A 71,133-nucleotide genomic window follows, 5' to 3' on the forward strand; every position below is an offset into this window, starting at 1 on the left:
TTGTGACATAATGTGTAATAACGGCCCATAATGTAATAAATATCGATATAAAAGCATGATGCAAAATGGATGTATCAAGGGGGCACCCCAAAGGCACACCAGGATTTGTCTTAGCCGTGTGCGGTGCCCCCCTCCACAGTTACACACCTCGGTCATATCGTCGTGGTGCTTAGGCGAAGCCCTGTGCCGGTAACTTCATCATCACCGTCGCCACGACATCGTGCTAATGGAACTCTCCCTCGGCCTCAACTGGATCAAGAGTACGAGGGACGTCATCGAGATGAGCGTGTGCTGAACACGGAGGTGCCGTACATTCGGTGCTAGGATCGGTGGGATCATGAAGACCTACGACTACATCGACCGCGTTGATATAACGCTTCCGCTTCGGTCTACTAGGGTACGTGGACACACTCTCCCGCCCGTTGCTATGCATCACCTAGATAGATCTTGCGTGATCATAGGTAAAAAATTTGAAATTACTTCGTTCCCCAACAATAAGTACCAGAGGGGGCCCACCAAGTGGGCGCAACCCACCTGGGCACGCCAGGGAGCCCAGGCGCGCCCTGGTGGGTTGTGCTCCCCTCGGCCCACCTCTGGTGCCCATCTTTTGGTATATAAGTCATTTTGACCTAGAAAAAATAAGGAGAGGACTTTCGGGATGAAGCACCACCGCCTCGAGGCGGAACTTGGGCAGGAGCACGTTTGCCCTCCGTCGGAGCGATTCCATAGGGGGAACTTCCCTCCCGGAGGGGGAAATCATCGTCGTCATCATCACCAACAACTCTCCCATCTTGGGGAGGAAAATCTCCATCAACATCTTCAACAACACCATCTCCTCTCAAACCCTAGTTCATCTCTTGTGTTCAATCTTGTTACCGGAACTATAGATTGGTGCTTGTGGGTGACTAGTAGTGTTGATTACATCTTGTAGTTGATTACTATATGGTTTATTTGGTGGAAGATTATATGTTCAGATCCAATATGCTATTTAATACCCCTCTAATCATGAGCATGTTTATCATTTGTGAGTAGTTACTTTTGTTCTTGAGGTCACAAGAGAAATCATGTTGCAAGTAATCATGTGAATTTGATATGTGTTCGATATTTTGATAGTATGTATGTTGTGATTCCCTTAGTGGTGTGAACATCGACTACATGACACTTCACCATATTTGGGTCTAAGGGAATGCATTGTGGAGTAGCAATTAGATGATGGGTTGTGAGAGTGACAGAAGCTTAAACCCCAGTTTATGTGTTATTCCGTAAGGGACCGATTGGATCCAAAAGTTTAATGCTATGGTTAGAATTTATTCTTAATATTTTTCTCGTAGTTGCGGATGCTTGCGGGAGGGTTAATCATAAGTAGGAGGTTTGTTCAAGTAAGAGCAGCACCTAAGCACCGGTCCACCCACATATCAAATTACCAAAGTACCGAACACGAATTAAACCAACATGATGAAAGTGACTAGATGAAATTCCCGTGTACCCTCAAGAACGATTTGCTCATCATAAGAGACCGTTTTGGCCGGTCCTTTGCCTCAAAAGGATTGGGCTACCTTGCTGCACTTTTGTTACTACTATCGTTACTTGATCGTTACAAATTATCTTGCTATCAAACTCTCAGCTACTTACAATTTCAGCACTTGCAGACATTACCTTACTAAAAACTACTTGTCATTCCTTCAGATCCTTGTTGGGTTCGACACTCTTACATATCGAAAAGAGCTACAGTTGATCCCCTATACTTGTGGGTCATCAGAGGCCGCGTCAAACTGGGTCCGGAAGTAGGACATCATCAATATAAAACCACTCCGAAGACCATTCTGGGGATACCTCTTTGGGAGTTCCAATAGGGTACCTGATCCGGCTATGTGCCATACTTCGGCGCCGCCCACTTCAAATATGGAGCCCCCTCGATGGCGAGGGACGAGGCAAAAGAACTTTCTCCATAATTTGAAATGGGCCTCGCAGCCCAGAAACAGTTCGCAGAGAGCGGCGAAGCCTGAGATGTGCAGAATTGAACCTGGGGTGAGGTTGTGCAGCTGGATGCCATAAAACTGTTGGGGAACGTAGTAATTTCAAAAAAATTCCTACGCACATGCAAGATCATGGTGATGCATAGCAACAAGAGGGGAGAGTGTTGTCTACGTAGCCTCGTAGACCGGAAGCGGAAGCGTTAGCACAACGCGGTTGATGTAGTCGTACGTCTTCACGGCCCGACCCATCAAGCACCGAAACTACGGCACCTCCGAGTTCTAGCACACGTTCAGCTCGATGACGATCCCCGGACTCCGATCCAGCAAAGTGTCGGGGATGAGTTCCGTCAGCACGACAGCATGGTGACGATCTTGATGTTTTACCGTCGCAGGGCTTCGCCTAAGCACCGCTACAATATTATCGAGGACTATGGTGGAGGGGCGCACCGCACACGGCTAAGAGATCAATGATCAATTGTTGTGTCTATGGGGTGCCCCCCTGCCCCCGTATATAAAGGAGTGGAGGAGGGGGCCGGCCAAGGACGGTGGCGCGCCCTAGGGGGAGTCCAACTCCCACTGGGAGTAGGACTCCCCTTTTTCCTATTAGGAGTAGGAGAGGGAAGGAAGAGGAAGGAGGGAGGAAGGAAAGGGGGGGCGGCCCCCTTCCAATTCGGATTGGGCTTGGGGGGGGCCTTCCCTTGCTCCTTTCCCCTCCTTTCCACTAAGGCCCAATAAGGCCCATATACCTCCCGGGGGGTTCCGATAACCTCTCGGTGATCCGGTATTGTCCCAATCTCACCCGGAACCTTTCCGGTGTCCAAATATAGTCGTCCAATATATCGATCTTTATGTCTCGACCATTTCGAGACTCCTCGTCAAGTCTGTGATCACATCCGGGACTCCGAACAACCTTCGGTACATCAAAATATATAAACTCATAATGAAACTGTCATCGTAACGTTAAGCGTGCGGACCCTACGGGTTCAAGAACAATGTAGACATGACCGAGACATGTCTCCGGTCAATAACCAATAGCGGAACCTGGATGCTCATATTGGCTCCTACATATTCTACGAAGATCTTTATCGGTCAGACCGCATAACAACATACGTTTGTTCCCTTTGTCATCGGTATGTTACTTGCCCGAGATTCGATCGTCGGTATCTCAATACCTAGTTCAATCTCGTTACCGGCAAGTCTCTTTACTCGTTCTGTAATACATCATCTTGAAACTAACTTATTAGTTGCATTGCTTGCAAGGCTTAAGTGATGTGCATTACCGAGAGGGCCCAGAGATACCTCTCCGATAATCGGAGTGACAAATCCTAATCTCGAAATACGCCAACACAACATGTACCTTTGGAGACACCTGTAGAGCACCTTTATAATCACCCAGTTACATTGTGACGTTTGGTAGCACACAAAGTGTTCCTCCCGTAAACGGGAGTTGCATAATCTCATAGTCATAGGAACATGTATAAGTCATGAAGAAAGCAATAGCAACATACTAAACGATCGGGTGCTAAGCTAATGGAATGGGTCATGTCAATCACATCATTCTCCTAATTATGTGATCCCGTTAATCAAATGACAACTCATGTCTATGGTTAGGAAACATAACCATTTTCGATTAACGAGCTAGTCAAGTAGAGGCATACTAGTGACACTTTGTTTGTCTATGTATTCACACAAGTATTATGTTTCCGGTTAATACAATTCTAGCATGAATAATAAACATTTATCATGATATAAGGAAATAAATAATAACTTTATTATTGCCTCTAGGGCATATTTTCTTCAGTCTCCCACTTGCACTAGAGTCAATAATCTAGATTACACAGTAATGATTCTAACACCCATGGAGCCTTGGTGCTGATCATGTTTTGCTCATGGAAGAGGCTTAGTCAATGGGTCTGCTACATTCAGATCCGTATGTATCTTGCAAATCTCTATGTCTCCCATCTGGACTAGATCCCGGATGGAATTGAAGCGTCTCTTGATGTGCTTGGTTCTCTTGTGAAATCTGGATTCCTTTGCCAAGGCAATTGCACCAGTATTGTCACAAAAGATTTTCATTGGACCCGATGCACTAGGTATGACACCTAGATCGGATATGAACTCCTTCATCCAGACTCCTTCGTTTGCTGCTTCCGAAGCAGCTATGTACTCCGCTTCACATGTAGATCCCGCCACGACGCTTTGTTTAGAACTGCACCAACTGACAGCTCCACCGTTTAATGTAAATACGTATCCGGTTTGCGATTTAGAATCGTCCGGATCGGTGTCAAACCTTGCATCCACGTAACCATTTACGATGAGCTCTTTGTCACCTCCATATACGAGAAACATATCCTTAGTCCTTTTCAGGTATTTCAGGATGTTCTTGACCGCTGTCCAGTGATCCACTCCTGGATTACTTTGGTACCTCCCTGCTAGACTTATAGCAAGGCTCACATCAGGTCTGGTACACAGCATTGCATACATGATAGAGCCTATGGCTAAAGCATAGGGAACATCTTTCATTTTCTCTCTATCTTCTGCAGTGGTCGGGCATTGAGTCTTACTCAACTTCACACCTTGTAACACAGGCAAGAACCCTTTCTTTGCTTGATCCATTTTAAACTTCTTCAAAACTTTGTCTAGGTATGTGCTTTGTGAAAGTCCAATTAAGCATCTTGATCTATCCCTATAGATCTTAATGCCCAATATGTAAGCAGCTTCACCGAGGTCTTTCATTGAAAAACTCTTATTCAAGTATCCCTTTATGCTATCCAGAAATTCTATATCATTTCCAATCAGTAATATGTCATCCACATATAATATCAGAAATGCTACAGAGCTCCCACTCACTTTCTTGTAAATACAGGCTTCTCCAAAAGTCTGTATAAAACCAAATGCTTTGATCACACTATCAAAGCGTTTATTCCAACTCCGAGAGGCTTGCACCAGTCCATAAATGGATCGCTGGAGCTTGCACACTTTGTTAGCTCCCTTTGGATCGAAAAAACCTTCCGTCTGCATCATATAGAACTCTTCTTCCAGAAATCCATTCAGGAATGCAGTTTTGACATCCATCTGCCAAATTTCATAATCATAAAATGCGGCAATTGCTAACATGATTCGGACAGACTTAAGCATCGCTACGGGTGAGAAGGTCTCATCGTAGTCAATCCCTTGAACTTGTCGAAAACCTTTTGCGACAAGTCGAGCTTTGTAGACAGTAACATTACCGTCAGCGTCAGTCTTCTTCTTGAAGATCCATTTATTCTCAATTGCTTGCCGATCATTGGGCAAGTCAACCAAAGTCCACACTTTGTTCTCATACATGGATCCCATCTCAGATTTCATGGCTTCAAGCCATTTTGCGGAATCTGGGCTCACCATCGCTTCTTCATAGTTCGTAGGTTCATTATGATCTAGTAGCATGACTTCCAGAACAGGATTACCGTACCACTCTGGTGCGGATCTTACTCTGGTTGATCTACGAGGTTCAGTAGTAACTTGTTCTGAAGTTTCATGATCATCATCATTAGTTTCCTCACTAATTGGTGTAGGTGTCACAGAAACCGGTTTCTGTGATGTACTACTTTCCAATAAGGGAGCAGGTATAGTTACCTCATCAAGTTATACTTTCCTCCCACTCACTTCTTTCGAGAGAAACTCCTTCTCTAGAAAGGATCCATTCTTAGCAACAAATGTCTTGCCTTCGGATCTGTGATAGAAGGTGTACCCAACAGTCTCCTTTGGGTATCCTATGAAGACACATTTCTCCGATTTGGGTTTGAGCTTATCAGGTTGAAGTTTTTTCACATAAGCATCGCAGCCCCAAACTTTCAGAAATGACAACTTTGGTTTCTTGCCAAACCATAGTTCATAAGGCGTCGTCTCAACGGATTTTGATGGTGCCCTATTTAACGTGAATGTGGTCCTCTCTAAAGCATAACCCCAAAATGATAGCGGTAAATCTGTAAGAGACATCATAGATCGCACCATATCAAGTAAAGTACGATTACGACGTTCGGACACACCATTACGCTATGGTGTTCCGGGTAGCGTGAGTTGCGAAACTATTCCGCATTGTTTCAAATGTAAACTAAAATCGTAACTCAAATATTCTCCTCCACGGTCAGATCGTAGAAACTTTATTTTCTTGTTACGATGATTTTCAACTTCACTCTGAAATTCTTTGAACTTTTCAGATGTTTCAGACTTATGTTTCATTAAGTAGATATACCCATATCTGCTTAAATCATCTGTGAAGGTGAGAAAATAATGATACCCGCCATGAGCTTCAACATTCATTGGACCACATACATCTGTATGTATGATTTCCAACAAATCTGTTGCTCTCTCCATAGTACCAGAGAACAGCGCTTTAGTCATCTTGCCCATGAGGCACGGTTCGCAAGTACCAAGTGATTCATAATCAAGTGGTTCCAGAAGTCCATCAGTATGGAGTTTCTTCATGCGCTTTACACCGATATGACCTAAATGGCAGTGCCACAAATAAGTTGCACTATCATTATCAACTCTGCATCTTTTGGCTTCAACATTATGAATATGTGTATCACTACTATCGAGATTCATCAAAAATAGACCACTCTTCAAGGGTGCATGACCATAAAAGATATTACTCATATAAATAGAACAACCATTATTATCTGATTCAAATGAATAACTGTCTCGCATCAAACAAGATCCAGATATAATGTTCATGCTCAACGCTGGCACCAAATAACAATTATTTAGGTCTAATACTAATCCCGGTGGTAGATGTAGAGGTAGCGTGCCGACCGCGATCACATCGACTTTGGAACCATTTCCCACGCGCATCGTCACCTCGTCCTTCGCCAGTGTTCGCTTAATCCGTAGTCCCTGTTTCGAGTTGCAAATATTAGCAACAGAACCAGTATCAAATACCCAGGTACTACTGCGAGCTCTAGTAAGGTACACATCAATAACATGTATATCACATATACCTTCATTCACCTTGCCATCCTTCTTATCCGCCAAATACTTGGGGCAGTTCCACTTCCAGTGACCAGTCTGCTTGCAGTAGAAGCACTCAGTTTCAGGCTTAGGTCCAGACTTGGGTTTCTTCTCCTAAGCAGCAACTTGCTTGATGTTCTTCTTGAAGTTCCTCTTCTTCTTCCCCTTGCCCTTTTTCTTGAAACTAGTGGTCTTGTTGACCATCAACACTTGATGCTCCTTCTTGATTTCTACCTCCGCAGCTTTTAGCATTGCGAAGAGCTCGGGAATTGTCTTATCCATCCCTTGCATATTATAGTTCATCATGAAGCTCTTGTAGCTAGGTGGAAGTGATTGGAGAATTCTGTCAATGACGCAATCATCTGGAAGATTAACTCCCAGTTGAATTAAGTGATTATTATACCCAGACATTTTGAGTATATGCTCACTGACAGAACTGTTCTCCTCCATCTTGCAGCTATAGAACTTATTGGAGACTTCATATCTCTCAATCCGGGCATTTGCTTGAAATATTAGCTTCAACTCCTGGAACATTTCATATGCTCCATGATGTTCAAAACGTCGTTGAAGTCCCGATTCTAAGCCGTAAAGCATGGCACACTGAACTATCGAGTAGTCATCAGCTTTGCTCTGCCAGACGTTCATAACATCTGGTGTTGCTCCAGCAGCAGGCCTGGCACCCAGCGGTGCTTCCAGGACGTAATTCTTCTGTGCAGCAATGAGGATAATCCTCAAGTTACGGACCCAGTCCGTATAATTGCTACCATCATCTTTCAACTTTGCTTTCTCAAGGAACGCATTAAAATTCAACGGAACAACAGCACGGGCCATCTATCTACAATCAAACATAAACAAGCAAGATACTATCAGGTACTAAGTTCATGATAAATTTAAGTTCAATTAATCATATTACTTAAGAACTCCCACTTGGAAAGACATCCCTCTAATCTTCTAAGTGATCACGCGATCCAAATCAACTAAACCATAACCGATCATCACGTGAAATGGAGTAGTTTTCAATGGTGAACATCACTATGTTGATCATATCTACTATATGATTCACGCTCGACCTTTTCGGTCTCAATGTTCCAAGGCCATATCTGCATATGCTAGGCTCGTCAAGTTTAACCTGAGTATTCTGCGTGTGCAAAACTGGCTTACACCCGTTGTAGATGGACGTAGAGCTTATCACACCCGATCATCACGTGGTGTCTGGGCACGACAAACTTTGGCAACGGTGCATACTCAGGGAGAACACTTTTATCTTGAAATTTAGTGAGAGATCATCTTATAATGCTACCGTCAATCAAAGCAAGATAAGATGCATAAAAGATAAACATCACATGCAATCAATATAAGTGATATGATATGGCCATCATCATCTTGTGCTTGTGATCTCCATCTCCGAAGCATCGTCATGATCACCATCGTCACCGGCGCGACACCTTGATCTCCATCTTAGCAACGTTGTCGTCTCGCCAATCTTATGCTTCCACGACTATCGCTACCGCTTAGTGATAAAGTAAAGCATTACAGCGCGATTGCATTGCATACAATAAAGCGACAACCATATGGCTCCTGCCAGTTGCCGATAACTCGGTTACAAAAACATGATCATCTCATACAATAAAATTTAGCATCATGTCTTGACCATATCACATCACAACATGCCCTGCAAAAACAAGTTAGACGTCCTCTACTTTGTTGTTGCAAGTTTTACGTGGCTGCTACGGGCTTAGCAAGAACCGTTCTTACCTACGCATTAAAACCACAACGATAGTTTGTCAAGTTGGTGTTGTTTTAACCTTCGCAAGGATCGGGCGTAGCCACACTCGGTTCAACTAAAGTTGGAGAAACTGACACCCGCCAGCCACCTGTGTGCAAAGCACGTCGATAGAACCAGTCTCGCGTAAGCGTACGCGTAATGTCGGTCCGGGCCGCTTCATCCAACAATACCGCCAAACCAAAGTATGACATGCTGGTAAGCAGTATGACTTATATCGCCCACAACTCACTTGTGTTCTACTCGTGCATATAACATCAACGCATAAAACCTAGGCTCGGATGCCACTGTTGGGGAACGTAGTAATTTCAAAAAAAATCCTACGCACACGCAAGATCATGGTGATGCATAGCAACGAGAGGGGAGAGTGTTGTCTATGTACCCTCATAGACCGGAAGCGGAAGCGTTAGCACAACGCGGTTGATGTAGTCGTACGTCTTCACGGCTCGACCGATCAAGCACCGAAACTACGGCACCTCCGAGTTCTAGCACACGTTCAGCTCAATGACGATCCCCGGACTCCGATCCAGCAAAGTGTCGGGGATGAGTTCCGTCAGCACGACGGCATGGTGACAATCTTGATGTTTTACCGTCACAGGGCTTCGCCTAAGCACCGCTACAATATTATCGAGGACTATGGTGGAGGGGGGCACCGCACATGGCTAAGAGATCAATGATCAATTGTTGTGTCTATGGGGTGCCCCCCTGCCCCCGTATATAAAGGAGTGGAGGAGGGGGCCGGCCAAGGACGGTGGCGCGCCCTAGGGGGGAGTCCAACTCCCACCGGGAGTAGGACTCCCCTTTTTCCTATTAGGAGTAGGAGAGGGAAGGAAGAGGAAGGAGGGAGGAAGGAAAGGGGGGGCGGCCCCCTTCCAATTCGGATTGGGCTCGGGGGGGGTGCCCCTTCCCTTGCTCCTTTCCCCTCCTTTCCACTAAGGCCCAATAAGGCCCATATACCTCCCGGGGGGTTCCGATAACCTCTCGGTGATCCGGTATTGTCCCAATCTCACCCGGAACCTTTCCGGTGTCCAAATATAGTTGTCCAATATATCGATCTTTATGTCTCGACCATTTCGAGACTCCTCGTCAAGTCTGTGATCACATCCGGGACTCCGAACAACCTTTGGTACATCAAAATATATAAACTCATAATGAAACTGTCATCGTAACGTTAAGCGTGCGGACCCTACGGGTTCGAGAACAATGTAGACATGACTGAGACATGTCTCCGGTCAATAACCAATAGCAGAACCTGGATGCTCATATTGGCTCCTACATATTCTACGAAGATCTTTATCGGTCAGACCGCATAACAACATACGTTTGTTCCCTTTGTCATCGGTATGTTACTTGCCCGGGATTCGATCGTCGGTATCTCAATACCTAGTTCAATCTCGTTACCGGCAAGTCTCTTTACTCGTTCTGTAATACATCATCTTGCAACTAACTTATTAGTTGCATTGCTTGCAAGGCTTAAGTGATGTGCATTACCGAGAGGGCCCAGAGATACCTCTCCGACAATCGGAGTGACAAATCCTAATCTCGAAATACGCCAACCCAACATGTATCTTTGGAGACACCTGTAGAGCACCTTTATAATCACCCAGTTACATTGTGACGTTTGGTAGCACACAAAGTGTTCCTCCGGTAAACGGGAGTTGCATAATCTCATAGTCATAGGAACATGTATAAGTCATGAAGAAAGCAATAGCAACATACTAAACGATCGGGTGCTAAGCTAATGGAATGGGTCATGTCAATCACATCATTCTCCTAATGATGTGATCCCGTTAATCAAATGACAACTCATGTCTATGGTTAGGAAACATAACCATCTTCGATTAACGAGCTAGTCAAGTAGAGGCATACTAGTGACACTTTGTTTGTCTATGTATTCACACAAGTATTATGTTTCCGATTAATACAATTCTAGCATGAATAATAAACATTTATCATGATATAAGGAAATAAATAATAACTTTATTATTGCCTCTAGGGCATATTTCCTTCAAAAACTCCAACAGACTCCTGAGAAAGGGATGAATCAGAAATCCTAAGCCCCGCAAGAGAAACGGAACGAAGCACACCCTCTCCTCCTTATTGGGGTTGGGGAAATTTGCTGCTAGTACATCATTGCCAATCGAAGCCAATCCCGCTCGTACAGAGACTAGATCTACAAGGGGAAGGTATCCCTGCATTTGGAGTCGACTCGACTGAAGATGAGACCCTGAACAACTCTGCGAATCACCCTCTTGAGGGCCATGGGGCGCAAAGAAGAGCCTGGGGCGCTGGCCATGTTTTGAAGTTTTTCGTTTCTAGTCCTGGTGTTCTCTACACGACGTCGATGGCACTTGGAGATCTAACCTCTTTATATAGGCGTCGTCCCTATGTGGCCAGGGGTTTTGTTTTTGGTAAAAATTATTATGGATCGTTTGCATCCGACCAGCGGGTGGAAATCGAGGCGACAACAGGGAAGGAGTCATAAAGGCAGAACGTGGAAGTCAGGGCCGGATTGTTATCCGTCCAAGGTATGATGAAGAACCAACCTTGCAACAGCCGAAGACATAAGCCAGATACTGCATCGACATTTGAAGGCCAATTCGGGGGGGCTAATGAGGGAGTCCTGGATTAGGGGGTCCTCAGGTGTCCGGGCTATTCGATATGGGTCGAACTGATGGGCCGTGAAGATACAAGTAGAAGACTTTCCCCCCATGTCCGGGTAGGACTCCTGTATGCGTGGACGGCAAGATTGATATCCGGATATGTTATTTCCTTCCCCCACAAACCGACTTTGTATAACCCTAGGCCCCTTCGGTGTATATATAAACCGAAGGATTTAGTCTGTCGAGGCTATCAGAATTCTCATAGGCTAGACTGCTAGGGTTTATCCATTACGATCTCGAGGTAGATCAACTCTTGTAACCCCTATACTCATCAAATACAATCAAGCAGGACGTAGGATTTTACCTCCATTAAGAGGGCATGAACCTGGGTAAACATTGTTTCCCACTTGTCCCTTTTTACCATCGATCCTCAGACGCACAGTTCGGGACCCCCTACCTGAGATCTGCCATTTTTGACACCGACAATGGGGATCTCACGGCGGCGAGCTCGCGGCCATGGACGACGCCGTGGAGGAGTTCAATCCTCCTCGCCGGAGCTGCCGAGGTCGATGTATGTCTCCCTCTACTCCTCGCGGATGCGCCGCCACTCGTCGTCCTTCTCCTTGGCAGTGATGTTGGTTGCGACCGCCTTCTGGAACACGAGGTCTTCGAGCTCCTCGTGGTGGCGCCGGTGCTCCACCTCCTCGCCAAGCTTCGCTCGGCAATGGCGGCGGCGAGAGGTCGTGGTTGGTCCACTTCCTCGCCCCGCGCTTGCTCGCGCCGTCCGACCGGACGTGCCGCTCACGCTCGGGGTCGCTGCCACCGTCGGATCTCCTCTCGGAGCCGCATCCGGGGATCCACATGCGGCCCCACATGGCGGCTGGAGGCAGAAGGGGCTCGCCGGCGGCGAGAAATGAGAGGAGGTGAGTGGGGAATTGAGGAGCTCGGCGGCGGCGGGGGGATAGGGTTTTGACCCGCAAATGTGCCGCGAACCCATAGATATACTAGTCGGGGCGGGCGGTTTGCGGGCCGCGGTAAGTATTTTTACGGGCCGGGCGAGTATACGGGCTCTGTTCTGACCGGAAAATTGGGTCGAGCCCGTATACTCACCGGAATTTTGCGGCTTTTGCGAGGTCTGCTAGAGTTGCTCTTAGAACAGATCACAAGATTAACACCGAGTGATTGACAAAAAAACTACCACTTTAGGGGTTACCGTCCCACATAACAACAATTTTTTTAAAACTGACCGAAAACTACCAAAATTTTCTAATTTTGTGACTAAAAACTATCACTTTTGAAAAATGACCAGTTTAGATGATTTAAACAGGTTTATGACATATGCAGGACCCACCTGTCAGAGCTGACGTGGCTGCAAAGTCAACTCCATTTATTTTAACCATTATTTTGACCGTTATTATAGATGGGGTCCACATGTCAGCATCAACCTCCTCCTTCTTCATCCTCTCTCTCTCTAGCATTTCCTCAAACACCTCTTATGCACCTGCGAGCCACCTGCACCGCCCTCCATTGCCGACGCTCGCGGTCGTGCTCTACACAGAATTAACTTTACTCCAGTGCAGTGTGTGTCCCGTGGGGAAGGAGCTGCAAGTCAAGGCGCTCCTGGGGCAGCGCCGGGGGAACTTCGCTGCGACCGGGTCCAAGTGTGCGCTGCGGTTCCCCGCCAAGGCTGACAACGCCATCTGGGCCGACGCCGAGGACGACCTCGACCCTGCCCCCGCCAGCACCCTAGCGAGAGACATGCTCGAGGAGTTCGAGAAGGAGGCAGGGGCGGCAGCAGCATCCAAAACCTCGCCGGATCTGGCAGCGACGGCGGGTTCCTCGCCAGGAGATGGAGGGGCGGTTGCTCTTCGGCCCCGCGGCGCTGGCGGCTGCCTCACCGGGAAGATGGAGGGGCAGGCGCTCTTCGAATCCCGCGGCTCCGGCGGCCAGTGGCTGCCTCGCCGGCCGTAACGAGCGACGGTGCTGGCTCGAGAGCAGAGGTACGTGACAGCAGGTGGACTTCTTTTTTTCTTGACTGAGATTGTGGATTTAGGGGGGGGGGGGGGGAAATAAGCATATTTGTTAGACTGACATGCAGGCCCCACCTGTAATAACAGTCAACTTAATAGTTAAAATAAACGGAGTTGACTTTATAGCCATGTCGACTGTGACGGGTGGGTCATGCATGTCATAAACCTGTTTAAATCATCCAAACTGATCATTTTTCAAAAATGGTACTTTTTAGTCACAAAATTAAAAAAATACTAGTTTTCGGTCAGTTTTTAAAAAGTGGTACTTCTGTGGGACGGTAACCCCTAAAGTGATAGTTTTTTGTCAGTCATTCATTAACACCAATACCCCCCCCCCCCCCCCCAAAAAAAAAACATTAGCTAAGCTCTTACACCCGGTGAGCCAGTCTGCCAGTGGACTTATAATATCCGAATCCGCACACCCTTTCCCTTTCCGGATGTTGACTCTGGCGCCACTGGAAGAAACCCAAGTTGCTCGATCGGAAACGTCGTGGATACAAACCAACCCCCGAGAGTTTAAATGCGGGAGATGAGAAGGTTCGCAGCAGGCCGTCGTCCCGTCCCTGGATTAGATGGTGGATCCATCCATCGATCATGCCATGCATGATCATGATCCGACCCATCCAGCCGGCTTCCCTGTACACAAATAGCCAGGCCTCTCGAGCTTGTGCTAGCTAAAAAAACGAGACGGGGACCGAAAGGATGGCGACGTTGGAGGCAACGACGCCGAAGCGGACGATCCCACACGTTTGGTTTCAACTCGTGGCGACACGACCTGGAAAGGAAAGGAGACGGTCGGGGCCCCGGACCGGTCACCACGCAGGCACGCACGCACAGTGCCGCCACCGCACTGTTTATGTCCCCAATTAATTACGTGACCAAGCAAAGGTACGGTAGTAATATACGTTGGAGTAGTATCGAGCCGGCCGGCCGGCCGTCTCACGTACGATCTCGGCGATCCGGCCGGCGCGGCCGCCGGCCCCGTCACGTCACCGGTCCGGGCTGGTGGTGGTGGTGGAACAGCCGTACAGGTGCGTGACGCGGGTCGGCCGGCACCCGGCCGCGCCATTTGTAGCCGTCGCCGTCTGTCCCGGGCCGCCCGAGCAACAGCAGCAAATAAAAAGAAGGCTCGCTCGCACGCCCACCTCACCAGACGTTCGAGAAGAGTCGCCGCGCGCGCGCGCGCGGAGTCCGTCTTGCCGGTGCCAGGTCCGGGCGGCGACCCTTCCGCGAGCGCGCGCGCGTACGTTTCGTGCGCGATCGCTGTGGCATACTGATGAGACGCCGACGGCGAAAACCAACCGGCTGACACGAGCGCGCGCACTGGGACGCACGCATGCCCGCACGCTAACTCGTTTCCGTGGAAAATCCCCGCGGCACCTCCTTTTCGCATGGGCCCGTGACATTGTAGCTAGTAGTAGTAAGTAACATTTGCCAATGTCATCTTAGCCAAACTGTGATATCCTCGGTGTGTACAGAGCTGGGAGCGCGGCGTCTGATAATATACAGCAATACCTATCGATATCTATCTATCTACTCTACTCTACTCTCTGTGTGCGTCGTCCACCCATGGCCATGGGTCAACCAACCTGCACGCTAGCTCCTTCTCTTTTCAGCGCCTCCGATCCCGCGTTTACTTACCAACTGCCCGCGGGGTCAGCTTTATTTCCAAAAGATGTATGTATGTGTGCGCGCGCTAACCACCACGCAGTCAAGCAAGACAAACATAGTGGAACATCTTTCTCTTCCACAAGATCATATCTATAAAAGTCCACCGGAAGTCCAGTAGTATCTCAAACATAATAAAATATTAATTATATCGAGATTTTAAGAGCATTGAACGACCACTACTGCCGCCAGAATGAGCCGTCGACGCGCCGCTGTCGCTACTCCTCACTCCTCTACCGGAGACAGCTTGACCATGTTGATGACAGCCGAGAAATCTGAAGTATCTAACACGAAATCTTGCCACGTGACGAGAAACCCTAACCTCACTCTCCATGGAGACAACAGACATCTACGCCGAAGCTCCGTCAACTATGTCAGGACGAACGATGTCAAGGAGGATCGTAGCCCGGAAGACTAACTCTTGGGATTTTATTGGGTCGTGCACTTGTGTTGATGAAGTGAAGTTTCGTGCGTGCCTTGCGGGTATCTATATCGGTATCAGCTTCAATAAGCCAATTATTTTAGAATCTGATAGCTCATCTGCGGTTTCCTATCTTGCGGATGAAATTCTAGACAAGTTCCCACTTGTTGATCTTAAAAGAGAAGTGCTTGGCATTGAGAAGCTCACAAGAAACCTCAAGATCTTGAAGATCAATTGGCAGGCAAATACGGCGGCCCATAAGATTGCTAAGTTTAGTTTCGATTGCTAAGTTTAGTTTCGATAATAGGTTGGACAACTTTCATTTCAATAGTGTTCCGCCCTGCATGGCGTATGCTGCAATGAGCGATTGTACGAGCATTTTAAGTTGGTTAATATATGGGGTTTTTTAAGAAAAAGAAACACCGTCACCCGCCTGTGTGCCGCACCTGCAAGGAATAAAAATCTCTAATCTAAAGTACTAACCGAAGAGAAGGCACCTGGATTCTCCTCCCCGCCACCGGCCGTCGGAGCAGCAGGCGAAGGGTTTGCGAATCCACAAGCTCATCGGTGAAACCTGCGGCGTATAATTAACATGTTCCCCCTCGTCCAGACCCATCGCAAGGAAAGCGAAAATCTAGATTTGCTTTATCGGGTATCAAACGGGAACTCCGAGCAAATAAAACACATTTCAAAAGAAGTCTGGAGGAAAGAGATTGTCATAGCCGCCTAGTATTAGAAACATAGTGGATCATAGCAGCCTAGGTTTTTGTTTGTACTCCAAAAAAAATCGACGAGATAAAAAAAATGAGCTAGTAGCATGCGTACGTCGCAAAGTTGCAAGACAATACAATCACCCACACAACAACCCAAGAGAAACCCACACGGCGATCGATGGGCAGACGATGAGGTACATGCCAGTACAAGGCTAGGCGGCCGACACCCGCTTTAAACTACACATTCTCCCCTCCCGCCGGTGACATCATATCCTTCAAATTTCAAGCCAGCCTTTGGAGATTGGTTTCGTCTTCCTCCCTCACCGTCGCCATCACCATCGGCAACCTTTGCAACAAGCCACCCCCTTCCTCCAGCCATATATACCTCCACGCCTCCTCCTCGCCCTTCTCATCTCCTCATCGATCATTCCTAGCAAGCTCGCCCTCTCTCGAGAAAACAGAAGGCTCTCCTCTCTCTCTCACGGAAAACAGAAGGCTCTCCGGCTCTACTCCCCCGAGCTCTACACCCCGGCCTCTGCATCTCTAATGGGGGAGCACGCGTACGACCACAGCAGCAGCAGCGGGGGCGGCATGAGCCCGTCGACGCCGCCGGTGCAGCAGCAGCAGCAGCGCAGGGGCCTCTCCCGCCACGCGACGGCCCCCAGGGCCACCACAACGCGGCCGGCGATAAGGATCATCCACATCATCGCGCCGGAGATCATCAAGACCGACGTCGACAACTTCCGGGACCTCGTGCAGCGCCTCACCGGGAGGCAGCACCACCAGCCGGCCGACGTCACGGCGAACGACCGCGCGGCAGTGACGGTGGGCGTGGCGACCACGCCGCCGTCGCCCGTAGAGGAGAAGCCGCAGCCGCAGAAGAAGAGGCTGGCACCAGCGCCGGCGCTGGCGGACGATTTCGTGGCGCAGCAGGAGAACAAGAGGAGGAAGAAGATCAAGTGCGAGGTGGTGAAGGTGGAGGAAGGAGGGTTGGGCTACGGCGGCGGCGACCTCGACTTCAGCGAGCTGTGGATGGATCTCAACCCCGGGGGCTTCCTGAGCTTCTTGGAGGAGGACGTGTTCCAGGGGATGATGGCTCCTGACCTGCTGCAGCAGCCGCTGGGGGCGCCGAGGATGGATTTAGTTGGTGAAATGTGCGCCTCCTTTCTGGCTTAGTTAGTTAGCCAGAGCTGTTCTTGTGATCTTTATCTTGTTTTTGTGAGAATTTTTTGCACTTTGGTTGAGAGAAATGGATTCTTTTCTCTCTTTCACTAGATGAACATATTTACAGTGGTCTTGAAAGAACTTGCGCCCATGGTTGCAAATACTAGTAGTGATTATGTAAGCCTCCCTGGTGGGATGATGATCAATGATCATCCAAGGAATATGATCGGTTTGGGTGCCTACGTTTGTTTTCTGTCTCGATCAGAAATGTAAATAATTGTTCCTCTTGAAAATGCCATGTGGAGAACAAACAGAACAGTGATGGTTTCAAAACTCCATCGATACCGGTGCACTTCTATTTTCAAACTTTAGTTGCGCTTGCACTTGATCATCATTCCAAGTAGTTTTTGGAAGGAAAATCATACTCAATTTGAATAACATTTTTCTCTTTTTGCACAAGATGGAGCCCCATGATTCCATCAATTCAGTAGCTGCACCAGACAAAGGATGCTCTGCTAAGTGGTGTCTGTTTTTCTCTTTACTAATTGCAAAATGATGTGGACAATCAGGTGTGTGTATGTGACTATGAAAAGCTGTGTAATACCTTGATGGGAATAATTATATTTTTGTACCACCATTCTTCTAGGTGAAGTCTTTAATAGTCCGGTTGTGTGTTGTCATTAGCAATATGCAGCGGTGTAAGCACGCTGGCAGAAAACGATGCTTGCGGTATGCTAATCCGTAGGTAACTTGTTAGCAAATACTTGCTTGTTCTGGCATCTTAAACAAGATCCAGTGGTTCTTTTTTAACAATTGGAATAATCACACATAATAGTACTACTGATCTAAGATGTGGTACTTCTGTACTTCAGAATAGATAGCCGTACCAAAGGGTAGCTTATAAATTCAGACAAAGCTATGGATGCTCAAATTTAGTTGACTATTAGCTTTTATTCAGCCAACTCCTTGTCAATCAATGGCCAAAGACTCCAGGAAATATCCAGTACTCATCTACCATGCATCTTATCCCAATGATAAAAATCCTAGGATATTATGTGCAATGAGCAACCTTTGATCTCACTTTCAGCCCTTAAATGCATGGAAGAAGTTTCTCTATATGCGTTAACTAGATCAGTGCCCACCTGAGCCCTCTCAAAGTCTATCACTAGTCACCTTAGCTTCTTTGTCACTCTCATGTCTTCAATTCCTTGATCTCTAGGAGAAAATTCAATTATGGATTCATGCACCGTAGGCGTACCCCTCCATCTACACTAAGAACATCATACATGTTTTCCCTGGGTTTCTAAGTGCTTTGTATGTAGGCAAAACAGGCAAGAACGAAACCGCTGAATATTGGCGTTTGCTCCGGTACGGCACTCAATCATTGTTCGACGCTAGTACCCGTAAAGAAAAATTGTGACTACCTGACAAAACATGTTGGACCCATGAAATAATGGAGGATTGTGCTTTGTATCTACCCTGTTATCCATGTCTCCCCAAGATGCTGGATATCCAACTCAATCCCAGCGGCCTCTCGGAAAATCCAAATGCCCAATGAGAGTATCTGGCACATCAACCATATTGTGTCCAAGAAAGAACTTTTGGGTGGTGGCCTTTTGTTGTTCCCATAGCACAGTTGTCACCACCCAACTGCTACCAAACGTTAAGGTTGGCTAGAAAATTGAGCTAGTGGCTCTTTTTTTGGCAGCTTTCAGAAGTCAAATGGAAAGGTTGTGAAATATCAGTTATCCCCATTGACAAGGGTAGACTTTTCCCTGTGGTTGCTTAATTAGCATTTTGAGAGCGGTTGTTCCCAAACAATGGTAGGGATGTGCTAGAGGCCTTGCCACGTTAGTTACTGGTAGTATTCAATAACAGTTGCACATGGAATGCCCCATTATATGTTCTTATCTGCGTTCGGTCTCTTATTTGATGGCCTTTTCTTCTCTGGCTTTTGGGTTTTTGTTAATGAAAATACGACCGGAATGAGTATGTATAAAGGATTTACAAAGGAATGAAGCATGAAACCTCGCTTCTGAGCAAGCAACTACTATATATGAGATAAAAAGCACAAAAAGAAAACTACGAAATTAAAAAACTGTGGAAACAATAAGTCGATAGCCAACTACCCATCTAGGCAAGATGCAAGCTAAGAGAAGAAAAATCCTGTGCTGAGAAACTAGTTGATTAGCACGACGACATTTGAGTCGAGAGCTCTCTGATTAACTAACTAACTAGTTGGAAGCTACTACTAATTGGACCATTAGATAGAGGCAGCACCCATCAAAGTTGCTCACCCTTTGAGGCTGCCCCAACGGCCAACCACAGCATGGTGTGTCCTCATCAACTGTGTTAATCGAGAGAGACGCGCTGATAAACAATAGCTGGGGCTGATAGGCACTCCGCTTCTTATTGCCAACGTCCTGTGTTATCGGTTGGATCCACGTCCATGAATGAGATCTTTCTAGCGTAAACAAGAGAGCGCCAATTATTCAAACCCCCTCGTGCCCTGGACCTCGAGGTTGTGATGTCACAAGGTGGGCATCAGCGGGCTGGGTAATTAAGTGATGTTGCGCTGATTAAACTGCTTACTGCGTCGCTAATCTCCTCTCCAAACTTGTGGGTATGGTAGAAACAGTAATAAGTAACTACATGGAAAGGAATAGGGGTAGCTATATGTAGAATAGAATTGTGTCATCTACTGACTACTTCATCATCTTGTTTTGCTCATCAGTTTCTCCGCACTGGAGAAGAACAAATATTTCCAGAAACCAAAGAAGGAAATCACCAGCAAATTAACATGACAAGACAACTATAAAAAAAAGGCAAGATAAGACAGTTACGGAGTTACCCAGTCCACATTTCTAGCGCGGTAATTGTTGTACAAAAACTGAACTGTGAACTGTCTCCTATACAAGAATCCTGGTGTGTTTCATATACATATGAAATATCTGTGTTCCTTCACATGCCGACTATACCATCGAAGAGACATACTAAGATTCCCGGTGTGTTGTTATACAAGTGATGAAATACCTGTGTTCCTTGACATGCCGACTATCAGAGAGAATTAATACTGCTAATAAGACTTTTCCAAGGGGAGGGGAAAGATGGATGATCATCGATGGGGTACATGATGCTGAGCCGGTGCGATGATGCGGATCTCTGCTACTTGACCCCAGTGTCAACTCCTAATTAAAGGGTGCAGGTACGAGAAGTAGCACTCGGGAGGAGCAAGTTGGACAGCGACCAGGACGGGAAGGAACACGGCCCCTGAGAAGTTGTTTCCTCCTGGATTCCTCCCCCTGAGAGGTCGGGCAGGCAGCGGCAGGTGCAGGCCACCTTTCCGAAACCGCCTTCTCCGGCTTGACTTCCCGGTCAGGCAGGCGAGCGCTCCGGTTTTCCCAGCGGCGGCGGCCGGGGCGAGAGCGACGGCGGCCCTTGTTTTGGTCCGTTGCTTCTGGTCTCCGGCTTGACTTCTGGTTTTGGTCCGTTGCTTCTGATCATCAGCTGGAGGCTGGAGATCACGGTGGCAACTGGCGTCTGGCAGGGTGACGGGGTGACAGGGGACCTAACGTGGGGACGAGCGCACAGGGTACGGTGGGACGTGAATGCCTGCGAATGACGCCTCATGCACACGTCGATCCTGGCCGAGCTGGACGCGATCGTTGTGTCACGGCACAAGATCAAGTGACTGCGGACCTCGCAGTTTGGTGCCTCCGCGATCATGCTCCGGACCGGAGCGGCAACAAAGCCTGAAAGCCCTGTGCTAGGATTCGACGGCACTGGCCACACGGAAATAGAAGAGGGGAATTGCTGTTATTTATCGCAATGCCAACATACCCCAGAAGAAGAGACCGGCATGCTTCGTTCACAAAGAAACATTGTTCGTCGACAGAGTCGAGCCTGGACTTCAGGTTTCTGCGACTGAACAAGCAAGTATACAGCTTTGAACTGAAGAAGCATCTATCCGTGCAAAATTGCCGCAACTCTGCAGAGCAGCCTCGAGGAAACAATACGTGTGTAGTCCGGACAACAAGCGTGCAATCATGTATGGTTTCCAGAAAACAATTACAAGGAGGATATCCCAAGTATATGTAACCAACCGCAAGGGTGTAATCGCTTAATCAAGCACCCCAAAAAGCTAGTCCATTGGTAAAAACATATACATTGGGTGCGCTAACGGTCGGTATGGTATGGTACCTTGCACTACTGATGTCCGCATCACGTAAATCAAGTTCCACGGTTCCTGCTCTGTTCAATGGTGATGGACTATACATCAGACAGAAGCAGACTATTTGTGTAGCCCAAGTTTCCCCTCACTCAGTCTTCTTCAAAACCTTCTAGGTATTTTACACATATGAACTGGCCCAGTTGTGCATGCCGGACTACAGATAGTTCACCGAAGGTCCACGGATACCGATTTACAAATGATAGCAGCAACTTGTGGGCCTGAGGTAAGATACAAGAGGGCAGGGTATTCAGATTATCTGCGTATTACAGCGAAAAGTTAACACACATCAATCGTTTCAATATAGTTGGAAAGATAATAACAGAGATGATGTAACCGCTAGAACTAGGACGAAGATGCAAAGAAACCAAATGGAATAAGCACAAGTTGTTCAATTAACCTAGAGCTATACATCAACCAGAAGCTAGACTGCGACTCAGTAAGAAGGGACACTTCAGTTGGTATTAAAAATTTACTGATCATTTAAGAGCTCACAGTTAACAACTACTTTGACATTGTTGCGTACTTTTCCGGCTTCACTAAGTAACACCTTTGGCAAAGGCGAGACAGGCAAGAATCCGATGACAGACAGACTGCATACCTTCAAGAGCTGAGAAGATTTCCAACCAATGCAGATCTATCGTTTCTTCCATGAGTAGCTCGTCTACGCATTGGCGGTGCATAAACTGTTATTGGGAGGATCCAGTCCCCCTTCTCTCTTTTCTCAACAAGAAGTGGGTGCTCATACCTGCCAAATAGAGACCAGAATTGACCACTCAGAGCTAGCAGCAGCAAACTAGAAAATTCACTCCATAAAATCATCACATCCCATACCTTGATGAGTCCATTCCTGCCGGAGTTGTGAAGAACTCAAATCTAAGGGACCACTGTACAGAAACCTTTGAGGTAGCAAATGACATTGGTCCATCGATAGGAATTGAAAAGAGAAAACTTGTCTGGTGAAGATCTGCAACAACTTCATGATGTTCGCTGTGTACCTGATCAGAGAGTCAACGTTGGATCACAAAATAACACAGGTTAGCGTTTTACAGAATAGAAATTGATGTTCAAATAGACCAACATAGCTTAGGCAGGTTGTTTGTAAAAATAAACCGAATATTGTTTAAGCACCGGTGCTTGTTCCTATAGCAGAGGTGCCTAAGCGTCTGTGCAATACAAATAAGCATCAGTGCTTAACAAAAAAATCGGTTCCTTTTCCCAAGCACCTCTCTAATCACTGTATTGTACAAGGCCTAAGGACTCGTGACATCTGATACTGCTGGAATATGTTTATTATTGTCATCATTAGGTAAATATAGGAAGAGTTCTTATCACATTATCTATTGGCGATCACGAGTTCATGACTTGTCATGGGAATATTTGAGGGCATCAGCACATTTCCTTTTCTGTTTTCTGAATCTTGAAAAGATGGTTGTTTAGATATGTAATTGCAACTATGAAAAATGCCACTAATAACACTACTAACTCGAAAAATTAGGAAAGATGTCATCGGACTACATGTTTTCTTCCTTTTACTACCTACTTCCATTCCAAAATACTTTTATGCTAGGTCAATTATTTTTATGCTTGACCGAGTATATAGAAAAATATGCTAATATCTAGAACATCAAATATATATAGCATGGAAATATATTCTATGACAAATACAATAATACAAAATTGATGTGGTGGATGTTAATATATTTTTCTACAGGCTAAGTCAAACTTAAAGAAGTTTTCGGAACGGAGGGTCATGCTTTCCCACCTACCCCTAGGCACATCCGACCTCAGCCAATGCTGCACTAGTAGCCACCTTGTCTGGTTAGCCTCTATCAATAACAACCTCACATCTCTGACCTCCTCGAATTTTAAAATGACCAACCAGGGACTTGCTCCTGGTGGCATTTGTTTTAAAGAAGAGGAGACGTGAGCACACACACCCTGCAGAGGTTGAGCCTCGAACACAACATCCTGCTCCAACTAGCCACCTCAGCAGGCAGTCGGTCTCAAAGAGGAGCGTGATAACTACCACAAAGCTGGCTGGTGTTCCGGTCTAGTGGTGGGGATGTATTAGTGGGCGGCGGCAGCTTGATTTCAATGCAGAGATGGTGCAATTCATGCTGCATCCAACTTTGGGTCCAAAGGTGGAGATGGCGACTGCATCCAGTCATGGGTTTAATGATTTGTGTGCTATGCTGCACAGGGGGCGGATGGTAGCAGACCTGCTCCAGCTACAGTGAACCGACATGAGTGCCATCACCCAGTTACATTTGCCTTTTTACCCTACTGTCTCACATCAGCCAACACATAATCATCATCATTGCAGCCATTGTGAAGGATCTAGAGACATAGAAGACGAGGACATTTGCGTCCAGTACATGTAAAATACAAAGGCTACTAGCAAGTTTTGTGAATACGGTGATTTTGCAGTGGCTTTTATTGAAGGTGGAACTTCATTGTACCATTTATCAAGAATGGGTACTTTGGAATGGCATGCATCTAAAGTAATGCCAACAAACAAAATCAAGTATACATCCTAATCAAACTACATGCACAAATGGCATCTGATCATGGGGTACCCCTGTAGCTAAACCATCGAACATAACCTTGTACTAGTTTCATGAACTTGTTAATTCTTGAGACCAAAGCGTAGGCCATGTGGCATTAACACTGAGAAATATATCTTACATAACTCATCATTTGGACTAGAGGCAAAGTTCAGTCTGTAAGTCATAGAATGAAACATGTACAACAAGGATTACTTTTAAAATGTTTTGTCAAATTAGACTTTAATGCTAAACGAGTAAACATTGACTGCACATAGTACAAATTTTATAATGGTTCACAACACAAGCTGCAAAAAGGATACCTTGGTTATTGTCGGTGAGACCCTTCGTGAAGGGTGTATTACACGAGGATTAATTGTTTCTGATGTTTCCAAGGTTATAGATACCTGTGAAACACGTTAACTAGTTATATGTTTAAATCCCAGTTCAATACATAATAATTTATTAAACTCGGTCTTTTACCTCTAGACATCTCCGCGTTCCAGTTCCATGAAAAAAAGTGAGTGCTCCACCAATCTGCAATCGGCAAAATAAGATAATCAATCTACCAACAACAAAGCAGTAAGCCAGTAGCAAGCGCAGTAAGGGTAATTAAAATACCATATCACCAAAGTAATAAGTTGAGTCAGAATTCTTTGGTGAGAAACGAAGCAAGACTTGATCATCTATTCGTATATTATATGATCTTCCTCTCATAAAGCCTTCTGCTGCAAAACATTGAATGTGCAACTAAGAATGGAAATCAATGTTTGTCACATGGCATGTAATTTACAACAAAAGGAGCAATGATGGATTAAAATAACTCCATAACTGAGACACGGTGGCTTACATCCAGATGGTTCAACATGTTTTGGCGTGAGAGGGAGTCCAACGTCATCTTTTGGGCGATCAGAATCTAGAGAAAATCCTTCGCCATTTGATGGATGACGATCCAAATGCAAATGATCTAGCTTCCTTAGAGGTGATACCGGTCCTGTTTGTGCCATTTACTTCATTAAACACCCAAATATTTACCATTAAACATTTACAGAAAGGACAAATAGGTAGCATTCTCATGGAGACCTGACTAATATAAGACTTGTTATTTCATTGTGAAACGGAAGAGGAATAAGCCTAGTCAATTTGAATTCGAAAAGAAAAAAAAAGGAGAACTGAAAACAGGTCCTTGTGCATGAAAAGAAAACTGGGAGCTAAAACACTAATAATTAATATGACAATATGTAAGTGTAAACAGAATTAATCATTAGGAAGCACCAAGGCAGATAGAATCCTGTAGAGCAGAACTTGACAGTATTGGGACATTGGTGTTTCCTTATGAATATCACAGCCCTTGCAGTCCCACACAAACTATAAGGTTCACTCCTTACCTCCACCATGGTCATCAGAAATCTCGGACACTGAGAATCGAGGAATTGCATTATATGACGGGAAAGTGGGGCGCTCTCCCTGAGAATACAATGCTTCATTCATGGAGAGACGTGATGATAAGGAGAGCGTCGATGTTGAGGTCCTGATGGGAAAGTCCGTATTTGATTTGGAAGGGTTGTATGAGGAAACCGATGAAACTTCATCTTTCGAACTATCATATCCTTCTTCTAGATCAGTATTATCATTTGCTTTGATCTGCAATAAGAATATTATATCTCAGCATGGGTTGAAACAACAATCATGGAAATATACGGATATCACTGATTAGCATGATTAGTCGATAATTACTATGTACATGAAAAATACCATACATTGGAAAACAGTTCAGATCCTACTAACATTTTCATCAGTTGACAAAATTACAAACTACAGATCTTCTGCATACTGACATGTCCTTGTTTAAGTAATCGAAATAACTATGGACAATTCATACAAGATATCACTGTAGAAACAAACTCATGCAAGATAACGTGTAAGAAACGGATAAAAAATAATTTAAGTGCAACGAAATCTCGGAGATGGGTTACAAACTAAATAAGGACTCACCCATTCTGACTCATCATCTTTTTCCCTCCAAAATATACTCAGTTGCTCAACCGAGAGTGGAAAACTCCCTGAGATATGTAAACAGTTTAGCATTGATGAGGATTAACACAATATGCAGTTTAGTATCACTAAAATTCTGCTGTTGCACATCCAGTAACAACTCTGCAGCATTCAGTTGTTGGTACGTATTTAAACAGGATTGTGGTGTCAGTCTCTACTATATTATTTACGACTGTCGTGCATATAGGTTTTCATGAAAGGTTGAAAAGAGAAAGCTACACGCATTTTCCTAAAAGAAGGAACCACTGGAATTCAGTCACCTATAGGAATCCCGGTGAAACTGGAATTGATATAAAGAGTATCCATGTTGAACAAAATCACTTGTGCACCACTGAGGATAAGGTGTTATGAAAGCACAAATGTACCAACCGCACAAAGATGTGAAGGTTATGAAAACTTTGAAAAGATCCACATAACAATCACAGCACGAGATGTGACCTGTGAGGAGTGGGTGTAGCAATACAAATAAAAAAGGCATTATTGAGCATCTCATGATGGTTACAAAATACAGTATCGTAATTAATAATTATTTCCAACCTTGCCAAAAATATATAGGCCCCCACCCACACACACACAAAAGCTATGTAACCCACATGTTCAGTGAATAAGTAAGCCCGCATGCTTCAGTGAGTGAATCCACTACTTAACAGAAAAGTAGTTTAATCAACAACATACTTTTAAAATACACAGGATGACTGAAGTGCAAGAACCTTAAATTATTGAATTTACATCACTGACCTTCTTCATTTAGTAAGGTGCTGCTTTTCTGGGAAACACATATCTGCAATGGGACTCGGGTTTCCTACAGAAATGAATTCAATTTTAAGCTATCGCTCTGAGACATTTGGCTTATTTTAATGTCCGAAACTTCCATAATTGCATTACAAGACTGGGTATGAAGTAGAGAATGACTAGAAATAAGAAAATGGAATCATGTTGTTTTCAGTACAATGGTTAAGAGAATTTTCAAAGAACTCAGCTCAAGGCTAGCTTAAGCAGCACAAACATGCATTGACTATCAAATTCTCCTTTAAGGAGATAGAAAAATTAACATTAGTCTTGGTGATTCTTGTATAACTGAGGAAATAGATGGACCATATAATGCTCAAATATATGGAAGCCTGCAGTTGCCTCCCATCATCACAATATAATGGAGACATGCAGACATGTAAAAGAATTGTCGGCATATTCTTCTGATGCTACAGGATAGGCAACCAAGAACCAATATCAGTCAATGTCTTTCTGTGGGGTTCTAGTTCTACACTTCCAAGATTAAGTTTTCGAATTAAGTCAGGTCCTCATGCCCTAAAACCTCAGACATGTGCGATTATGAGTTTAAGACTAATATTTTTAACACTAAGTAAGATTGTTTATTAAAATACTGTATGTTCTTAACCCTTCAGTAAACTTGACTACCATCTTGCTGTGTCCCTTGGATAAGGATGTAGGGGTAATCAATAGAAGACCGAAGGTTGAACTGCGACACCCCATTTTGCAAGGTATTTACTTGGTTTTCTAATCATACATTAAAATTTAATATGTAAACAATGGGCTTTAGTTTTTTAATATATTATCTTGCTAGGATAGTTAGATTAGAATCTTAGATCCAAAATTATCACATTAGTACATCCAAGAAAACATGCACTAGAAATATTTCACAAGTCACAGGCTAGAGAACTCAGTTCGAAGAATAATACAAATCACCAATGAAATTATGGATGGTTAACAAATCAAAGCTTCCAACATTTCAGCAAAGGAGAGGCTCCTACTGCAACTAAATTAATAAAAGAATAATAATTACAAGACTAGGGTCAATTTGATTTCAGCACAGATTGTCTGAACTTAAGGAGTAGAATTTTATGCCAACTACAAGAAGAAAACTCACCAGCTGAACCGCACTATTTACATTGCCTTTAGTTTCATCCCCATTACCCAAGTCAATCAATCTCCCAAACAATGTACTTCTAACATAATAAATATAGCGAATACTGATGCCCCTATATGATGGTGGTAAAATCCTTGGGAGCTCTAGACGTACAATATCTGCAAAAAAAAAAAGAGCTGAGTTGCAATTTCTTAAAAAAAATGTAGATCATTGTATTTCACGTGATGCAGAGGATTTAGTTAAGTGAGCAAGTTAACAGGGGGAAATTATCCATTGTCAACTGAAGATCCTGGGCAAAACAGGAACTGGCCCTCCTAGAGTGTTTGAAAAACATGCAAGCAGCATATCCCTAAATAGTAAATCCTCATAGTCATGAGTCATGACCTTCCATAACAGAGGTATAGCCAAAACTGTATTCACTTTGACTCCACAAGTAGAATCATGGATGCTTAAAGTTTGATTTTGACGTAATGTGAAAAATGAGAACATGGATAGATCAATAACTAATATTTAAGATCAAACACAGGGTGGTTGACGAGACAGGTGATTTGCAGAATAAGAAGCAAAGCAAATTCAAATTACTGTATTACACCAACATGTCGTACAATACTAGGAAAAATGGAGGTAAAGCATATGAACAATATTTACTTTACGTTTCAAGCAATCTAGAAATGTAGCACTACATGATAAGTGCATTATCAACCTCCATTGATCCTCCAAAACAAGAGATAACTTACATGTTTTTGTTTGCCCCGAAGCAATTATTACTTTGGAGACTAATGAGGGTGCCGAACAATCCAAAAACAAATATTCACCTATATAATCAATTATAACACAAGAGGATTATCAGAAATAAAATAAAAGACACATTGATCAGTTATTTAGATGAAAGCTAGGTTGTTAAATACCTCTCCTTTGCTTAGACCCTGGTATGGGCTTTGGAACAGAGAACCATTGGCTATCCAACTTCTCAATTCCTTTAAGTTCGAAAGATAGCCCATCTACCAAGAGAGATGTGACTCCACCTGACGCTGCCTCCGCTTCATCCTTTAAACTAGCGGGACTACAGATTTCGATAGTCGCGGTAACTGAATCACCAGGTCTATACACTTCCTTGTCTGTCTGGAGCTTAAATTTTGGAGACAAGTGCTGCTTGGCAGCTGAATCAACCTTACTGTCTTCAAACCACCCAGCACTTTTGAAAAAGGAGAGCCCTTGCGGAAGTGGAAGTCGGAGTGACATATTATCAGACCAGCAACTCTTCCAATTCAACAAATTCCCGCCGGCCCATGGAGAAAGAATAAGCCCACAAGATGCATCGTTCTTCTAAAGCTGTGACTGGTAACAATGACACGGTCCACCTGGAGATTCATCATGATTAAATCTATGTACATCAAACTGCAGCGGTAACTTATTCAGGAGGATTTTCTATATGTCAAAACAACTTCAGTACAAATCTACAGTTCTCTCCATAAATGGGAAACAAGCCTAGTAATTTTCCAGGTTGAGAAGCTTCTCTTCGTTTGCCCTGAAGTCGATTATCGATTGTAAGTTTGCCCTAGAGAGCTTTTTGGCACTACTAGTACACCTGACTTACTCAAAGCCAAACCAGCACAGAGAAGAAGAAAAAACATAATACACGGCAGCCTGCCAACCAGGTAGCGACCCCCAGGACTTGAGAGTGAAGATAACTAATCGAGTAAGTAGTCCTTATGCTGCATAAATGGCGATGCAAAGATCCTGACTAGACAATGCCTGGAGAGAATGAGAGATAGAATGTTGTTGATTGGTTTGGAATGGCTTCGATTTTAGAGATAGAATGCGAAGCAACTCAAAGCAGCATCTCAATCTCGATCCAGAGACAGGCACGCGAATCTATCTACCACGCCAGGGCTACGTCGGATCTGGCAGCAGCTCGGGAACTCGCGCGAGCGGACTCAGCCGCAAGGGGGTGCTGCTGTGCTGCCTTGGAAACGGGATGGGGAAAGGGGGCTCCGCCGGGTGGGTGAGAGAGACGACATAGGAGATAGAGGGAGCAAATCCAACAATGGACGCATTCACACTAATCTAATGTACGTAGCAGCTAAGCGGCCGTGGGGGGGATCTGGGCTGGGTTCTCACGGCGAGCAGAATCAAGGAGAGATCGACAGGGACTTACCGAGGGAGAAGATGACTCCGGCCGGCCGGCCGGCGGGATCTCCACTCCGCGCCCGCCCGCCAACCGAGCTGAGGGGAGGACGGGACGGCAGAGGGCTTCGAGGCCGGTGCTTGGGTGGGAGTGAGGCGCCGGCGAGAATCGGGGTCCGGGGCCTTCAGATTTGGGGAGACGGGCGAGAGGGAGGAGGGACGACGTTGCCTACCGGTGCCGTGCGGTTCGCTGGGCTGGACGTGTGCTTTGTTTTCCTTCGAGCAAAAAGCACGGCACCGGTGGATCTCTTCTCAGCCGGGACAGTTTTTGCTGTTTCAGACGAGAATTCAGACGGAAATTTTGAATTTGGTCATTCTTTGTCAATATCGTATGCAGGGTAGCGTCGGATGATACCAACCATGTACGTACGGATGAAATATGCAATGTTGTCCGGAGTTTTCTTTTTTTTTTTAAGGAACACTTGTGTTTTATTTAAGACACGGCGAGACCGTTGGTTACATCATTGGCTTATCTGTCGAGCCATACACATCCATTGCCAATGGCTTAACCTTGCCCCCAACGCCGGCAGCACATGCGGTGGTGGCTTGTTACAATCACGGTGAAGATGTACCATACACGCCTGAATGGGCTGAGTTTCAACTTTCAGCTTGATCTCCTTGAAAAGGTTGTCCAACAGTACAAAACCATAAGCATCCAAGGAGACTGCACGTTGAAGAACCAAGCTATCGGTCTCAAAAGGACCCTCCCTACTCTCATCTCGTTAGCAAAGGAAACGGCATGCAAGAAGGGCAACTGATTCGGCGTGAAGTGAATCTGATAAAACATTTGTAGAGCTAGCTGCAGCAAACTGAACTTTGCGGGCGGAATTCCTGCAAATAAATCCCCACCCTCCACTGCGAGATCCAGCGGAGAAATATGCATCGGTGTTGATCTTAATCATGTCTTGTGGCAGGGGCTTCCAGGAACGACGAGCGGTAACTTCAGTTGCTGGTGGCGGATTTAGAAACATTGTCCATTTGGTAACATTATGTCATATCAGATATTGGAATTCATCCATCCCAATAGTAGTGAGTTTTTGTCCTCGGGCAAACGAAGTATAGCTTGGATAATCTCCTTCGCTGAGCCGAGAGCGAAAAGACTAGATCCTACCTCTTCTAGCAGTAGTGCCTATTATCGTTCTTTTTTTTAGGATCCCATCATCATTCTTTAACTATTTTGCATTGAATAAACAGATGCATGCCATCTTCAAACAAACGACCATACACAACACATCTTGTGTCTAACTCCACTCCACGTCAACTAATCTATAATCTATAATACCTAAATAGTTCATTCACACTGTATTATTTCTCTTGACATGCATGTTATCCACATCATCAAGTAGACCCACACATAAATTTTACTCAATCCAAATGTCATCTATTTCCCCGCTACATGATCCACATCATCTGAGTCGATGTCATCGATCTATGGAGATGTGTTGTTCTATGGAGATTAACAGGCTGTGCAATGCCTATTTCAGTGACGATGTGTCGGATGAAGGATGTAGAAAGTAGTAGTGTGGTGATTAAACTGTAGATCCATGGAAATTTTCTATTGACAGAATCAAGTGTGTTCGTTGTGCCCAGTGAGATATTTGTAGATGAATATGTTAAATAATGAAGATTGTTTCTGAAATATGGATGCCCTCAATTGTTCTTCACGTGGTGCATAGGAGCAGAACATGTTTCTACATGTGCATGCCAAAACACGATTGTAGTTCGACATCCATTGACCGAAGATATAAGAGCATCTACAGTCGGACCTCTCAAACTCGTCTCATACGTCTGAATGGACCGCCCGGTCACTATCCGGTCGCGATTTTTGACCCAAATGGGCGTCTCAAACGACCCTCCAACTCCCGGACTAACCGGCACATCCTATATCCAGTCTAAATATGTGGCGGATATAGGGGCACCCGGGCACGCCCGCTACGTCGGACCCGGCCCACGGTGGCCCACCCGACCCCACATATATTCCTCCCCATCCGCTCGTCAGATCAGACCCAAGCCACTTCAGTCCATTTCCCTCTACTCCCCTTCGCTACCCGAGCTCATCTCCGGCAGTCTCCTGCCGTCTCCGGCATGGCGGGCGGCGGATCTGACTCTGATCAGTCCGGATCCGTCGACTGGGTGCCATCCCGTGCGGGTTGGAGGAGGCAATGGCGGTCCGCATTACACTCCGCCGCTCCCGGGAGGACAGCGCCTGGCCAACGGACGGATCTGTCCGCCGTGACTCCGTCGTGTCGGCTCAACGGGCGCTCGGGTCCTCCAGGACTGGATATCGCGGTCCCGGCAGCCGGATAACCTCTCCTTCCCCATCACCGGTCGGGCAGAGTATGAGTCCCATCCGGCGACGAGCAGATCCAGCGAGATCCCTACCGCGTCTTCGACCGCTACTTCCGCGAGAAGGACGACAAGGGCGCCGAGAAGGGCAAGGGCAGTCGTGGATGATCTTCACCATAGCCAAACATACTAAATTTTGGTAGTCCGATGGCATGTTTAGTTAGTAATGACGGAGTAGCCGGACGATGCGTGTGTGACGTAGTTGCATGAGTTTGTATGGATTTGAGATACGAAAATTGAGGCGTTCGAATGTAAATTACATTATTTGAGGGGTGCCCGATCAGTGCCCATTTGAGGGGCCGGAATTGCTGTCCGTGGCTGTAGATGCTCTAAAGAGCATTTTCATGACAAATGCTCAAACATGTATACTACATGTGTGCATGCCAGAAGGGGATTATATAGTAGTCCGATTGCAAGTAAAGATAGATCCCTTCGTAATCTGTACAATGTATGGATTCAATTTTTTTTGTTTACAAGTACCTGTCAATAATAAGCAAAACAATCTCAGTTTTGAAGTCTCTGCTGTCATCACAGACATCACAGTTTTGAAGTACTCCCTCCGTAAGCTAATATAAAAACGTTTAGAATACTAAAATAGTGATCTAAAAGCTCTTATATTAGTTTATAAAGGGAATATCTATGATCCATATTTATTTTTCAAAGGAATCAGAGAAACAATCTTAGTTTTGAAGTCTTTATTATGTCAAATATGCCTGAATTCAGTAATGATAGGAGATTAAACTATTACAATTTACAATCTCTGAACAACTTACAATCTCTGGACAATTTATAATCTGATCAGAGTACAACTTCCACGGTTTCACGGCCGAGATCGGCTGACAGTCAAATCCAGGCATTTTTCATCTCGGCCGAGGGGTTCAAATCCAGACATATGGGAGGACGCGGTATTCACCGAGGGGATTTTACATCTGCGTGCCACAGGAGGAACATACTACTACTAGCGAACAGATGAACCTATAAAACTCGCCGGTTTCCGACGATCTCTACGTGGACCTGCGATTTTCTTCTCGAAATTGCGCGTCTCGATCCAAAGGAAAATGTAGTAGTTGCAAAAAGAAAAAAACATGATTATTATTATCATCGGTGGCACAAAGTACCAAGTAGTACATTTGGATCTCACATAATTGTGCACGTACATGCGCCTGCCCCAGTTTTTTTCATGGCCTCATCTGGGAGGCACAACTTGGCTAGCTTGTACTGCTCCTCATCGTCGAAATACGATGTCGACGCTTTGTGGTACCAGTACTTGCCAACGCGTCCCTCCCTGGACGCCGCCGGCCTCGTCCAGCGGAGGACGGCGCTATCCCCGGTCATCTCCGTCGCACGGGTGATGAGGACGGTGGGGCAGTGGGCGCCGCAAGACGGGCATGTAAGCTTGCGGCGACAGCGGTCCGTCAGTGAGCACTCTGAGCAGATGTTTCGGTGGCCGCACCGCCCGACCGCCACCCACTCCATCTCCAGGGGATGGAGGCACTCTTGGCAGCGTCGGAGGCGCTCCATGATCCGGCAAGGGCTCCAGCGACTGGTCGAGTCCTTTTGCCGGGTGCCGCTGCCGCGTGGATCTTATAACGACGGGAGCACGACGTGCGGGAGAAAACGAGCACACAGAGGATCGCTTTTGGAAGGTTACAACATGCTCCGAATTGCCCTCGAAGCATACTCATACAGCTACGATCCGTTTTCACACAGCAGGGTCCGAATCTTACAGTACTTGCAGAGTTGCAGTTAGGCTCAACTTCCAACTGGTGCACACTCTTTCTCCACAAAGAAAAGGGGAAGAAAAATTATCTCTTCATGTTCACAAAACGACCGTAGACGCAAGAGGCACACCTCTCAGGAAGCTTTGAGCCGCTAGATTATGTTCTGCAAATAGACATGAATGAATGAATGAAAAGTAGTTGGTTCAAATCCAACTGAATGTGCTTGGGCTATGCGAGAGCAAATATGCAGAATGAATAGCAGTCTGTTCAACATAGCGAATTCTTCCAGAAGTATTACTACAAAATTGTTCAAAAGAAGAATGAACTCCTACAAAGCTCCTGATGGCAGATATCCAACACGTCAGGTTATGTTCTGCAAATAGACATGCATGAATAGTGGATTATGCTATACTGGTTTGCATGTTCAGGATGTAATGAGAAAAGCTATCACGTGGGCTTTCGGATGAGTCATGGCAAGAAATATTGCTGAAACAGAAAAAGTCATGTACAAACCTTTTGGTATTCCTCTTGGTTTTTTTAGCATCATCAAAAGCTTTTATGAGAACTTTAACAATGAGAAAATTGTAGTCTTCAGGGTGCTTCTGTGAGCAATTTAATGTTAGAAGTGTGCTGGTGCTCTACTATGTGGCACGTCGGAGTTCTTCTGTAGTTCTGTTATATGCCTTTGGATTTTACTATCTAATAATGCAGAGTATGTTGCATCTACAATAGTCAATCATTTGATTTTTCCATTATCTGATGCTTTTTTTTTGAATAGTTTGGATTGCTTACCACATGTGTCACGTGGTCAATTATCTGATACTTTACAGCATTGCCACTTCTCGTATGTTGGACAACAGATACCTTTCGGAAAAAAAGAGCACTACTCATTAAAAAATCAGTTCAATTTCTTTTGTCTACATATTATTATGTATATTGGCAACTGAAAGTGCAGGAGCCAGGAATCGTCTTCAACAGCTCGAACCCACATATAGGTTAATCAAGCCCCCTATGTTTGCATGGAGATACAACCCATGACTGAAAAGCTAGACACGTACAAATTACTTGTTGTTCACCATGAAAAAGCTTATCTAGTTTGATTATGTCTCTCTATGTTACATTGCATACCTGATTCTTGTCTTGCCAGTATATGGATACCTGAAATTCTCTATCTGCTTAATTACCAGCCCACTCTTTCAAATGAACTGCTGGCATGCATGAAGCACAGATACATTTTATTGCTAATGTGTTCATAATTGTATGTGCTTACAACTTCCAACAAACCAATACATTTTTATATGATGTTCTCCACATAACCAAATTGGATGTCGTGACAAAGAACTTTAGAAACTTGTCGTCTTTTATGTGTTACTTGAAATATGTTTGTATTTTGTGGTTTCGCCATTACGTTCACGAAGAAGTGCTATTGTGAGGCAGCTGACAGCTTGAGATAACCTTTGTAGGGTAACCCCTACATAATTGCCATTGCCATTAATGCAGTGCCTCTGGTCACATTAAAAAACAAATTCAGTTGCCATGGTCGTCAACCTGGAGGGAGTTCTGACAATTTTCTGTTTATACACAAGCTCGAACTCTTAACTTGAACAATTCATTTATTTTTATTAGTTGGACCCAAATGGGGTCCTAAAACTTCAGCACGCCAATCATGCGGCCATGCCAAGTGCCACTGCCAGAGCTATCAGCACTGCCAAAAATGACCAAATTTGTTGATTTTCTATGTGCCTAATCCACCAGTGTGGTAATGGCAATGCCGACACTAGTAGATTAAGCCAGACTTATAACGAGCCTCAGCGACTTGTTCCACATTGTATACCTGAACCTCAAAGAACTGAAGCACTAGGCAGGTTGCGACAACAATGATACTGACAATCTGACATAGCTAGATGGTAGCAAGGCATAGCGCACATTTACATTTGGTTTTCGGCTGGATCAGATAACCGCAGGCAAATTGGAGTGCTAAAGCTTAAATCCGGACAGTAGACCAAGGTACTAACAGGCAATACAAACAGCTCTGAATTTTGGCATCAGGCTCCGAAATTTATGATGCAGTTCATACCACACAAGTACACATCTATCAAAGAGGCATGGTAGTTACAAGTAGTACTACTCACCTAACAGCTCGGGAAGGCGAGCCGGAACAACAGGATGAGAGGAAATCACGAGTCCGGCAAGACCTGCGCCTGGTCCTCGCGGCGCCCCTCGTCCTGGAGCTGCTGCGCCTCCTTCTCCTTGGCGAGCAAGTGCGCCTCGTACCTCCGCAGCCTCTCCTCCATCCTCACCTGCAAGAGCGGACGTGAGCGCGGCGGCTTCGACCAAAATGATTTGCAAATCGCGGTAGGTAGGTTGGACGGGGGACGGGTATGGCGGGGGTCGGCGTGCCTTGTAGGAGGTCTCGATGCGGTGCATGACGTAGAAGCCGAGGCCGCCGCCGAGGATGGTGCCGGCCATGATCCGCACGTACGCCCACCGGCGCGACCCGGGCGGCGCCATTTCTCACTGACCTTGCTACGCCGCCGCCGCCCGTAGAGGTGGATGGGGCGCCCGGCTCGACGGAGATGGGGTGTCCAGAGCAGAGGAAGGGGAGGGGAGGGGAGGGGGATCGGGAGGACGGCGACTTGGGATGCGGCGGAAGCGGTGGAAGTGTACTGCGTAGCGACGGCTGATGGCTGGGCTCAAACGACGGCTGCTTCCGGCCCATGGACTTGTTCTGGACCAGGATCCGCGATGATCGTAGTGGGCCGCTTTGGTGGACAGCAAGCAGCTGGATGCTAGCACATAAAAAAAAAACAGGAGTGGCCGGCCATTTCCTTGGTCGGCTCCGCGACCTCTGCTTCGCTCGGTCACACACCCCCACCAACTCCGACGGCGATAATGCTCCTCGTCGACGGCGAGCCCGTCCCCTGCTCCACCCCCGAGGTGCGTACGGCACGCTCATGCTGTTACACGTGGACGCGTGCTCTCTCTTTCTCCTCCTTGTGACGACCCTATCGGCTCCCGATTCTTGCAGGGGAGCAGCGGGAGGGAGCTCGTGGCGGCGCTCATGGGGAACCCCGGGCTGCGCGCCGCGTCCGAGCGGATCAGGGCCGCGCCGGAGAGGCGGGTCCCGTCGGGGCCGGAGGGACCCAGGCACGTGTACGTGTTCCAGCGGGAGTACGCCACGGTCGATCCGGCGCGCGTCGAGGTGCGTTGTGCTCAGGTCTTCGATCGAGCAGGGATTGGGGATCCTTGGTCCGATCCGCGCCGTTTGAATCAGTTGCGCGGTTCCGTGTTTTGCTGCCTCAGCGACAACTTTTCGTTTCCCATGGTGGAAATCGTACCTGTGTTGCCTCCTGGTAAATGGGGATTGGGCAGGCACTCCTGGAGTTCACTTTGGTAGTTTATGGATGTGCGATCACTTTATTCAAGTTATACTATTTGTTTGGATTGGTGTATGATCATCAGAGGGCTATTGGATTGTTATTCTGAATGCCAGCATGTAGGATTTCCAATTTTACCTGTATACCTGATTGCCTGATCAGTTTTGTGTTCGTGGCCCTGAATAAACTGGCATCCTACTAAAGCACATCATTACTTTCTGCTACATTTCACTCACTTTGCCTTAATTCCTAGGGTGATTAAAGCATAGTTAGGCGTAGACCGTTCAAATAGTGCGATTGGTGAATTAATCAGTTCTTTTGCATCTGTAGTTAGTGGGCACAGATGAGATGACTACATGTGTGGGTGTTGCGATTCGCAACAACAAGACTGGAATGTAAGTGAAAAAGAAGCGAGCATTTTATCTGATCCTGTAAGACTTTGGTTTCTTGTGAAACTCAAAACTCATGTATTTTCCCAACTCACAATAACATTTGCTGATTCATCCGATCTTCCATTAATTGATTTCAGGACTTCCATTAGCCATATGGACTTCCCAAAGATTGTAGAAGGAGGGTTCAAACAGATGCTAGAATTACTTGGTGATGACGACGAACCATTTGATGTTGGTTTCTTCTCCTGTATTTCCCCCTCAAAATATACAATGAGCAGTTAAGCACCCTTGGGAATGTTCTCACTAGCATTTGCTTACAGGTTCACCTGATTGGTGGCTTCGATGATGCTTCTACAAAGGTTGAATTCAAAACTTTTTGGGTGGTTAAATTTCTTTTAGATTTCTTGACCCTGCACAAGCGGGAGCTACGTGCACCGGGCTGCCCTTAATTTCTTGATTGACACAATATACATGAGGAAGCATCTAATTACCATAATTCGCCCCACAGGTAGTCTATTCTTCTGGAGGAAAGCACAGCATACAGGAAGGATACTCCCATCCACTTTGTTGCAAGATAGTTGAAGTGCTGCATAAATCCCAGCAACGGTTCCACCTCCGGTCTTTCTGTGTCCTTGGGATCAACACTATGACTGATTCTTACGGGAATGCACGACCCATAGTTGGTGGATTTGTGGTAAGGGATATCCTCTCCCCTGAATCTACTGAAGTGTCAATTAGTAGTTTTTGGTGCCAATGAACACCACATTTGTAAAATAGAACATTGTAAGCTCTGGAACAAGGAACTTTGAAGGTTAATCTAAAAGAAGAAGGAAAAAAGAAGAGGGAAATTCTATTTTGTCTGCATCTCATACTAACATTTCACTTACTCCCTCCGATCTGAATTAATTGACGCAGCCTCTATATAATGTAAAATGGACATTGTATAGAGGTTGCGTCAATTAATTCGGATCGGAGGGAGTAGTTAGTTTGTGTAAACTAGAATTGTTATTTAAATTGTTGGTTTGAAACATACCCCAGTTCATAGTAAGTTTTCTTAGAAACAAACACTCCTGCTGTCTTCAGATGCAAACATCATCTGGAGTTGTTACTCCTGCAAGCTTTGACATCACTTCAAGGTGTCCTGATGAAATAGTCAGAAGAATTCGTGTGAGTGTTTCTTCTTATGATCCAAATTGGCGAGGAAAGTTACTGGAGACTTACGACACACATGCTGATATTTTCCAAATTGCCCCTGCCTGCTGGTCCGTCTCTTACATTCCCATCCATTTCATTATGTATTGTACATAATAAATTGAAGATTTTTGTAGCTACATATTCAGCCTCTTTGTACTTAACTATTGACCTTCTGTTCCTGAACGTTGTTAATCCATGGACACATGGACGGAGTTGGCACTGTAGCATCAGGGTCAACTGACCCCAATAAAATTTGGCAAAACCTTTAGTAAATTATTGCTATTAAAGACCAATTACTGTTGAATTCATGTAGTATATCTCGATGAGCCCATTGAGTGTTTTGGCTAGCTTCGGCCCTGTATGACATAGGCATTAAGTGACATCACACAGGTTGCTTTTTGGTTCAGTCTGATCTTCAAAATTTCCATACGTGAAGTAACTACCAATTGGAAAGAAGTGATGGAGGCAATAGGACAATTTTAAATTGTTGCCTGACTTGTTGTCATCATACTCCATGTATGTTCAATGCCACCTATGCATGAAATGCTGTACGGCGGTTTTGCCACTTTTTATTCATCAGCGAATTGCACCATGTGTATGAATTATTACCATTCATGGGCAGGCCACATTTGCCCAAGATTCGACCCACTATCATATTCTAACACCCAATAAAAATTATAATTGTTTGCAGAGAATAAACAAATAAAATCATATTTTTATGCTTTGATCCTGGCCCAGCTTCCGTCATGAACACCTCTAACAGGGACAAAAATGATTTTTCTTCCTTCTGGCTATTTTAATAATGGGCCTTTTGTTCTCATGCATGTAAACTACATCTTGCATGATAGTTCAAGAAATATTAAGAGCATACATCATTACGAGTGCAAGTACTTGTGCCTCTTTACTTTGCTAGTTAACTAACTGTTCCGTGTGATATACCCATGTCTTGTCCTGCTTGTATAGGATGCCAGATTGGGCAGAAATGGCATTCTCACTTAACCAGCTTTCAGACTCTGAAGTCCTGCTTCAATGCTCCACCTCTCCAGCTGCAGAACCACCTCATTTTGTGGAAACTGAGAGAAGGTGTGTGTTCCTTTTATCCTACAAATCGGAAACTGTATTGCATGAACCATCTCTATCATATGTGTGTGCAATCTTTCTGTTTATCTAGGTATAACTCGTGATTAGCTAACATGGTTTATTCTTGCTTTGTACTTTCTTGTTGTAGGATATGGAAATACTTGATCGAGAACCCAGACTGGGAAGATGCATTTCCAAAGTACAAGCCCCGGGTCTTCCACTGGACGGATGATGGCAGGTGGTCAAGGCACTCTTAGCATCATCCTTTTCCTGTCTTGTCATCCATTGGTGCTCTACAAGCGGAACAGTGACAGATTATGGTCACACCAGCACTTATATGATCCCATTCATTTCGTCCATTTCCATACGCCTTTCATCTTCAGTTATCTCATGCATTAGCCACGGGTGATTCAGGATTATTCGGTTCTTCCGTAAATGTATGCTGAGAAACCGGTCTGAAGTTGATGCATTAAGCACGGTTTGTGTGTTGTGTGGTAGATTCATTGTTGGTTCATACCTGACCTCTGAAATTCGATTTGGTCGGTTAAATGTTTGCGTGCAACTTACCTGTTGTGTTCAGAGGCGTTGTGTACACTAGGATGCGTCGGGTGATATTATTCGGGGTTGTTTGCAATGTTGTGTCTGGAAATATCTTTACTGTAGCTTGGTCGCTGTGTTCTGCTCGAAAGATTCAATGGTTGTTTGGTTTCATGCCCATCATGATGCCCCACTAAACAGATTCTAACATCTTTAAATTTTATAGATGTTGGTTCCCTTTTTAGGTAACTTTCATCCAAAAACCGAGCATCCAATTTGGACACTACTTGGAAATGTGTTGTCCATTTACTAGCGTGTGCGGTATGGTTTGAAGGGTGCTAGTCCCTCCAGTCTTGTACTGGTCAAACTGTAAACCTTTTTCCCCATTAATATTTTGATATGTGAAAATCGTATGCTTGGATTTGTATCAGAAAATACTAATGCAAAATAATGATTTTATGGTTATTGTGTATTACCTCCGTTCCAAATTATTTGTCTTAGATATTTTTTCTAGATATAGATGTATCTAACACTATAACGTGTAACTCTACACTTTTTTTTAAGAAAACTTTTAATCTATTCATCTTCAATCATGATAGTACAATGAACATCAGAATAATAAAAATTACACCTAGCGACGACTACAAATACTTAAGCGAGTTGAAGGCCCGTCGCCCTCATCGCCCCTCCTTCATCGGAGCTGGGCAAAACTTGTTGTAGTAGACAATCACGAAGTCGTTGTGCTAAAGCCCCCATAGGATCAACGCACCAGAACAGCAACCGCCGATGTCATAGATCAAAAGGATCTAGTCTAAAAACACATGAACGTAGAGGAATTACGACCAAATCCGATTAAATCTACCAAAGACAGATCTGTCGAAGACACACCTCAACATGCACATCGACGATGTTCGACACACCACCAGGACGGGGGCTAGACAGGGAGAACCTTATTTCATCTTCAGGAAGCCACCATCGTCTCGTCTTTCTAAACAGGACACAAACCTTAATAAAACAAAGACAAATTTAAGACAAATAATTTGGGACGGAAAGAGTAGTAGAAACTAATGGATAGGGTTAGAATTCGAGCCGAGTCGAGTCAGCTCAACTCGCTAGAGCTCGTTTCATTAACGAGCTAGCTCGACTCGACTCATTACTATAACAAGCTCAACTCCAAGGTTGGCTCGACTCGTAGCATGTTTAGCTTGTTAAGTTCGTTATAGATATGGACATAAAACCTTGTGAATATGATAAAAATTTATTAATTGGGAATGTGACATGTACATATTAAGCATGTATGATGTTTACAAACAATTGTAAGTGGTATCAACAAGTCAGTAACATGTACATGACCATAATAATCAGCAAGTTGGTAACATACACATGAGCACAGTTCCACATATGACCACAATAATAAGCAAGTTAGTAACATCCGAGAGGTGGTTTTATGCGGCACTGCCGCCCTCGTAAACTCACGATTCAAAAACAAAGGAAACAGGAGGGGAATCGACAGACTGGTCTCTTGCTATTTCGCTAAGGATGGAAGAAAAGGAATCGTGGCGTGTGTCTCCTTGGCGGCCGAGCCTAGTGTTTTGCGGATGGGTCCTGCGTTGGCCTATGTGACTGGCCTAGGATGCAAGCTGGTGTTGGGTGGCTGATTTTTATACCGAGCTTAACGAGTTACACGAGTACTCGTGAACTCAGTTCGTGGTATATAAACGATCTTAAAATAAAGCTCAGCTCGACTCGTTATTCTTCATGTTCAAGTCAATTTGAGTCGAGTCACGAGCTACTCATTTAGCTCACGAGTTTCGAGCTTTTTTCCAGCCCTACTAATGGACAAAGTTACATTTTGAAAGGCATGTCAATATTGAAAGTCCTTTTAGCTCAAAAGGGAAAGTTTCCTTTAAAAAAAACAGGTGGTATGTCGGATCTGATCATCTTTACTGCTTGTTATTTACTCAGCATGCTCCCATTGCTGTACACGTTCTACACTAATGTGACCATAAAGCTCCATGGACACCTCTCAAACAAAAAAAAAGCTCCATGGACAACTGACAAGAGAGGAGCAAAGGTTCTCAATTCGTGACTCATGATGCCAGTGGTGGCATGCGGTGGCCGTCGCTTTTGGAGTGACTATTAAGAGCCTGCTTGTTTTGGAGTGACTATTAAGAGCCTGCTTGTTTTGGAGCCTATATTTGCAAGCCACTTTTGGCAACTCTCAAAAATGAGCATGATTGGTTGGGCTTCAAATTTGGCAACTCTTCTAGCTAAACACTAGTCAAAGTTGTCAAATGTTGGCAAGTTTGAACTTTGCCAAGTTTTGGCTTCAAACCAAATAGCCCCTCAATGTGAGGTTGGATGAGGCGGCAGCCTTAACACCAGCCATAGATCACGATGGAGGAGGGAGACAAGGAGTTAGTGGCGAATGGATACGTTGAAATTATTGGGATTATATCTCACTTTATATTTTTTAATAATTCCTAGGAGATCCCATATGGCTCATTCATGCATGGCAAAGGAAGTGTGAAAAATTTAGTCCCACTCACCCCGTGTCGGTAGATAAAACACTACCATTCGACAACTTATGCCTCTACCTCCCATTTCCAAATCTTTGCATCATGGGTCTTTCCCACTCTGCTTCACGGCGTGCACCGTGAAGTGGAGCATTAGGCCTTTGAGAGCCCGCTTCTTGTAATCTTGTGCTGGAGTCTAGAGATGGTCGATCGGGGTTTGAGGGAGCGCTCATGCGTTACTTCTGGCTTCTTCTCTAACATGGTCGCGCACAACTACTTCCCTGACGTCGACAATCTCTTCAGTGACATGGTGATACGTCTCCAACGTATCTATAATTTTTGATTGCTCCATACTATATTATCTTCTGTTTTGGACATTATTGGGCTTTATTATCCATTTTTATATTATTTTTGGGACTAACCTATTAACCGGAAGCCCAGCCTATAATTGCTGTTTTTTTGCCTATTTTAGGGTTTCGAAGAAAAGAAATATCAAACGAAGTCCAAACGAAATGAAACCTTCGGGAACGTGATTTTTGGAACGAACAAGATCCAGGAGACTTGGACCCTACGTCAAGCAACCAACAGGGAGGCCACGAGGTAGGGGGCGCGCCTACCCCCCCAGGCGCTGTTGGGGAACGTAGCAGAAATTCAAAATTTTCCTACGTGTCACCAAGATCTATCTATGGAGAGACCAGCAACGAGGGGAAGGAGAGTGCATCTACATACCCTTGTAGATCGCTAAGCGGAAGCGTTCAAGTGAACGGGGTTGATGGAGTCGTACTCGTCGTGATTCAAATCACCGATGACCAAGTGCCGAACGCACGGCACCTCTGCGTTCAACACACGTGCAGCCCGGTGACGTCTCCCACGCCTTGATCCAGCAAGGAGAGAGGGAGAGGTTGAGGAAGACTCCATCCAGCAGCAGCACAACGGCGTGGTGGTGATGGAGGAGCGTGGCAATCCTGCAGGGCTTCGCCAAGCACCACAGAAGAGGAGGGAGAGAGAGATGCAGGGCTGCACCAACGAGAGATCGAATCGCGTGTGTTATGGGCAGCCTTAGGCCTCATATATATAGGGAAGGGGAGGGGCTGCGCCCCCTCTAGGGTTCCCACCCCCTAAGGGGGCGGCAGCCCTAGATGGGGATCAAGGATGGCGGCCAAGAGGGGGAGAGGAGAGGGAGGCGCACCAATATGGGCCTTAAGGCCCATATCCCTTAGGGTTTGCCCCCTTTCCACCTCTTAGGCGCCATGGGCCCTTGTGGGAGGCGCACCAGCCCACTAAGGGGCTGGTCCCTCACCACTCTTAGCCCACGCAACCTTCTGGGGTTGGTGGCCCCACTTGGTGGACCCCCGGGACCCTCCCGGTGGTCCCGGTACGTTACCGATAAACCCCGAAACTCTTCCGGTGACCAAAACAGGACTTCCCATATATAAATCTTTACCTCCGAACCATTCCGGAACTCCTCGTGACGTCCGGGATCTCATCCGGGACTCCGAACAACATTCGGTAACCACATACAAGCTTCCTTTATAACCCTAGCGTCATCGAACCTTAAGTGTGTAGACCCTACGGGTTCGGGAGACATGCAGACATGACCGAGACGTTCTCCGGTCAATAACCAACAGCGGGATCTGGATACCCATGTTGGCTCCCACATGTTCCACGATGATCTCATCGGATGAACCACGATGTCAAGGACTTAATCAATCCCGTATACAATTCCCTTTGTCTATCGGTACGACACTTACCCGAGATTCGATCGTCGGTATCCGATACCTTGTTCAATCTCGTTACCGGCAAGTCTCTTTACTCGTTCCGTAACACATCATCCCGTGATCAACTCCTTGATCACATTGTGCACATTATGATGATGTCCTACCGAGTGGGCCCAGAGATACCTCTTCGATTTACACGGAGTGACAAATCCCAGTCTCGATTCGTGCCAACCCAACAGACACTTTCGGAGATACCTGTAGTGCACCTTTATAGTCACCCAGTTACGTTGTGACGTTTGGCACACCCAAAGCACTCCTACGGTATCCGGGAGTTGCACAATCTCATGGTCTAAGGAAATGATACTTGACATTAGAAAAGCTTTAGCATACGAACTACATGATCTTGTGCTAGGCTTAGGATTGGGTCTTGTCCATCACATCATTCTCCTAATGATGTGATCCCGTTATCAACGACATCCAATGTCCATGGTCAGGAAACCGTAACCATCTATTGATCAACGAGCTAGTCAACTAGAGGCTTACTAGGGACATGGTGTTGTCTATGTATCCACACATGTATCTGAGTTTCCTATCAATACAATTCTAGCATGGATAATAAACGATTATCATGAACAAGGAAATATAATAATAACTAATTTATTATTGCCTCTAGGGCATATTTCCAACAGTCTCCCACTTGCACTAGAGTCAATAATCTAGTTCACATCGATATGTGATTAACACTCAAGGTCACATCCCCATGTGACTAACACCCAAAGAGTTTACTAGAGTCAATAATCTAGTTCACATTTACCACGTGATTAAGACTCAATGAGTTCTGGGTTTGATCATGTTTTGCTTGTGAGAGAGGTTTTAGTCAACGGGTCTGAACCTTTCAGATCCGTGTGTGCCTTACAAATCTCTATGTCATCTCCTAGATGCAGCTACCACGTTCTATTTGGAGCTATTCCAAATAACTGTTCTACTATACGAATCCAGTTTACTACTCAGAATAATCTGGATTAGTATCAAAGTTTGCATCGGCGTAACCCTTTACGACGAACTCTTTTACCACCTCCATAATCGAGAAAATTCCTTAGTCCACTAGTTACCAAGGATAACTTTGACCACTGTCCTGTGATCCGTTCTTGGATCACTCTTGTACCCCTTGACTGACTCATGGCAAGGCACACTTCAGGTGCGGCACACAGCATAGCATACTGTAGAGCCTATGTCTTAAGCATAGGGGACGACCTTCGTCCTTTCTCTCTATTCTGCCATGGTCGAGCTTTAAGTCTTAACTTCATACCTTACAACTCAGGCAAGAACTCCTTCTTTGACTGATCCATCTTGAACAACTTCAAGATCATGTCAAGGTATGTGCTCATTTGAAAGTACCATTAAGCGTTTTGATCTATCCTTATAGATCTTGATGCTCAATGCTCAAGTAGCTTAATCCAGGTTTTCCATTGAAAACACTTTCCAAATAACCCTATATGCTTTCCAGAAATTCTACGTCATTTCCGATCAACAATATGTTAAAACATATACTTATCAGAAATTCTATAGTGCACCCACTCACTTCTTTGGAAATACAAGTTTCTCATAAACTTTGTATACACCCAAAATCTTTGATCATCATCAAAGCATACATTCCAACTCCGAGATGCTTACTCCAGTCCCTAGAAGGATTGCTGGAGCTTTGCATCCTTATTAGCATCTTTTCAGGATTGACAAAACCTTTCGGTTGTATCACATACAACCTTTCCTCAAGAAAATCGTCGAGGAAACAATGTTTTGACATCCTATCTGCAAGATTTCATAAATAATGCAGTGACTGCTAATATAATTCCAACAGACTCTTAGCATCGCTACGAGTGAGAAAGTCTCATCGTAGTCAACTCCTTGAACTTGTCGGAAAACATCTTAACGATAAGTCGAGCTTTCTTAATGGTGATACTTACCATCATTGTCCGTCTTCCTTTTAAAATCCATCTGTACTCAATAGCCTTACGACCATCGAGCCGTTCTGCCAAAGTCTATACTTTGTTTCCATACATGGATCCTCTCTCGGATTTTATGGCCTCGAGCCATTTATCGGAATCCGGGCCCACCATCGCTTCTTCATAGCTCGTAGGTTCATTGTTGTCTAGCAACATGACTTTCAAGACAGGATTACGTACCACTCTGAAGTAGTACGCATCCTTGTCATCCCACGAGGTTTGGGAGTGACTTGATCTGAAGTCTCATGATCAATATCATAAGCTTCCACTTCAATTGGTGTAGGTGCCACAGGAACAACTCTTTGTGCCCTGCTATACACTAGTTGAAGTGACGGTTCAATAACCTCATCAAGCCTCCACCATCCTCCCACTCAATTCTTTCGAGAGAAACTTTTTTTTCCTCGAGAAAGAACCCGATTTAAGAAACAATCCCTTATTGCTTTCGGATCTGAGACAAGAGGTATACCCAACTGTTTTGGGTGTCCTATGAAGATGCATTTATCCGCTTTGGGTTCGAGCTTATCAGCCTGAAACTTTTTCACATAAGCGTCGCAGCCCCAAACTTTTAAGAAATGACAGTTTAGGTTTCTCTAAACCATAGTTCATACGGTGTCATCTCATCGGAATTACGTGGTGCCCCTTTTAAAGTGAATGTGGTTGTCTCTAATGCCTAACCCATAAACTATTGTGGTAATTTGATAAGAGACATCATGGTATGCATCATATCCAATAGGGTGCAGTTATGATGTTTGGACACACCATCACACTATGGTGTTCCAGGCTGTATTAGTTGTGAAACAATTTCCACAATGTCTTAATTCTGTGCCAAACTCGTAATTCAGATATTCATCTCTATGATCATATCATAGATCTTTTATCCTCTTGTCACGACGATCTTTCAACTTCACACTGAAATTACTTGAACCTTTCAATAATTCAGACTCGTGATTCATCAAGTAAATGTACTCAACATCTACTCAAATCATCTGTGAAGAAAGAACATAACGATATCCACTACATGCCTCAGCACTCATTGGACTGCACACATCAAAATGTATTACTTCCAACAAGTTGCTTTCCAGTTCCATTTTACTGAAACCGAGGCTTTCAGTCATCTTGCCCATGTGGTATGATTTGCATGTCTCAAGTGATTCAAAATCAAGTGAGTCCGAACGGTCCATTCGCACGGAGTTTCTTCATGCATTACACCAACAGACATGGTTCGCATGTCTCAAACTTTTCAAAAATGAGTGAGTCCAAAGATCCATCTACATGGAGCTTCTTCATGCGTTTTATACCGATATGACTTAAGTGGCTGTGCCACAAGTAGATGGTACTATCATTACTATCTTTTGGCATGAACATGTGTATCACTACGATCGAGATTCAATAAACCATTCATTTTAGGTGTAAGACCATTGAAGGTATTATTCAAATAAACAGAGTAACCATTATTCTCCTTAAATGAATAACCGTATTGCGATAGACATAATCCAATCATGTCTATGCTCAACACAAACACCAATCTCGATGGTAGAAGGAGCGTACGATATTTGATTATATCAACATTGGAAACACTTCCAACACATATCATCAGCTCACCTTTAGCTAGTCTCCGTTTATTCCGTAGCTTTTATTTCGAGTTACTAACACTTAGCAACCGAACCGGTATCTAATACCCTGGTGCTACTAGGAGTACTAGTAAAGTACACATCAACACAATGTATATCGAATATACTTCTATCGACCTTGCCAGCCTTCTAATCTACCAAGTATCTAGGGTAATTCTGCTCCAGTGGTTGTTCCCCTTATTACAGAAGCACTTAGTCTCGGGTTTGGGTTCAACCTTGGGTTTCTTCACTAGAGCAGCAGCTGAATTGCCATTTCATGAAGTATCCCTTCTTGCCCTTACCTTTCTTGAAACTAGTGGTTTCACCAACCATCAACAATTGATGCTCCTTCTTGATTTCTACTTTCGCGGTGTCAAACATCGCGAATATCTCAAGGATCATCATATATGTCCCTGATATATTATAGTTCATCACGAAGCTCTAGCAGCTTGGTGGTAATGACTTCGGAGAAACATCACTATCTCATCTGGAAGATTAACTCCCACTTGATTCAAGTGATTGTTGTACTCAGACAATCTGAGCACAAGCTCAACAATTGAGCTTTTCTCCCTTAGTTTGCAGGCTAAGAAAATCGTCGGAGGTCTTATACCTCTTGACGTGGGCACGAGCCTGAAATTCCAATTTCAGCCCTCGAAACATCTCATATGTTTCGCGACGTTCAAAACGTATTTGGTGCCTCAACTCTAAACCGTTTAACTGAACTATCACGTAGTTATCAAAACGTGTATGTCAGATGTTCGCAACATCCACAGACGACATTCAAGGTTCAGCACACTGAGCGGTGCATTAAGGACATAAGCCTTCTATGAAGCAATGAGGACAATCCTCGGTTTACGGACCTAGTCCACATAATTGCTACTATCAACTTTCAACTAATTTTTCTCTAGGAACATATCTAAACAGTAGAACTAAAGCGCGAGCTACGACATAATTTGCAAAATCCTTTTGACTATGTTCAGGATAATTAAGTTCATCTTATGAACTCCCACTTAGATAGACATCCCTCTAGTCATCTAAGTGATTACATGATCCGAGTCAACTAGGCCGTGTCCGATCATCACGTGAGACGGACTAGTCAACGTCGGTGAACATCTTCATGTTGATCGTATCTTCTATACGACTCATGCTCGACCTTTCGGTCTTCTTTGTTCCGAGGCCATGTCTGTACATGCTAGGCTCGTCAAGTTAACCCTAAGTGTTTTGCATGTGTAAAACTGTCTTACACCCGTTGTATGTGAACGTAAGGATCCATCACACCCGATCATCACGGCGTGCTTAGAAACGACGAACTGTAGCAACGGTGCACAGTTAGGGGAGAACACTTCTTGAAATTTTAATGAGGGATCATCTTATTTACTACCGTCGTTCTAAGCAAATAAGATGTATAAACATGATAAACATCACATGCAATCAAATAATAGTGACATGATATGGCCAATATCATATAGCTCCTTTGATCTCCATCTTGGGGCTCCATGATCATCATCGTCACCGGCATGACACCATGATCTCCATCATCGTGTCTCCATGAAGTTGTCACGTCATCTATTACTTCTACTACTACAGCTAACGGTTAGCAATAAAGTAAAGTAATTACATGACGTTTATGTTGACACGCAGGTCATAAATAAATTAAGACAACTCCTATGGCTCCTGCCGGTTGACATACTCATCGACATGCAAGTCGTGATTCCTATTACAAGAACATGATCAATCTCATACATCACATATATCATTCATCACATCCTTTTGGCCATATCACATCACATAGCATACCCTGCAAAAACAAGTTAGACGTCCTCTAATTGTTGTTTGCATGTTTTTACGTGGCTGCTATGGGTTTCTAGCAAGAACGTTTCTTACCTACGCAAAGACCACAACGTGATATGCCAATTGCTATTTACCCTTCATAAGGACCCTGTTCATCGAATCCGATCCGACTAAAGTGGGAGAGACAGACACCCGCCAGCCACCTTATGCAACTAGTGCATGTTTGTCGGTGGAACCGGTCTCACGTAAGTGTACGTGTAAGGTTGGTCCGGGCCGCTTCATCCCACGATGCCGCCGAATCAAGATAAGACTAGTAACGGCAAGCATATTGAACAAAATCAACGCCCACAACTACTTTGTGTTCTACTCGTGCATAGAAACTACGCATAGACCTAGCTCATGATGCCACTATTGGGGAACGTAGCAGAAATTCAAAATTTTCCTACGTGTCACCAAGATCTATCTATGGAGAGACCAGCAACGAGGGGAAGGAGAGTGCATCTACATATCCTTGTAGATCGCTAAGCGGAAGCGTTCAAGTGAACGGGGTTGATGGAGTCGTACTCGTCGTGATTCAAATCACCGATGACCAAGTGCCGAACGCACGGCACCTCCGCGTTCAACACACGTGCAGCCCGGTGACGTCTCCCACGCCTTGATCCAGCAAGGAGAGAGGGAAGGGTTGAGGAAGACTCCATCCAGCAGCAGCACAACGGCGTGGTGGTGATGGAGGAGCGTGGCAATCCTGCAGGGCTTCGCCAAGCACCACAGAAGAGGAGGGAGAGAGGGATGCAGGGCTGCACCAACGAGAGATCGAATCGCGTGTGTTATGGGCAGCCTTAGGCCTCATATATATAGGGAAGGGGAGGGGCTGCGCCCCCTCTAGGGTTCCCACCCCCTAAGGGGCGGCAGCCCTAGATGGGGATCAAGGATGGCGGCCAAGAGGGGGAGAGGAGAGGGAGGCGCACCAATATGGGCCTTAAGGCCCATATCCCTTAGGGTTTGCCCCCTTTCCACCTCTTAGGCGCCATGGGCCCTTGTGGGAGGCGCACCAGCCCACTAAGGGGCTGGTCCCTCACCACTCTTAGCCCACGCAACCTTCTGGGGTTGGTGGCCCCACTTGGTGGACCCCCGGGACCCTCCCGGTGGTCCCGGTACGTTACCGATAAACCCCGAAACTCTTCCGGTGACCAAAACAGGACTTCCCATATATAAATCTTTACCTCCGGACCATTCCGGAACTCCTCGTGACGTCCGGGATCTCATCCGGGACTCCGAACAACATTCGGTAACCACATACAAGCTTCCTTTATAACCCTAGCGTCATCGAACCTTAAGTGTGTAGACCCTACGGGTTCGGGAGACATGCAGACATGACCGAGACGTTCTCCGGTCAATAACCAACAGCGGGATCTGGATACCCATGTTGGCTCCCACATGTTCCACGATGATCTCATCGGATGAACCACGATGTCAAGGACTTAATCAATCCCGTATACAATTCCCTTTGTCTATCGGTACGACACTTACCCGAGATTCGATCGTCGGTATCCGATACCTTGTTCAATCTCGTTACCGGCAAGTCTCTTTACTCGTTCCGTAACACATCATCCCGTGATCAACTCCTTGATCACATTGTGCACATTATGATGATGTCCTACCGAGTGGGCCCAGAGATACCTCTTCGATTTACACGGAGTGACAAATCCCAGTCTCGATTCGTGCCAACCCAACAGACACTTTCGGAGATACCTGTAGTGCACCTTTATAGTCACCCAGTTACGTTGTGACGTTTGGCACACCCAAAGCACTCCTACGGTATCCGGGAGTTGCACAATCTCATGGTCTAAGGAAATGATACTTGACATTAGAAAAGCTTTAGCATACGAACTACATGATCTTGTGCTAGGCTTAGGATTGGGTCTTGTCCATCACATCATTCTCCTAATGATGTGATCCCGTTATCAACGACATCCAATGTCCATGGTCAGGAAACCGTAACCATCTATTGATCAACGAGCTAGTCAACTAGAGGCTTACTAGGGACATGGTGTTGTCTATGTATCCACACATGTATCTGAGTTTCCTATCAATACAATTCTAGCATGGATAATAAACGATTATCATGAACAAGGAAATATAATAATAACTAATTTATTATTGCCTCTAGGGCATATTTCCAACAGGCGCGCCCTCCACCCTCGTGGGCCCCCTGTTGCTCCATCGACGTACTTCTTCCTCCTATATATACCTACGTACCCCCAAACGATCGGATATGGAGCCAAAACCCTAATTCCACCGCCGTAACTTTCTGTATCCACGAGATCCCATCTTGGGGCCTGTTCCGGAGCTTCGCCGGAGGGGGCATCGATCACGGAGGGCTTCTACATCAACACCATAGCCTCTCCGATGAAGTGTGAGTAGTTTACCTCAGACCTTCGGGCCCATAGTTATTAGCTAGATGGCTTCTTCTCTCTTTTTGGATCTCAATACAAAGTTCTCCCCCTCTCTTGTGGAGATCTATTCGATGTAATCTTATTTTGCGGTGTGTTTGTTGAGACCGATGAATTGTGGGTTTATGATCAAGTTTATCTATGAACAATATTTGAATCTTCTCTGAATTCTTTTATGTATGATTGGTTATTTTTGCAAGTCTCTTCGAATTATCAGTTTGGTTTGGCCTACTAGATTGATCTTTCTTGAAATGGGAGAAGTGCTTAGCTTTGGGTTCAATCTTGAGGTGTCCTTTCCCAGTGACAGTAGGGGCAGCAAGACACGTATTGTATTGTTGCCATCGAGGATAACAAGATGGGGTTTTATCATATTGCATGAATTTATCCCTCTACATCATGTCATCTTGCTTAAGGCGTTACTCTGTTCTTATGAACTTAATACTCTAGATGCATGCTAGATAGCGGTCGATGTGTGGAGTAATAGTAGATGCAGGCAGGAGTCAGTCTACTTGTCTCGGACGTGATGCCTATATACATGATCATACCTAGATATTCTCATAACTATGCTCAATTATGTCAATTGCTCAACAGTAATTTGTTCACCCACCGTAAAATACTTATGCTCTTGAGAGAAGCCACTAGTGAAACCTATGGCCCCCGGGTCTATCTTCTATCATATTAATCTTCCAACACTTAGTTATTTTTATTGCTTTTATTTTACTTTGCATCTTTATCATAAAAATACCAAAAAAATTATCTTATCATATCTATCAGATCTCACTCTCGTAAGTGACCTGTAGGGATTGACAACCCCTTATCGCATTGGTTGTGATGATTTATTTGTTTTGTGTAGGTGCGAGGGACTCGCGCGTAGCCTCCTACTGGATTGATACCTTGGTTCTCAAAAACTGAGGGAAATACTTACGCTACTTTGCTGCACCACCCTTTTCTCTTCAAGGGAAAATCAACGCAAGTACTCAAGAGGTAGCACATGGCTACTGATACATCTGGATCTTCTTCCATAGCATTGTATGTGTCCTTACTACTTATCCCTTGTGTTAGCTATTATTTCCAGATTTTGTACTAGAAATTTATCTAGATATTGTACTTTTGTCATACATGCTTGATTATATGTCTAGTACTTTTGATCATTTGATCTTCATGTTTAATTTGTTTATCATGATTTATCTATCGCATTTATGGATTAATTTATATGGAAAACTGCTCAAACTTTCAACAGAACAAAGGTGACTATCTGGCAACATTGTGGTGGCCTTTCTATGGGGTGTTCGACAACATGAGAGGAAGGTCGATTGATACGTCTCCAACGTATCTATAATTTTTGATCGCTCCATACTATATTATCTACTGTTTTAGACATTATTGGGCTTTATTTTCCACTTTTATATTATTTTTGGGACTAACCTATTAACCGGAGGCCCAGCCCAGAATTGTAGTTTTTTGCCTGTTTTAGGGTTTCGAAGAAAAGGAATATCAAACGGAGTCCAAATGGAATGAAACCTTCGGAAACGTGATTTTCTCATCAGATAAGATCCAGGAGACTTGGACCCTCCATCAAGGAAGCCACGAGGTGGTCACGAGGGTAGGGGGTGCCCCCCCTAGGGCGCGCCCCCCTGCCTCGTGGGCCCCTCGAAGTTCCACCGACGTGAAGGAAATATGCCCTAGAGGCAATAATAAAGTTATTATTTATTTCCTTATATCATGATAAATGTTTATTATTCATGCTAGAATTGTATTAACCGGAAACATAATACATGTGTGAATACATAGACAAACAGAGTGTCACTAGTATGCCTCTACTTGACTAGCTCGTTAATCAAAGATGTTTATGTTTCCTAACCATGGACAAAGAGTTGTTATTTGATTAATGGGATCATATCATTAGGTGAATGATCTGATTGACATGACCCATTCCATTAGCTTAGCACCCGATCGTTTAGTATGTTGCTATTGCTTTCTTCATGACTTATACATGTTCCTATGACTATGAGATTATGCAACTCCCGTTTGCCGGAGGAACACTTTGTGTGCTACCAAACGTCACAACATAAATGGGTGATTATAAAGGTGCTCTACAGGTGTCTCCAAAGGTACATGTTGGGTTGGCGTATTTCGAGATTAGGATTTGTCACTCCGAATGTCGGAGAGGTATCTCTGGGCCCTCTCGGTAATGCACATCACATAAGCCTTGCAAGCATTACAACTAATGAGTTAGTTGAAAGATGATGTATTACGAAACGAGTAAAGAGACTTACCGGTAACGAGATTGAACTAGGTATTGAGATACAGACGATCGAATCTTGGGCAAGTAACATACCGATGACAAAGGGAACAACGTATGTTGTTATGCGGTCTGACCGATAAAGATCTTCGTAGAATATGTGGGAGCCAATATGAGCATCCAGGTTCCGCTATTGGTTATTGACCGGAGACGTGTCTCGGTCATGTCTACATTGTTCTCGAACCCGTAGGGTCCGCACGCTTAAGGTTTTGATGACAGTTATATTATGAGTTTATGCATTTTGATGTACCGAAGTTTGTTCGGAGTCCCAGATTTGATCACGGACATGACGAGGAGTCTCGAAATGGTCGAGACATGAAGATTGATATATTGGAAGCCTATATTTGGATATCGGAAGTGTTCCGAGTGAAATCGGGATTTTACCGGAGTACCGGGAGGTTACCGGAACCCCTCGGGAGGTATATGGGCCTTAGTGGGCTTTAGTGGAAGAGAGGAGAGGTGGCCAGGGCTGGGCCGCGCGCCCCTCCCCCCTAGTCCGAATAGGACAAGGAGAGGGGGCCGGCGCCCCCCTTCCTTCTCTCTCTCTCCTTCCCCCCTTCCCGAATCCTATTCCAACTAGGAAAGGGGGGGAATCCTACTCCCGGTGGGAGTAGGACTCCTCCTGGCGCGCCCTCCTCCTGGCCGGCCGCACCCCCCCTTGATCCTTTATATACGGAGGCAGGGGGCACCCCATAGACACAAGTTGATCCACGTGATCATAGTCTTAGCCGTGTGCGGTGCCCCCTTCCACCATAATCCTCGATAATATTGTAGCGGTGCTTAGGCGAAGCCCTGCGATAGTAGAACATCAAGATCGTCACCACGCCGTCGTGCTGACGGAACTCTTCCCCGACACTTTGCTGGATCGGAGTCCGGGGATCGTCATCAAGCTGAACGTGTGCTAAAACTCGGAGGTGCCATAGTTTCGGTGCTTGATCGGTCGGGCCGTGAAGACGTACGACTACATCAACCGCGTTGTGCTAACGCTTCCGCTGTCGGTCTACGAGGGTACGTAGATCACACTCTCCCTCTCGTTGCTATGCATCACCATGATCTTGCGTGTGCGTAGGAAATTTTTTGAAATTACTACGTTCCCCAACAGTGGCAACCGAGCCTAGGTTTTATACGTTGATGTTATATGCACGAGTAGAACACAAGTGAGTTGTGGGCGATATAAGTCATACTGCTTACCAGCATGTCATACTTTGGTTCGGCGGTATTGTTGGACGAAGCGGCCTGGACCGACATTACGCGTACGCTTACGCGAGACCGGTTCTCCCGACGTGCTTTGCACAGAGGTGGCTAGCGGGTGAAGTTTCTCCAACTTTAGTTGAACCGAGTGTGGCTACGCCCGGTCCTTGCGAAGGTTAAAACAACACCAACTTGACAAACTATCGTTGTGGTTTTGATGCGTAGGTAAGATTGGTTCTTGCTTAAGCCCGTAGCAGCCACATAAAACTTGCAACAACAAAGTAGAGGACGTCTAACTTGTTTTTGCAGGGCATGTTGTGATGTGATATGGTCAAGACATGATGCTAAATTTTATTATATGAGATGATCATGTTTTGTAACCGAGTTATCGGCAACTGGCAGGAGCCATATGGTTGTCGCTTTATTGTATGCAATGCAATCGCGCTGTAATGCTTTACTTTATCACTAAGAGGTAGCGATAGTCGTGGAAGCATAAGATTGGCGAGACGACAACGATGCTACGATGGAGATCAAGGTGTCGCGCCGGTGACGATGGTGATCACGACGGTGCTTCGAAGATGGAGATCACAAGCACAAGATGATGATGGCCATATCATATCACTTATATTGATTGCATGTGATGTTTATCTTTTATGCATCTTATCTTGCTTTGATTGCCGGTAGCATTATAAGATGATCTCTCACTAATTATCAAGAAGTGTTCTCCCTGAGTATGCACCGTTGCGAAAGTTCTTCGTGCTGAGACACCACGTGATGATCGGGTGTGATAGGCTCTACGTTCAAATACAACGGGTGCAAAACAGTTGCACACGCGGAATACTCAGGTTATACTTGACGAGCCAAGCATATACAGATATGGCCTCGGAACACGGAGACCGAAAGGTCGAGCGTGAATCATATAGTAGATATGATCAACATAGTGTTGTTCACCAATGAAACTACTCCATCTCACGTGATGATCGGACATGGTTTAGTTGATTTGGATCACGTAATCACTTAGAGGATTAGAGGGATGTCTATCTAAGTGGGAGTTCTTTAAATTAATTGAACTTAAATTTATCATGAAACTTAGTACCTGATAGTATCTTGCTTGTTTATGCTTGATTGTAGATAGATGGCCCGTGCTGTTGTTCCGTTGAATTTTAATGCGTTCCTTGAGAAAGCAAAGTTGAAAGATGATGGTAGCACACGGACTAGGTCCATAACTTGAGGATTATCCTCATTGCTGCACAGAAGAATTACGTCCTGGAAGCACCGCTGGGTGCCAGGCCTGCTGCTGGAGCAACACCAGATGTTATGAACGTCTGGCAGAGCAAAGCTGATGACTACTCGATAGTTCAGTGTGCCATGCTTTACGGCTTAGAATCGGGACTTCAACGACGTTTTGAACGTCATGGAGCATATGAGATGTTCCAGGAGTTGAAGTTAATATTTCAAGAAAATGCCCGGATTGAGAGATATGAAGTCTCCAATAAGTTCTATAGCTGCAAGATGGAGGAGAACAGTTCTGTCAGTGAGCATATACCCAAAATGTCTGGGTATAATAATCACTTGATTCAATTGGGAGTTAATCTTCCAGATGATTGCGTCATTGACAGAATTCTCCAATCACTGCCACCAAGCTACAAGAGCTTCGTGATGAACTATAATATGCAAGGGATGAATAAGACTATTCCCGAGCTCTTCGCAATGCTGAAAGCTGCGGAGGTAGAAATCAAGAAGGAGCATCAAGTGTTGATGGTCAACAAGACCACTAGTTTCAAGAAAAAGGGCAAAGGGAGGAAGAAGGGGAACTTCAAAAAGAACAGCAAGCAAGTTGCTACTCAAGAGAAGAAACCCAAACCTGGACCTAAGCCTGAAACTGAGTGCTTCTACTGCAAGCAGACTGGTCACTGGAAGCGGAACTGCCCCAAGTATTTGGCGGATAAGAAGGATGGCAAGGTGAACAAAGGTATATGTGATATACATGTTATTGATGTGTACCTTACTAATGCTCGCAGTAGCACCTGGGTATTTGATACTGGTTCTGTTGCTAATATTTGCAACTCGAAACAGGGACTACGGATTAAGCGAAGATTGGCTAAGGACGAGGTGACGATGCGCGTGGGAAATGGTTCCAAAGTCGATGTGATCGCAGTCGGCACGCTACCTCTACATCTACCTTCAGGATTAATATTAGACCTAAATAATTGTTATTTGGTGCCACCGTTAAGCATGAACATTATATCTGGATCTTGTTTGATGCGAGACAGTTATTCATTTAAATCAGAGAATAATGGTTGTTCTATTTACATGAGTAATATCTTTTATGGTCATGCACCCTTAAAGAGTGGTCTATTCTTATTAAATCTCGACAGTAGTGACACACATATTCATAGTGTTGAAGCCAAAAGATGCAGAGTTGATAATGATAGTGCAACTTATTTGTGGCACTGCCGTTTAGGTCATATCGGTATAAAGTGCATGAAGAAACTCCATACTGATGGGCTTTTGGAACCACTTGATTATGAATCACTTGGTACTTGCGAACCGTGCCTTATGGGTAAGATGACAAAAACACCGTTCTCCGGTACTATGGAGAGAGCAACAGATTTATTGGAAATCATACATACAGATGTATGTGGTCCGATGAATGTTGAGACTCGTGGCGGATATCGTTATTTTCTCACCTTCACAGATGACTTAAGCAGATATGGGTATATCTACTTAATGAAACATAAGTCTGAAACGTTTGAAAAGTTCAAAGAATTTCAGAGTGAAGTTGAAAATCATTGTAACAAGAAAATAAAATTCCTATGATCTGATCGTGGAGGAGAATATTTGAGTTACGAGTTTGGTGTACATTTGAAAAATTGTGGAATAGTTTCGCAACTCACGCCACCCGGAACACCACAGCGTAATGGTGTGTCTGAACGTCGTAATCGTACTTTACTAGATATGGTGCGATCTATGATGTCTCTTACTGATTTACCGCTATCGTTTTGGGGATACGCTCTAGAGACGGCCGCATTCACGTTAAATAGAGCACCATCAAAATCCGTTGAGACGACGCCTTATAAACTGTGGTTTGGCAAGAAACCAAAGTTGTCGTTTCTGAAAGTTTGGGGCTGCGATGCTTATGTGAAAAGGCTTCAACCTGATAAGCTCGAACCCAAATCAGAGAAATGTGTCTTCATAGGATATCCAAAGGAAACTATTGAATACACCTTCTATCACAGATCCGAAGGCAAGACTTTTGTTGCTAAATTCGGAAACTTTCTGGAGAAGGAGTTTCTCTCGAAAGAAGTGAGTGGGAGGAAAGTAGAACTTGACGAGGTAACTGTACCTACTCCCTTATTGGAAAGTAGTACATCACAGAAACCTATTTCTGTGACTTCTACACCAGTTAGTGAGGAAACTAATGATGATGATCATGAAACTTCAAAACAAGACACTACTGATCCTCGTAGATCAACCAGAGTGAGATCCGCGCCAGAGTGGTACGGTAATCCTGTTCTGGAAGTCATGCTACTAGATCATGATGAACCTACGAACTATGAAGAAGCGATGGTGAGCCCAGATTCCGCAAAATGGCTTGAAGCCATGAAATCTGAGATGGGATCCATGTATAAGAACAAAGTATGGACTTTGGTTGACTTGCCCAATGATCGGCAAGCAATTGAGAATAAATGGATCTTCAAGAAGAAGACTGACGCTGACGGTAATATTACTGTCTACAAAGCTCGACTTGTCGCAAAAGGTTTTCGGCAAGTTCAAGGGATTGACTACGATGAGACCTTCTCACCCGTAGCGATGCTTAAGTCTGTCCGAATCATGTTAGCAATTGCCGCATTTTATGATTATGAAATTTGGCAGATGGATGTCAAAACTGCATTCCTGAATGGATTTCTGGAAGAAGAGTTGTATATGATGCAACCAGAAGGTTTTGTCGATCCAAAGGGAGCTAACAATGTGTGCAAGCTCCAGCTATCCATTTATGGACTGGTGCAAGCCTCTCGGAGTTGGAATAAACGCTTTGATAGTGTGATCAAAGCATTTGGTTTTATACAGACTTTTGGAGAAGCCTGTATTTACAAGAAAGTGAGTGGCAGCTCTGTAGCATTTCTGATATTATATGTGGATGACATATTACTAATTGGAAATGATATAGAGTTTCTGGATAGCATAAAGGGATACTTGAATAAGAGTTTTTCAATGAAAGACCTTGGTGAAGCTGCTTACATATTAGGCATTAAGATCTATAGAGATAGATCAAGACGCTTAATTGGACTTTCACAAAGCACATACCTTGACAAAGTTTTGAAGAAGTTCAAAATGGATCAAGCAAAGAAAGGGTTCTTGCCTGTGTTACAAGGTGTGAAGTTGAGTAAGACTCAATGCCCGACCACTGCAGAAGATAGAGAGAAAATGAAAGATGTTCCCTATGCTTCAGCCATAGGCTCTATCATGTATGCAATGTTGTGTACCAGACCTGATGTGTGCCTTGCTATAAGTCTAGCAGGGAGGTACCAAAGTGATCTAGGAGTGGATCACTGGACAGCGGTCAAGAACATCCTGAAATACCTGAAAAGGACTAAGGATATGTTTCTCATTTATGGAGGTGAAAAAGAGCTCATCGTAAATGGTTACGTTGATGCAAGCTTTGACACTGATCCGGACGATTCTAAATCGCAAACCGGATACGTGTTTACATTAAACGGTGGAGCTGTCAGTTGGTGCAGCTCTAAACAAAGCGTCGTGGCGGGATCTACGTGTGAAGCGGAATACATAGCTGCTTCGGAAGCATCAAATGAAGGAGTCTGGATGAAGGAGTTCATATCCGATCTAGGTGTCATACCTAGTGCATCGGGTCCAATGAAAATCTTTTGTGCCAATACTCGTGCAATTGCCTTGGCAAAGGAATCCAGATTTCACAAGAGAACCAAGCACATCAAGAGACGCTTCAATTCCATCCGGGATATAGTCCAGGTGGGAGACATAGAGATTTGCAAGATACATACGGATCTTAATGTAGCAGACCCATTGACAAAGCCTCTTCCACGAGCAAAACATGATCAGCACCAAGGCTCCATGGGTGTTAGAATAATTACTGTGTAATCTAGATTATTGACTCTAGTGCAAGTGGGAGACTGAAGGAAATATGCCCTAGAGGCAATAATAAAGTTATTATTTATTTCCTTATATCATGATAAATGTTTATTATTCATGCTAGAATTGTATTAACTGGAAACATAATACATGTGTGAATACATAGACAAACAGAGTGTCACTAGTATGCCTCTACTTGACTAGCTCGTTAATCAAAGATGGTTATGTTTCCTAACCATGGACAAAGAGTTGTTATTTGATTAACGGGATCACATCATTAGGTGAATGATCTGATTGACATGACCCATTCCATTAGCTTAGCACCCGATCGTTTAGTATGTTGCTATTGCTTTCTTCATGACTTATACATGTTCCTATGACTATGAGATTATGCAACTCCCGTTTGCCGGAGGAACACTTTGTGTGCTACCAAACGTCACAACGTAAATGGGTGATTATAAAGGTGCTCTACAGGTGTCTCCAAAGGTACATGTTGGGTTGGCGCATTTCGAGATTAGGATTTGTCACTCTGAATGTCGGAGAGGTATCTCTGGGCCCTCTCGGTAATGCACATCACATAAGCCTTGCAAGCATTACAACTAATGAGTTAGTTGCAAGATGATGTATTACGAAACGAGTAAAGAGACTTTCCGGTAACGAGATTGAACTAGGTATTGAGATACCGACGATCGAATCTCGGGGAAGTAACATACCGATGACAAAGGGAACAACGTATGTTGTTATGCGGTCTGACCGATAAAGATCTTCGTAGAATATGTGGGAGCCAATATGAGCATCCAGGTTCCGCTATTGGTTATTGACCGGAGACGTGTCTCGGTCATGTCTACATTGTTCTCGAACCCGTAGGGTCCGCACGCTTAAGGTTTTGATGACAGTTATATTATGAGTTTATGCATTTTTATGTACCGAAGTTTGTTCGGAGTCCCAGATGTGATCACGGACATGACGAGGAGTCTCGAAATGGTCGAGACATAAAGATTGATATATTGGAAGCGTATATTTGGATATCGGAAGTGTTCCGGGTGAAATCGGGATTTTACCGGAGTACCGGGAGGTTACAGGAACCCCCCGGGAGGTATATGGGCCTTAGTGGGCTTTAGTGGAAGAGAGGAGAGATTGCCAGGGCTGGGCCGCGCGCCCCTCCCCCCTAGTCCGAATAGGACAAGGAGAGGGGGCCGGCGCCCCCCTTCCTTCTCTCTCTCTCCTTTCCCCCTTCCCGAATCCTATTCCAACTAGGAAAGGGGGGGGAATCCTACTCCCGGTGGGAGTAGGACTCCTCCTGGCGCGCCCTCCTCCTGGCCGGCCGCACCCCCCCCCCTTGATCCTTTATATACGGAGGCAGGGGGCACCCCATAGACACAAGTTGATCCACGTGATCATAGTCTTAGCCGTCTGCGGTGCCCCCTTCCACCATAATCCTCGATAATATTGTAGCGGTGCTTAGGCAAAGCCCTGCGACAGTAGAACATCAAGATCGTCACCACGCCGTCGTGCTGACGGAACTCTTCCCCAACACTTTGCTGGATCGGAGTCCGGGGATCGTCATCGAGCTGAACTGTGCTAAAACTCGGAGGTGCCGTAGTTTCGGTGCTTGATCGGTCGGGCCGTGAAGACGTACGACTACATCAACCGTGTTATGCTAACGCTTCCGCTGTCGGTCTACGAGGGTACGTAGATCACACTCTCCCCTCTCGTTGCTATGCATCACCATGATCTTGCATGTGCGTAGGAATTTTTTTGAAATTACTACGTTCCCCAACACGACGTACTTCTTTCTCCTATATATATCCACGTACCCCCAAACGATCGGGGACGGAGCCAAAAACCTAATTCCACCGCCGCAACTTTCTGTATCCACGAGATCCCATCTTGGGGCCTGTTTCGGAGCTCCGCCGGAGGGGGCATCGATCACGGAGGGCTTCTACATCATCATCCAAGCCCCTCCGATGAAGTGTGAGTAGTTTACTTCAGACCTACTAGTCCATAGCTAGTAGCTAGAAGGCTTCTTCTCTCTTTTTGGATCTCAATACAATGTTCTCCCCCTCTCTTGTGGAGATCTATTCGATGTAATCTTCTTTTTGCGGTGTGTTTGTTGAGACCGATGAATTTTGGGTTTATGATCAAGTCTATCTATGAATAATATTTGAATCTTCTCTGAATTCTTTTATGTATGATTGGTTATCTTTGCAAGTCTCTTCGAATTATCAGTTTGGTTTGGCCTACTAGATTGGTTGTTCTTGCCATGGGAGAAGTGCTTAGCTTTGGGTTCAATCTTGCGGTGTCCTTTCCCAGTGACAGAAGGGGCAACAAGGCACATATTGTATTGTTGCCATCGAGGATAACAAGATGGGGTTTTTATCATATTGCATGAAACTATCCCTCTACATCATGTCATCTTGCTTAAGGTGTTACTCTCTTTTTAACTTAATACTCTAGATGCATGCTGGATAGCGGTCGATGAGTGGAGTAATAGTAGTAGATGCAGAATCATTTCGGTCTACTTGTCTCGGACGTGATGCCTATATACATGATCATACCTAGATATTCTCATAACTATGCTCAATTCTGTCAATTGCTCAACAGTAATTTGTTCACCCACCGTAGAATACTTATGCTCTTGAGAGAAGCCACTAGTGAAACCTATGGCCCCCGGGTCTCTTTCTCATCATATCAATCTTCATCACTTTATTATTGCTTTGCTTTTACTTTGCTTTTACTTTATTTACTTTGCATCTTTATACCAAAAATACCAAAAATATTATTTATCATCTCTATCAGATCTCACTTTCGTAAGTGACCGTGAAGGGATTGACAACCCCTAATCGCGTTGGTTGCGTTGAGCTATTGTTTTTGTGTAGGTACGAGGGACTCGAGCGTAGCCTCCTACTGGATTGATACCTTGGTTCTCAAAAACTGAGGGAAATACTTACGCTACTTTGCTGCATCATCCCTTCCTCTTCGGGGAAATCCAACGCAGTGCTCAAGAGGTAGCAAGAAGAATTTCTGGCGCCGTTGCCGGGGAGTCTACGCAAAAGTCAACATACCAAGTACCCATCACAATATCTATCTCCCGCATTACATTATTTGCCATTTGCCTCTCATTTTCCTCTCCCCCACTTCATGCTTGCCGTTTTATTCGCCCTCTCTCTCTATCCTCCCTCTCTTTCTCCGTTTGCCTTTTTGCCCATTTGCTTTTTGTTTGCTCGTGTGTTAGTTTGCTTGTTTGTCGCGATGGCTCAAGATAATACTAAATTGTGTGACTTCACTAATACCAATAATAATGATTTCCTTAGTACTCCGATTGCTCCTCTTACCGATGTTGAATCTTGTGAAATTAATACTGCTTTGTTGAATCTTGTCATGAAAGATCCGTTCTCCGGCCTTCCTAGTGAAGATGCCGCTACCCATCTTAATAGCTTCGTTAATTTGTGTGACATGCAAAAGAAGAAAGATGTCGATAATGATATTGTTAAATTGAAGCTATTTCCTTTTTCGCCCAGAGATCGTGCTAAAGCTTGGTTTTTGTCTTTTCCTAAAAATAGTATTGATTCATGGAACAAGTGCAAAGATGCTTTTATCTCTAAATATTTTCCTCCCGCTAAGATCATCTCTCTTAGAAACGACATTATGAATTTTAAACAACTTGATCATGAACATGTTGCACAAGCTTGGGAGAGAATGAAATTAATGATACGTAATTGCCCTACTCATGGTTTAAATTTGTGGATGATTGTTCAAATTTTTTATGCCGGATTGAATTTTGCTTCTAGAAATCTTTTAGATTCGGCCGTGGGAGGCACTTTTATGCAAATCACTTTAGGAGAAGCCACTAAACTCCTAGATAATATTATGGTTAATTATTCTCAATGGCATACTGAAAGATCTACTAAAAAAGGTGCATGCGATAGAAGAAATTAATGTTTTGAGTGGAAAGATGGATGTACTTATGAAATTATTTGCTAATAAGAGTGTTTCTTCTGATCCTAATGATGTGCCCTTGTCTACTTTGATTGAGAATAATAATAAATCTATGGATGTGAATTTTGTTGGTAGGAACAATTTTGGTAACAACGCGTATAGAGGAAATTTCAATCCTAGGCCTTATCCTAGTAATCCCTCTAATAATTATGGTAATTCCTACAACAATTCTTATGGAAATTATAATAATATGCCCTCTGATTTTGAATCTAATATTAAAGAATTTATTTCTTCGCAAAAGAATTTTAATGCTATGATTGAAGAAAATTGCTTAAGATTGATGATTTGGCTAGGAATGTTGATAGAATTGCTCTTGATGTTGATTCTTTGAAACTTAGATCTATTCCACCTAAGCATGATATCAATGAGTCTCTCAAAGCCATGAGAATTTCCATTGACGAGTGCAAAGAAAGAACCGCTAGGATGCGTGCTAAGAAAGATGCCTTTATAAAAGCGTGCTCTTCTAGTTCCTATGAAAATAATGATGGAGATCTAAAAGTTATTGATGTGTCCCCTATTAAATCTATATTTTGCAATATGAATCTTGATAATGATGGGACTGAATATGATCCACCTTTAACAGTACGGTGTTTCCTATGACTCAAGGAAGAGAAAATGAAACTACGAAAACAAAAGTCTTCACGCTTCATGTTCCTCGAATGAATACCAAGTCTTCACGGTCACACCAATTTCTTCATTTTCAAAGTCTTCAGAAAGTCTTCAGAGATCCGAAGTCTTCAGTCGAAGAACTTCATTTTTAGGGGTCGACTTTCTCTGTAAATATCAAACTCCTCATAGACTTATAGACCTGTGTACACTCACAAACGCATTAGTCCCTTAACCTATAAGTCTTCAATACACCAAAATCACTAAGGGGCACTAGATGCACTTACAATCTCCCCCTTTTTGGTGATTGATGACAATATAGGTTAAGTTTTCAACGGGGATAAACATATGAAGTGTAAATACTGATATTGAGGAATTTGATTGCAAGATATAGAAGAACTCCCCCTAAAGATGTGCATAGTGAGGAATTTGCTTTTGAAGCAATGCACACTTGAAGAGTTGAATCATGGAGATCTCCCCCTATATCTTGTAATTCATACACGCATTTGACATATAACAATGAAGAATTTGAAATGCATGATGAAATATGGTGACTGATCTAATTCAGCATGCGTGCAATAATATTTAACGAGGAATAAGCATGCAGAAAAACGTCTCAAAAGTATCAGAGCACCATCGGGTTTAAGATTACAACTCGATCCAATAAAGTCTCAGAAGAACGAGAGTTGTAACTTAACAAAAAAACGCCCATATAGAAAGACCCGCTTGAAGACTAACTCAAAATTTTCCCCCTTTGTCATCAAATGACCAAAAGGATCGAATATGAGGACTAACGCCCCTGAAGAAATTCAAGTTGATGAAGGAGCGCCAGAGTTGTTGGGGTCGTTTGTTGTAGTAGGGCCTGCCGCAGTGTCGTCCAAGTCTTCATGTTCATCAGTGTCGCGCGATGAAGAATATGAGCTGGCCACCAGAGAAGGAACCTTGACCTTCTTGAATTTCTTCGGTGGAGGTGCAGACCAGTCAAAATCTTCTTTGAGACCCATTTTCTTCAGATCGTCTTCACCATACAGATGTGACAGGATTGCCCAGGTGCGACCGAAGACTTGACGGAGGTTTTTCTTCACTGCATTGTGTGTGGCAGTCATGTTGTGAAGAAGTGAACCAAACTGACGCTTAAACCATTTGTGATTTCGATCCACCTTCTGGTGAAGACTAAGCAGAAGTTCACGATCAGTCATCACGCGCGGAGCAGTGGCTTGAGGAGTGGACTTGGGTGCATTGGCAGAGTCATCTGTGGAAGAGTCATCATTGGTGGAATAAGATGCAGCTTTGCAAAACCGATCATCCAATGGATGAATGCCTTCATCTATTACAGCTGGTGCCTTGCCCTTTTCATCAACTGAGGAATATGTCTACTTGAGGACTTCAATTGGGGGCAGGTAGCTGAGGTGATTCTGGAAATCAGCTTTGTAGTTGAGTGAAGACCTTGTCCTAAGGAATCTCATAATCCAAGGTGCGTAAGGCTTCAGCTCAAACGGAGACAGTGCAACATTTGCCATAGTCCTCATGAAGAAATCGTGATAATTGACAGGAATGCCATGAACGATGTTGAATACCAGATTCTTCATGATGCCAACAATTTCCTCATCAGATGAGTCATGGCCTTTGATAGGACTGATTGTCCTCGTAAGAATACGATAGACGGTTCTGGGCACGTACAGCAATTCCTTCACGAGGAATTTGGTTCTTGGTGCTTGACCTGGCTTCAAGGTTTCATCAGCACCTGCATGTAATGATGTGTGAGCTCAGGTTCACTATAGATGCAGCGAGCTTCTTCAAGGGGAGGACTGAGTGGTAGAGCACGAAGCAATTCAGAGGCTGGTGCAGTATAGTGAGTGTTTTCAGACATCCAGTCTAGCACCCATGAATTCACATCTTCAGCATCTCCGGTGATGTGCAGCGTTGCATAGAATTGAAGAATCAGTTCTTCATTCCAATCGCAGATGTTAGAGCAAAAGTTTAGCAGTCCAGCGTCATGAAGAACACTGAGGACTGGTGCGAAGCATGGCAGAGATTCCATATCCACGTGAGGAATATGCTCATGGTAGAAGATTTTATCCTTGTTGAACAACACTGAGGAATAGAAAATGGCTTGACTAGCAGTCCAGAAACGCCTCTTCCTAATGCGAGCAGAGTTATATGGGTTGTAATCTTCGAAGAATACGTGCTCGCCGAAGAAATTGCCAGCCTTGAACTTTTGCTTGCGTGAGAATGGATCCTTTGGCTTCGGCAAAGGAGTGTCAGTGAGTTGCATCACGACCTCAGGAATCTCAATCGCAGGTTCTTCAGGCCGAGGAATTTCTGGTTCCTCCTCAGTGGCAGTCTGCGTCGTTGGTTGTTCAGCAGCAGCAGTTTCTTCAGCGCTAGTGGCTGGAATTTCCTCATGGACAGATGCAGTTGGATGAGTTTCTTCAGAGCCCATTTGAACAGTTGGTGCAGGCGACTGAGGTATTTGCTGCAGCGGTGTGAACATTGGAGAGTTTGGATGTTGACTGTCTCAGAATTCATCATTGATTATGGGTGTGGAGCAGCCAACGTCCATATCTTCATCTTCCATTTCTTCAACACCAGCCTCTTCAGCTGTGAACTGAGGCATGGGCGAGGAGATGATAGGTGTTGAAGGGATCGCATCAACTTCAATTTCTTCATCAATCTGCTCTGATGAAGCAGCAGAATGATTTTCTTCATCAGATCCGCTAGGGATCTCATATTCTTCACCAAAAGGAACAAGGTCCTTTGATGGCATGGTTGAGATTGGAACAACATCAATGGGATTAGCAAATGAACTTGTCAAAGGCTTCATCTTCTTTGGAGCTGAAGAATCTGAAGTAACTGATGCTTTCCTTTTCTTCACTGCAGCACGCTCTGCAGCCTTGGTCTTCTTCACATCTGATGCAGATAGAAGGATTGGAGTTGAAGTTGGTGCAGGAGCAGCTGAGGAATCTGGTTGATTTTCTTCAAGCACAACTGATACAGTTGTCCTGAGTTCTTCATTTTCTTCAGGCGCACCACTAGTGGGTGCCCTGGCAATTTCTTCAGCGGCTGGAATGCAGTCATCAGCCCTGGAACTCACATTTTCTTCAGCAGCCTGATTGTCATCAGCGGTGCTGGCATTTTCTTCAGTAGGCTGAGCAGATGCTTCAGCCTGAGGAATTTCCTGTTGCGTTGGGGCTGCAACATTGGAGGTGAACTGTTCTGTTATCTTTACAAATATGAATTTGGCTCCCAGCCAGTCAGCATAATAGCGATCAAATTCATCACTCAGTTTCTTGATTTCTGATTGAAGAGCAACAAGTTCTTCAGGTGAAAGTTTCAAAACATTTTGCTTCAGAAAGCGCTCTTTCTTGTACTGCGCTTTCTTCACCCTCCTCCCCTGTTCAAATTTCCATTTCTCTTCTTGTATGAAGTGAGTCAGCATGTGACTTTGGCAGGAGTTAGCTTGAAGTCAGGCATGGGAGTGTTGGGGTCCTTGTGCCAAATGTCAATGTATTCGAGTATCAACTTGGGATCCAAAAGAAGTGGCACATTTGTTCCTTTGGCTCTAGCGGCCCTGACTTTCCTGTCTCTGATGATTTCTGCAAGTTCATCATCATCAGCTTCGTCTTCTTCAGACGGCACTTGAAAAGCGACTTGTTTCTTCTGAGGACTTGGGCGAGGACCTCGTCTAGCAATGGCCTTTGTCTTCAGTAGAGAGGGTCCCATTGAGGAATTAGGTGCAGCTGAGGAATTAGCTGAAGCTCCTGAGGCAATTGAGATGCCTGCAGTCCTTTGGCATGAGGCAAGGTGCACAGGTGCTGAGGACTTTGTTGGAACAGCCGAGGACTTTGGAGGAGCTGGGGGGTTTTGAAGGAGCAGGAGCAGCATGAGGAATTGGCCGTGAGGGCTTTGAGGATTCTGGCCGTGAGGGCATTGCTGAGGAACTTGGCCTTGAGGGCATTTTTGGTGAAGCACTTGGCTTGCGCGCAGGCTTCTTTGACATAGCCTTCTTTGGCTTGACAGCAAAGGCCTCAGCAGAGTCTTCATTGAATTTCCTCACTGCTTCTTTGGCTTGCTTAGCCAACTTGGCTTGGCGCTTGGCCCATTCATCAGGATAGTCCTCACCGCGCTTGAGGCTGGTGGGATCTTCTATTTGGTCAGGTGCCAATGGAGGTCTTGAGCATGGAGGATTGAGTGCGAATTTCTTCATGTACTTAGGAGTGACATATCTGTACTCCCTCCACTCTCTAGCCCATCTCCTCTCTATCTTCTGAATGCGCACCTTGCGCTCATTCTTGGTTTCCTCAGTAGGTGTGCAGTACCCAGCATATATTTCATCAGGGATCTCAAACGCCGTGTTGACCTCAGGCCTCTTTTCTCCTTTCTGTGGCTTCTTACTGTCAGCCATTTTCTTCAGTTGAGGAATTTGGACAATTGAATTCTCTGAAGAAGTATGCAATTTTTCTTCGAGGAACACTGCAAATGAGTTAAGTTGATGAGAACCTAGTGATTCAGCAGCTGACATGAGTACCTGTGAATAGAGTATAGTTGCGAGGAATTTGGAGAGGTCATATGCGTTCTCACAAGGTTTTTCAAAAAGAACAAGTTTGAGGAATTTGACCAGATGAGTCTTGAAGAATTTCACTAAGCGTTCTTTGTCTTAGGTTCCAGAGTTGTATAGATCGAAGATCCACACAATTGAGGAATCTTGAAGAAAAATGATGCTTAGAGAAACGAATCAAGAACAGATGACTTGTGAGGTGTTTAGTGTGTGAAGATATGACGAAAAACACCTTTGAAGATTTTGAAGATAATCATTCGAATCAATGAGGGCAGTAAAAGTAACTTTTAATTACCCTGGACGAAGAACACGACGAGCTGGAGTGAGGAGATGTGAAGTTCGTCTGTGCAGATCTTCCACGCCCTAACTTGGTGGAGGAAGA

General features: G+C 44.6%; 6 protein-coding genes across 7 annotated transcripts; 3 read left to right on the top strand and 3 right to left on the bottom strand.

Moving 5' to 3' along the window:
* The first annotated feature begins 12,551 nt into the window (after positions 1–12,551).
* Positions 12,552–17,998, top strand: LOC147960564 (uncharacterized). Its single transcript, XM_087535966.1, has 2 exons — positions 12,552–13,351; positions 17,808–17,998. Exon 1 carries the CDS (start codon positions 12,690–12,692, stop codon positions 13,320–13,322), a length of 633 nt encoding a protein of 210 aa, XP_087392092.1. The 5' UTR covers positions 12,552–12,689; the 3' UTR covers positions 13,323–13,351; positions 17,808–17,998.
* LOC125528509 (uncharacterized) lies at positions 13,762–17,598 on the top strand. Its single transcript, XM_048692966.2, has one exon. It carries the CDS (start codon positions 16,730–16,732, stop codon positions 17,357–17,359), a length of 630 nt encoding a protein of 209 aa, XP_048548923.1. The 5' UTR covers positions 13,762–16,729; the 3' UTR covers positions 17,360–17,598.
* A 3,370-nt stretch (positions 17,999–21,368) lies between the features above and the next one.
* LOC125528508 (uncharacterized) lies at positions 21,369–30,500 on the bottom strand. 2 transcript variants are annotated; one of them, XM_087532659.1, is made up of 14 exons: positions 30,220–30,500; positions 28,970–29,422; positions 28,799–28,876; positions 28,062–28,219; positions 26,915–26,978; positions 26,117–26,184; positions 25,510–25,765; positions 24,972–25,115; positions 24,743–24,849; positions 24,605–24,658; positions 24,445–24,528; positions 22,410–22,573; positions 22,177–22,323; positions 21,369–21,796 (listed from the first exon to the last, which is right to left on the bottom strand). In XM_087532659.1, the coding sequence occupies exons 2-13, from the start codon at positions 29,301–29,303 to the stop codon at positions 22,179–22,181; spliced, it is 1,656 nt and encodes a 551-aa protein (XP_087388785.1). In that variant the 5' UTR covers positions 29,304–29,422; positions 30,220–30,500; the 3' UTR covers positions 21,369–21,796; positions 22,177–22,178. The 2 variants fall into 2 exon arrangements, with proteins under 2 accessions (XP_087388785.1, XP_087388786.1); XM_087532660.1 differs by having other exon boundaries at positions 21,369–21,834.
* A 920-nt stretch (positions 30,501–31,420) lies between these two features.
* On the bottom strand, positions 31,421–34,115 carry LOC147960565 (uncharacterized). Its single transcript, XM_087533417.1, has 3 exons — positions 33,736–34,115; positions 31,950–32,002; positions 31,421–31,482 (listed from the first exon to the last, which is right to left on the bottom strand). Exons 1-3 carry the CDS (start codon positions 34,113–34,115, stop codon positions 31,421–31,423), a joined length of 495 nt encoding a protein of 164 aa, XP_087389543.1.
* A 116-nt stretch (positions 34,116–34,231) lies between these two features.
* LOC147960566 (uncharacterized) lies at positions 34,232–36,971 on the bottom strand. Its single transcript, XM_087533277.1, has 3 exons — positions 36,716–36,971; positions 36,448–36,615; positions 34,232–34,478 (listed from the first exon to the last, which is right to left on the bottom strand). The coding sequence occupies exons 1-2, from the start codon at positions 36,824–36,826 to the stop codon at positions 36,493–36,495; spliced, it is 234 nt and encodes a 77-aa protein (XP_087389403.1). The 5' UTR covers positions 36,827–36,971; the 3' UTR covers positions 34,232–34,478; positions 36,448–36,492.
* A 126-nt stretch (positions 36,972–37,097) lies between these two features.
* Positions 37,098–41,075, top strand: LOC125528507 (protein N-terminal asparagine amidohydrolase family protein). Its single transcript, XM_048692964.2, has 9 exons — positions 37,098–37,252; positions 37,344–37,517; positions 38,023–38,087; positions 38,222–38,315; positions 38,405–38,443; positions 38,593–38,778; positions 39,168–39,346; positions 40,242–40,361; positions 40,507–41,075. The coding sequence occupies exons 1-9, from the start codon at positions 37,208–37,210 to the stop codon at positions 40,613–40,615; spliced, it is 1,011 nt and encodes a 336-aa protein (XP_048548921.1). The 5' UTR covers positions 37,098–37,207; the 3' UTR covers positions 40,616–41,075.
* Positions 41,076–71,133: the final 30,058 nt, after the last annotated feature.

Source organism: Triticum urartu, chromosome 7A (genome assembly GCF_056163025.1).
Source record: "Triticum urartu cultivar PI428250 chromosome 7A, HENAU_Tu73, whole genome shotgun sequence".
NCBI lineage: Eukaryota > Viridiplantae > Streptophyta > Magnoliopsida > Poales > Poaceae > Triticum > Triticum urartu.

What these genes read in the sequence shown, in the direction of transcription:
- LOC147960564 (XM_087535966.1), top strand. Translation starts at nt 12,690, where the DNA reads ATGCAGGACCCACCTGTCAGAGCTGACGTGGCTGCAAAGTCAACTCCA.
- LOC125528509 (XM_048692966.2), top strand. Translation starts at nt 16,730, where the DNA reads ATGGGGGAGCACGCGTACGACCACAGCAGCAGCAGCGGGGGCGGCATG.
- LOC125528508 (XM_087532659.1), bottom strand. Translation starts at nt 29,303, where the DNA reads ATGTCACTCCGACTTCCACTTCCGCAAGGGCTCTCCTTTTTCAAAAGT. An exon ending in CTTATTACTTTGGTGATATG is followed by an intron (nt 24,659 to 24,742) that starts GTATTTTAATTA and finishes TGCCGATTGCAG; the next exon opens with ATTGGTGGAGCACTCACTTT. An exon ending in GCAGGAATGGACTCATCAAG is followed by an intron (nt 22,324 to 22,409) that starts GTATGGGATGTG and finishes TCTATTTGGCAG; the next exon opens with GTATGAGCACCCACTTCTTG.
- LOC147960565 (XM_087533417.1), bottom strand. Translation starts at nt 34,115, where the DNA reads ATGGAGCGCCTCCGACGCTGCCAAGAGTGCCTCCATCCCCTGGAGATG. An exon ending in GCATGTACGTGCACAATTAT is followed by an intron (nt 32,003 to 33,735) that starts GTGAGATCCAAA and finishes GTCCGACTGTAG; the next exon opens with ATGCTCTTATATCTTCGGTC. An exon ending in CTACAATCGTGTTTTGGCAT is followed by an intron (nt 31,483 to 31,949) that starts GCACATGTAGAA and finishes GTTAGACACAAG; the next exon opens with ATGTGTTGTGTATGGTCGTT.
- LOC147960566 (XM_087533277.1), bottom strand. Translation starts at nt 36,826, where the DNA reads ATGGCGCCGCCCGGGTCGCGCCGGTGGGCGTACGTGCGGATCATGGCC. An exon ending in GCATCGAGACCTCCTACAAG is followed by an intron (nt 36,616 to 36,715) that starts GCACGCCGACCC and finishes CCGCTCTTGCAG; the next exon opens with GTGAGGATGGAGGAGAGGCT.
- LOC125528507 (XM_048692964.2), top strand. Translation starts at nt 37,208, where the DNA reads ATGCTCCTCGTCGACGGCGAGCCCGTCCCCTGCTCCACCCCCGAG. An exon ending in TCGATCCGGCGCGCGTCGAG is followed by an intron (nt 37,518 to 38,022) that starts GTGCGTTGTGCT and finishes TTGCATCTGTAG; the next exon opens with TTAGTGGGCACAGATGAGAT. An exon ending in ATGACGACGAACCATTTGAT is followed by an intron (nt 38,316 to 38,404) that starts GTTGGTTTCTTC and finishes ATTTGCTTACAG; the next exon opens with GTTCACCTGATTGGTGGCTT.